We start from the raw sequence: 71,710 nt of genomic DNA on the forward strand, positions 1-71,710 counted from the left end.
CATGAGATAAAGTCTCACCATCCTTGCTTCTAAGGAGCATTCTGGTTGTACTTATTCGAAGACAGATTTGATTGTTCTTTCTTGGCAGTCCATGGCATATTCAATATTCTTCCCCAACACCACAATTCAAAGGCATCAATTCTTCTTCAGTCTTCCTTATACATTGTTCAGCTTTTGCATGGATATGAGGCAATTGAAAACGCTATGGCTTGGGTCAGTCACACCTTAGTCCTCAGGGTGACAACTTTGCTTTTCAACAATTTAAAGAGGTCTTTTGCAGCCCATCTGCTCAGTGCAATTCGTCTTTTGATTTCTTGACTGCTGCTTCCACGGGTGTTGATTGTGGATCCAAGTAAAATGAAATCCTTGACAACTTCTGTCTTTTCTCCATTTATCATGATGTTGCTTATTGGTCCAGTCGAGGATTTTTGTTTTCTTGATGTTGACAGGCAATCCATACTGAAGGCTGTGGTCTTTGATCTTCATCAATAAGTGCTTCAAGTCCTCTTTACTTTCAGCGAGCAAGGTTGCATCATCTGCATAATGCAAGTTGTTAATGAGTCTTCCTCCAATCCTGATACCCTGTTCTTCTTCATATGGTCCAGCTTCTCAGATTATTTGATCAGCATACAGGTTGAATAAGTATGGTGAAAGGATACGACCCTGCTGCACACTTTTCCTGACTTCAAACCACGTAATATCTGCTTGTTCTGTTCGAATGACTGCCTCTTGATCTATGTACAGGTTTCTTATAAGCACAATTAAGTGTTCTGGAATTCTCATTCTTTGCAATGTTATCCATAGTTTGTTATGATCCACACGGTCAAATGCCTTTGCATAGCCAATAAAACACAGGTAAACATCTTTCTGATAGTCTCTGTTTTCAGCCAGGATCCATCTGACATCAGTGATAATATCCCTCTTTCCACGTCCTCTGCTGAACCCACCTTGAACTTCTGTCAGTTCCCTCTCAATGTACTGCTATAGCCGCTTTTGCATGATCTCCAGCAAAATTTTACTTGTGTGTGCTATTAACGATATTGTTCAATAATTTCCTCATTTGGTCGGATCACCTTTCTTGAGAATAGGCATAAATATGGATCTCTTCCAGTCGGTTAGCCAGGTAGCTGTCTTCCAAATTTCTTGGCATAGACAAGTGAGTACTTCCAATGCTGCATCCGTTTGTCGAAACATCTCAATTGATATTCCATCAATTCCTGGAGCCTTGTTTTTCGCCAATGCCTTCAGTGCAGCCTGGACTTCTTCCTTTAGTACCATTGGTTCCTGATCATATGCTGCCTCCTGAAATGGTTGAAGGTTGACCAGTTCTTTTTGGTACAGTGACTTTGTGTATTCCTTCTATCTTCTTTTGATGCTTCCTGTGTCATTTAATATATTCCCGGTAGAATCCTTCAATATTGCAACTCAAGTCTTGAATTTTTTCTTCAGTTCTTTCAGTTTGAGAAATGCCAACTGTGTTTTTCTCTTTTGGTTTTCTATCTCCAGGTTTTTGCACATTTCTTTATAATACTTTGTTTTCTTGAACTGCCCTTTGAAACCTTCCGTTCAACTCTTTTACTTCATAATTTCTTCCTTTTGCTTTAGCTACTCGACATTCAAGAGCAAGTTTCAGTCTCTTCTGACATCCATTTTGGTTTTTTCTTTCTCTCTTGTCTTTTTAACGACCTTTTGCTTTCTTCATGTATGATGTCCTTGATGTCATTCCACAACTCGTCTGGCCTTCGGTCATTAGTGTTCAATGTGTCAAATCTATTCTAGAGATGGTCTCTATATTCAGGTGGCATATACTCAACATCATACTTTGGCTCTTGTGGACGTGTTCTAATTTTCTTCAGCTTCGACTTGAACTTGCATAGGAGCAATTGATTGTTCCGCAGTCGGCCCCTGGCCTTGTTCTGACTGACGATATTGAACTTTTCCATCGTCTCTTTACATAGACATAGTCGATTTGATTCCTGCATATTCCATCTGGCAAGGTCCATGTGTATAGTCACCATTTATGTTGGTGAAAAAAGGTATTTGCAATGAAGAAGTCATTGGTTTTTGTAAAATTCTATCATGCGATCTCTGGTATCATTTCTATTCCCAAGGCCATATTTTCCAACCACCAATCTTCTTCTTTGTTTCCAACTTTTGCATTTCAATCACCAGTAATTATCAATGCATCCAGATTGCATGTTTGATCAATTTCAGACTGCAGCAGCTGATAAAAATCTTCTATTTCTTCATCTTTGGCCCTAGTGGTTGGCGCATAAATTTGAATAATAGTCGTATTAACTGGTCTTCCTTGTAGGCGTATGTGTATTATACTATCACTGACAGGTTTGTACTTCAGGATAGATCTTGAAATGTTCTTTTTGACGATGAATGCAACACCATTCCTCTTCAAGTTGTCATTCCCAGCATAGTAGACTATGATTGTCCAGTTCAAAATGGCCAATACCAGTCCATTTCAGCTCACTAATGCCTAAGATATCAATATTTATGCGTTCCATTTCATTTGTGATGATTTCCAATTTTCCTAGATTCATGCTTCGTACATTCCATGTTCCGGTTATTAACAGATGTTTGCAGCTGTTTCTTCTCATTTTGAGTCATGCTGTTTCAACAAATGAAGATCCTGAAAGCTTGACTCCATCCACGTCATTAAGGTCAACTCTACTTTGAGGAGGCAGCTCTTTCCCAGTCGTATTTTGAGTGCCTTCCAACCTGAGGAGCTTATATTCCAGCACTACATCAGACAATATTTGGCTGCTATTCATAATATTTTAACTGGCTAATTCTTTTCAGAAGTAGGCCACCGGGTCTGTCTTAGTCTGGAAGCTCAGCTGAAACCTGTCCACCATGGGACACCCTGCTGTATTTGAATACTGGAGGCATAGCTTCCGGCATCATAGCAACACGTAAGTATAACAAACTGACAGACCTGTGGGGGCAGACACGTTGTGGAGGCCCTTATTTCAGACTCTGCCTCAGCTACAGAGAAGGCACCAGGATTGGAGAAAGACTCATTAACAACACATGATATGCAAATAACACAACCTTGCAGAGAAGTACGTATGTGAAACGTGTCTTATAAAATAAGATCATAAAGCTGTCTTATAAAATAAGAATTTAGAACCCAGAAGTAAATCCATTCATCTATGGACAGTTGATCTTTGACAAAGGGTCAAAATCCATTAAATGGATAGTCTCTAACAAATGATGCTGGCAAAACTAGATATCCATTTGCAGAAAAATGAAGCAGGATCCTTGCCTCACTCCATGCACAAAAAAACTAACTCAAGATGGATCAAAGACCTAAATGTAAAACCTACACCTATAAAGATTATGGAGGGAAAAATAGGGGCAAACCTAGGGGCCCTAACTTATGACATAAATAGGCTATCAAATATAACTAGAAATGCACAGAAGAAGATAAACTAGACAACTGGGACCTCTGAAAATCTAAATTCTAATGCGCATCAAAAGACTTTGCCAAAAGAGTAAATAAAGAACCCACAGACTGGGAAAAAAAAATTCTACAACAAGATAATCAACAAGGGACTAATCTCTAAAATTTATAGAAAACTTTAAAACCTCAACAACAAAAAGACAAACAATCCAAATAAAAAATGGGTGAAGGAAATGAACAGATACTTCACTAAAGACATTTAGGCAGCCAGCAAATACACAAAGAGATGCTCGCAAACCCACTGCCGTTGAGTCGATTCCGACTCACAGCGACCGTATAGGACAGAGTAGAACTGCCCCGTAGAGTTTCCAAGGAGCACCTGGCAGATTCGAACTGCCGACCTTTTGGTTAGCAGCCACAGCACTTAACCACTATGCCACCAGGATTTCCATTAGCCATTAGAGAGATGCAAATCAAAACTACAATGAGATAACATCTCACCCTGGTAATAGTGACACTGATCAAAAATACAGAAAACAACAAATGCTGGCGAGGTTGTGGGGAGATTGGAACTCTCATACGCTGCTGGTGGGAATGTAAAATGGTAGAGCCACTCTGGAAAAGGGTATGGCACTTCCTTAAAAAGCTAGAAATACCATATGATTCAGCAATCCACCACCTAGGTATATATCCTAGAGAAATAAGAGCCGTGACACAAATAGACATTTGCACACCCATGTTCATTGCTGCATTATTCACAACAGCAAAAAGATGGAAACTACCTAAGTGCCCACCAGTGGATGAATGGATAAACAAATTGTGGTATATATACACAGTGGAATACTATACAACATTAAAGGATAATGCTGAATCCCTGAAACATCTCACAACATGGATGAAGCTGGGGGGCATTATGCTGAGTGAAATAAGTCAATCACAAAAGGACAAATATTGATCGAGACCACTATTAAAACAAACCAAGAAAAGGTTTATACATGTTTATACATAGAAAGAAACACTCTTTGATGGTTACCAGGGATGGCAGGGGAGGGAGGCAAAATCACTAACTAGATAGTAGACATGTATTAACTTCAGTGAAGGGAAAGAAAATGCACAGTATGAGGGAAATCAGCACAACATGACCAAGGCAAAGGAAGGCACAGAGGTACTCGAGCGTAATAGACAACAATGGTAAACACTATTATATATGCAATCCTGCAACAACAGTAATAACAGACAATAATTTATGAGTAGGTACATAGGCAGATATGTAAGCTGAACAGGTGTGGGATGGCACATTTGAGTATACCCACGAGCACATATAGGTTTGGCAGTGGATATTTCTATGTACATTTCTTATATACTGCAAATATAAACATGTATACAATAGAGCACACAGGGGGCACAGTCATGAAAACTTCTTAGCCATAACCAAACACCTTGAAGGACTGAAGCACTGAACTTGAGGGCTTAGGAACATAGTCTCAGGGGACATCTAGGTCAATTGGCACAACGTGGTTCATAAAGACAATGTCCTACATCCTACCTTAGTGCATAGTGACTGGGGTCTTAAAAGCTTGTGAGCAGCCGTCTAAGGTACAATTACTGGTCTCTTCCCATCCAGACCAAAGAAGAACGAAGAAAACCAAAGACTCAAGGAAACAACTAGTCCAAAGGACTAACAGACCACATGAACCACAGCCTCTACCAGTCTGAGACCAGAAGAATTAGGTGGTACCTGGCTACCCTACTGACCATTCTGAGTGGGATCACAGTAGAAGGTCCTGGACATAGTGGGAGAAAAATGTAGAACAAAATTCAAATTCATAAAAAAAAAAGACCAGATTTACTGCTCTGATAGGCTGGTGGCACCCCTGAGACTATGGCCCTTAGGCAAACTTGGAACTGAACCCACTCCTGGAGATCACCTCTCAGCCAAACAATAAACAGGCCTATAAAGGAAACAGTAACCCCCGTAAGGAAGGTGCACTTCAGACCAACCATAGGAGACCAAAAGGGCAGCATTTGCCCCAAAGCAAAGTTCAGGAGGCAGGAAGGGGCAGGAAAGCTGGGTGAACGGAAATGGGAAACCCAGGGAGGAAGGGGGAAGAGTGCTGGCGCTTCGGTGGGATTGCAACCAATGTCACCAAACAAGCTGAGTATAAATTGTTGAATGGGAAACTAATTTCCTCTGTAAACTTTCACCTAAACCACAATCAAATGTTTGGAAAAATCATGCTGTCTTAGCCAAGTAAAACTAATGCATACTCTATGATTTCATTTATATAAAACTCTAGGAAATGCAAACTAATCCATAGTAACAGAGGGCAGATGGGTGATTTCATTGGGATGGGTGTGGAGGGAAGAATGGATTACAAGAGGCACAGGAAATTTTTGGAGATGATAGATATATTCATTTTCTTTATTATGGTGATGATTTCACAAGAATATACATATGTCAAAACTGATAAATTTTACACTTTATATATGGTAGTTTATTTGTACTTCAGTTTTATCTCAATAAAGTTATAAAAATGGGAAAAATAAGATCATGCTGTTTATAGTATTTTTTTTTATTATAGAAGTTACACTTGACCACTGACAAAATGCAGGAGCGTGTACAAAGAAATATAAAATAGAATCTACAGTAAAACTTGTGAATGCCAGAACCTGTGTAAGGCACAAACCTGTCAGAGAAGGAAAACTAAGATATTTTCTACTAAATATAGAGTGGGAGCCCTAGTGGCACAGTGGTTAAGAGCTACGGCTACTAACCAAAAGGTTTGCAGTTCAAATCCAGCAGGTGCTCCTTGGAAACCCTATGGGGCAGTTCTACTCTGTCCTATAAAGGGTTGCTATAAGGCCTCTATGAGTCAGAACTGACTTGACAGCAATAGGTTTGGGTTATTTTGTTGTTGTTGTTGTTGAATATAGAGCGATAGAAAAGTGGTGATTGCATCCTGTCAAAGGCAGAAAACTTTCGGACCCAGAAAAACAAGGCAATCCCATCAAGTTCCAGCTCTGAACAGGTTTCACTGTATAAATCACCCATAAGCTCATCAACCACCGAGGTCATATCCACTTTTAATATATTGGTGTATATCATTCCATAATATTTTCTATGCATGCATACATATACATATGTACACATGGATATATTGTTTTTAAAAATTGTATCCTATGCAGGTTACTATTTGTAACCTGCCTTTTTTTCACATACCATTATAAATTTTAATAAATATCTTGAGATTTCAATAAATACATTGCTCTCATGTTTGTCAGATATTTTATTTCTTCTGCATATTTTTAAAGTTTTAGCTCAATTGTTTTTCTAAATATTATTAATTAATGCTTACCTATAAAGACAAAAAAAATTTTTTTTTTATAAAGACAAAAATTTTCAACATATAAATGCAACACTTAGAAAGTCAACCAGTTGACCAAATGCTGCAGAGTCGATTCCAGCTCATGGCGATGCTGTGTGCATCAGAGTAGAACTGTGCTCTGTCAGGTTTTCAGTGGCTGATTTTTTGGAAGTAGATCTTCAGGCCTTCCTTCCAAGGAGCGTCTGGGTGGACTGAACTGCCAACCTTCCAGTTAACCTTTTGCACCTCCCAAGGGCTCTTTAGAAAGTTAAAGTTCCTTTTATAATAAATACCCACTCTCAAATATATCCTGTGATAATAGTTCAGCATATAGTTATCCACATTTCTAACATAATATAGAAATAGAGTTAGACCCCACAGTAACTTGACTTTGGATATAATGTGATTGGTGATGTGGGGTGAACAGAGGGGAAAATGGATGGATATTTAAGCTCTATTGCTGAGTGAAAAATTGTTACCAAGTGGCACCCAAACCAGCAGAAACTTTGATGGATTTGGATTGTGCAGACAGCTAGCCAAATAGGCTTACATCAATCATTTCACTCATCTCTTAATAAAATATAACTTCAAATTTTATACGAATGAATTTGTGGGTTTCACTGATCATGGTATGGCGAAAGTTAGCTGTATAGTCATATCTTAAACACAGAAGAATAAATATATGTACACTGTTACAAAAATAGGAGTACTGGTGGTTAACGCGCTCAACTGTTAACTGAAAGGTCGGTGATTCAAACCCACCTGCCACTCCATGGGAGGAAGACGTGGCAGTCTGCTTCCATAAAGATTCACAGTCTTAGAAACCCTATAGAGAAGTTCTGCTCTGCCCTTCAGTGTCACTATGAGTTGGAATCGACTTGATGGCAGTGGGTTTGGTTTGGGGTTTGGATTACAAAAATGGTATTATACTATACGTATTATGTCTCGATTTTTCTTTTTTACCTAACAATACATTCTGAACTCACGTTAGCAAATGTAATTCTGTCATCATTTTTTCATCTCTGTATAATATTTCAGTAGATGAATGATCCAACCTTTCTTTAACAAATCCCTTTTAAGGAACATTTAGGCTTTTTTCCTTTTTAAAAACGCGAATCTATTACCACAACTGTTACAATGACCATATTTGGTGTGGGAGCATTTCTATATGATAAAAAAAAAAAATTATCATAAGTTCCTAGAAAAGGAACTGATGTGTCAAAAAGCACATATATTTTAAAGTTTGTTACTCCCATAACGACTTCCAAAAAGGTTGTACTATTTTACATGTATCCTCACAATGCCTATAAATGGCTATTTTTCCATACCCTCATCAACTCTGTGTATAATTAATATTTTTTATTTTTTTCTAATTGCATAGATGAAAATTTAACTCTCACTATTGTTCTCAATCTTATTTAAATGTTTGCTTAGAATTCTATTATATGGTTATTATATAATTAATTTAATCTGTTCCCTCTTGTAAGCCACCTAATTTGTTCCTAATTGTTCCGACTAGAAAGAATTCCATGTTGAACATCTTTTTTCTGTTCTGCATTATTTATTTATTTATTATATATAATTTTATTTATTTTGTTGTTGTTGAGAATACACACAGCAAAACACACACCAATCCAGCTGTTTCCACATGTACCATTCAGTGACATTGATTACATTCTTCAAGTTGTGTAACCATTCTCATTCTCCTTTTCTGAGTTGTTCCTCCCCATTACCATAAACCACTACCCCCTCAGGTTTCTATTTAATCTTTCAAGTTGCTGTCGTCACTCTGATCCAATATTGATAGTTCTTAAAAGAGTATAATGCTCGTATAATTTTTTTTTTTACTAGTTTGCTAAACTATTGTTTGGTTTTAAGAAGCCTTCAGGGGATATTTTAGGTTTATGGCTTAAAGATCATCTCAGGGCAATAGTTTCGGGGATTCATCCAACCTTCATGGCTCCGGAAAGTCTGGAGTCCATGAAAATTTTAAATTCTGTTCTGCATTTTCCCCATTTTAGTCAGGATTTTTCTATGGAATCTTTGATCAAAATGTTCAGTAATGGTAGCCAGGCACCACGCAGTTCTTCTGGTCTCATGGAGACAATTATCCACACATTCCATTTCCTCCTATTCCTGACTCTCCTTCTTCCTCTGTTGTTCCAGGTGAATACTATGTTGAATATCTTAACAGTCATTTTCTATTTCTGTACTGTAGTACATACCATGTATGCAGTTTGAATTGTTTTAACAGAATTATAAAGTTTGCCCTCTTTTTCCTCTAGCAAAATCATCCAGGAGAATCCTAGGGTTGTGAGAATATGCACATGCATGTGTGAATGAGCACACATGTATGTACATGCTTGGGCACATATCTGCTGTTGCCTAAAACAATTCTCTCTTTCCTTCTGTGCCTTCATTGCTGCTTTTCATGGGTGGTTTCTCTCTATATATATTTAGGTCCAAGCCAAAGGATTGATGCTAAGAATTCAGGTTTATGAATTTTATTGTAGTAAATCATTGTTACTATCATTATTTCCTAGGATGAATACTTAGGAATGGATTTATGGGCTCAAAGAGGATGCATATTTTAAATGTAATTGCCTAAGTTCTGTCCAGTGTTCTGTCCAGCAGACTCCAAACACTTATGCCTTGTGTTTTCTGGGGCTCAAATACACAGGTTTCCCAGAAGATATAATAATATGATAGAACAGCAAGTGAAATAAAATCACATGGGGTGAGGTTTTTGTTTTTCCCCCTTCTGCATAATCCACTGAATTCTTCATTCTTCCTCACAGAAGGGGCACTGAAGCATACGCAAAATAAAAAAAATACATGTTTATGTCTCCTCTTGCTTTTTTTGAACTATCACCTCTGAGAGATACGCAATTTTTATGTCGAATTTGTGGCTTTTACAAATGACTGAGGTAAAGTTGAAAGGTAATGAATATCTGTTGAAGACTTTCTACGTGCCCAGTGCTTTATACTGGTGCTATTTAGACTTCCTAACAGACAATTTTATGAGTTGGATGTTACTATTCCCTTTTTTCAAATGAGGAAACTCGGGGTCACAATGTATAGCTGACAGTTGATGATTCTTCAGGCAGCACAGCTTCCTGGAAGGCACCACCACTAGGGCTCTTGAATCAAACATTACTTTTTACATTTTGAATTCTTTTCCTCAAAAGAAATACTAATTATAATAATAACTTACATGCCTGGCACTTCTCTGAGCATTGTACATGTATTAACTCATTTAATCAAAGTAACTTTGTCTTTGTCTTTTCTGACTATAAAACGATGTTATTTTTTAAGAACATAAAAGTACTAAGAATAAAGTAAAACTTGCATTCAAAACTCTTACTCCTCCTGTTCCAGGTCCCCTCCCCCCCCTTTTTTTACAACTCAATGCCTAGCCCACCCGGTCCCACAATGGCCAGACCAGACTGCAGATGAAATGGAGGCTGGGGGAGGGACGGTGATGGAGAGGTTTAACCTGGGAGCAAAAAGATAGGAAGAGACAATTCTTTTAAAGAAGCAGAAAAGTTCAGTAGCTTCAGAAAAAAAGCAGCCCCTCCCTAGTAATCAAAGAAAGGCAAATAGCATTTTCCCTTCTGGGAAAGGCAACAACAGAAAAGACTGACAAGGCCAAATGTTTAAGAGGGAAAAGGGAAGAGGGAGCAGAAGGCGGGCCGACTTCTGCCGCGTTTTTGGTGGGAGTGGAAATTGGAGACCCGTGCTCAGCGGTGACGTAGCTCTCACGTGATCGGGAGTCGACGTGTGCAGAAGTCCTGCTACTCTGGCCGTTGTTCCTCTCTGGGTACCAGCTCTCTTTTGCTGTGCAGGCGACGGGGCCTGAGGCCAAGGGAAGAAGGAGTTAACTTGCCGGCGTTGTGCAGGTTGGTGTCAAGATGGGTGCTGGCTGGGGATTCCCAGGGAAGGGGTGGCCTATGGCAAAGACTTGAGGGAGTCCAGGTGAAGTCTGTCTCTCCGCCACCCACTTCCAGCTCTGCAGAAAATGATGGCCCATGGGAAAGGGGCTAGTATCCCGGGAGGAAAAGGCGACCAGTGATAGTTTAAAAATAATTATTCTCAGCCATCTCAGACGGCTTTCCCAACACCCACCTTCCCCCCAATCCCCGCCTCAGTCTTAAAGATAGTTTGGAAACAATCTGGTTTTTCCACTCTCTCTGATGCGAAATGCGAGCGAATTTGCGCGGGGGAGAAGGCGGGGAACTAGGATAAACAGAGGTGGAAAACTTTTCATAATCGGGACCCAGAATGAGGGAAGGTACGTGTGTCCTGCCCCCGGTGCTGGTCGACCCACCAAGCGCTCACCGCCCCTCCCCCCGCTCCCTGCCCGTTTCCCGTCTGTCTGCAGGTTTGCGGGGCTGTTCTTCCTTAGCACGACACAAGGCTAGAAAAGGAGGAAAAAAACTAACTGGATCAGTATAGGTAGGTAAAGAGAGTATCGTAAGAACCTCTGAGGTGGAGGTGGGCGAGGATGGAACAACGGAAGTCGCAGGCCCCACTGCCCATCCCCCTCAGGCAACTTTGTTCTGGGAGGACCTAAAAAAAGCTGAAGGGAGGGACGAGAGAGGTAAGGAGGTGGAAAAGGGCGGGGTCAGGGAGGCCCTGATTGCTGACTGGGCCTCTCAGGTGAAAAGTATTTGGTAACAGCTCTGAATCCAAAAAGCCGAATTCTGAGACTTCTGTCTAGAACACTGATCCATTCGCCAAGCCTTTGACTTCCTGTCTCCTTCTTGCCTCCTAGGAGTAATTATATTCCAAGAGGAATAGCAGGAAAAAAAGGAAGGAAGGGAGGCAGACAGACACAAGATGAAACCCTGTCAAAAAATTGAAGGAAAACCAGAGAATGAGAGTGAATCAAAACTTGAGGAAGAGCCAAAGCCTGAGGAAAAGACAGAGGAGGAGGAGGAAAACACAGAAGCAACTTTTAGAGAAAGGCTGATTCAATCTCTCCAGGAATTTAAAGAAGATATACACAACAGGCATTTAAGCAAAGAAGATATGTTTAGAGAAGTAGATGAAATGGATGAGATAAGGAGAGTAAGAAACAAACTTATAGTGATGCGTTGGAAGGTTAATCGAAACCATCCTTACCCTTATTTAATGTGATTTGCCTTGATTTTTATTCTGATATTAACATTGCCATATAGCTTTCTTTTGATTTACGTTTTCCTGATACACCTTTGCCCATCTTCCTAACTTTTAACTTGTTGGTGTTAGTGGTTTTAGAAGCATCTTATTATTTGCTTCCCATTGTTTGTCATATTCTGAACCAATCTACAAGTCTCTGTCTTTTAATACGGGAGCTTCAGTTATTTGTGGAAAAAAAAAAAGGCTACTAAGTAATATGTGAATATCATATTTTTGAAAGGGAAGAGTACATTCATATATCATATATATGCACATAAAAACGTCTGAAGGGTGAAACACAAAAAAGTAATCTTTTGGTGGTGGGATAATGGGTTTTTTTTCTTTTTTTGCATATTTGTATTTTTCCTTACTCCCAGAATGAACACACATTATTGTTGTTAAAAATAATAAAAGTTTTTCACAAAAAATTAAGCAACCGGTAGCACTCAACAATTATTTCTTTAAAGGCACTGGGGACACTTTAATTTAGAATCAAATGTGAACCAGAAATTACCACGATTTAGCTATAAGAATCTCACATCTCTTCTCGTATGTGAAATAGAGAGAGTTATTATCTCATAGGGATGTTGTGGGGACCAAAAGAGGTAATGACTGTGAGCTATGTTTGACAGGCTTTTGTCCCCACTTGTCTTAACTTTCTAGAGATTTCTTTCAGCTAATTGGGAGGGTGAAAGTAGTACTCAACCTGTGCTTAAGGCAAAATCTAGGGAGGCATTAGGTGGGTACCACCTTTATGTTCTTCTGTAGTGCTTCCCTAACCTCCTATCCCCTTGGTAATGCTGGGTATTCCTGCCTCTTGTGCCAGGTCCTGCGTCCTCTGGGCCCCTGCCACTGCTGATGTGGAATCCTCAAAGAGTAAAGCCCAACATATTTCTTCAGAATCCCCAGTGGGCTGAATCCCCAGACCTACATAGCCTGATGACCAGGCTGTCCCAAACATACATACCTGGAGAAGGACACGTGTCCCACTTCAAGTGAGAGAACTAGACTTCTTTTCCTCTCTCTTTTTTTTTTTTCTCTTCCCAAGGTGGGTTATATTGATGACAACTTTATAGGGACAAAGATAAGGCCTCAAAATTCACTAACTAGAAACATTGATTGTCCCAGCTATGACTGCTCTCTGTAATTAGATTAATTTGGGACTAAAGTAGAACGACCTGGTGGTAGGGGGAGATGATTTTTAGACAGTATGCAAATATTAAATTATAATAGCCATCTATTTATTTGAATGTATGTTAATGAATACCCTCTGTTTAAGGAAAATGATGGTAATTTAGATTTAGGGTGGTGTTATAAAGTACTTTTCAAGAAGAATATTCAAATAAGTGAATCAATTTGAAGGAAATGAAGTAGAACACTATTAATGGCATAGGTGGTATACAGATAAATGGCAAAAATAATTCTGGTGGGAAACATTGTCCTAGTATAGTTGATTTAGGGATAATATCTGGAAACATCTTTTGTGAACCATGAAGAGTCTGACATCTTAAAAAAGTCTGACATCTTACCCTACTTAAAAGCTAACAAGTTAGCCTGTTACTGTTTCCTGAATGCTAGTAGAAGACGCTAGACCCCTCATGCATCAGACAACATTATTTCTTATGGCAAAAGCAGTAGCCAGAGCTTCATGTTAATTTGTGTTGATTCCCCATGACCCCCAAATTCCATGGGGCAACACAGGACATACAGCAGATGCCTGCACATGCAGTGGGCTGTGTTACAGAAGAAAAATACTGAGTTTTGGGGATTCGCTGCTTTTACAATAACGGAGAAACAAGCTTGCTCTGTGTCCAGGGAAAGACTCAGTTGCTCACTGCCAAACACAACTCTGAGAAATGTCCCAGGTAAAGAGAGGTCAAGGCCTTGCATTCTTAGCATACCCAAGGAGAACATGCACAGCTCATGAGGATTGCCTTTCCCAACAGCACTATTTTTTCTGCAATAAACCCTAATGTGAATGTCAAGCCTTGCCTAACACCACAAACTTTGATTTATAATTCCAAATTGAATGAAGATGATAATTCGTTATACTGTAGCATGTAAACAGACCATTTATAACTCTTTCTAGTTTTTACTTAAGAGGATTTTGAATGAATCCTAGTATTAGCTGAACAAAAAGCATCAACTAAGATACTAGAGGTAAGCAATCTACAAGGAATTTTAAAGTTGAACAGCGAGACATAGGTACCATGCTACCACAAAATAAAAGAGGTGGAGGAGCGAAGCCGATGGCCTTATCAGGTCACTAATGACAGGAGTAATCTCATGCAAAAATGTTCACTGGGAAGCTGGCAAAAGAGTGTATTTGGAAATCAGCCCCAGCTCCCACATGGATCTAATCGCCACCCCTTACCCGTTGCCATTGAATCAATTCTGACTCATAGAGACCCTATAGGACAGAGTAGAACTGCCCCATAGAGTTTGCAAGGAGCACCTGGTGGATTCAAACTGCCGACGTTCTGATTAGCAGCCATAGTTCTTAACCACTATGCCACCAGGGTTTCCCTAATCCTCACAGTCTTTGTAAAAAGTAAAAGCTAAGAGCTGATCTGGTCTCTGCAACGAAAGTTCAAGGTAGAGTGAAGGCCAAGGGAGGAAAGCCTATTCATTTTTTTTTTTCTAGTGCCATCGAAAAAAAAAGCAGTTATTTGATATTCTAACTCCAGTGTTTTCCAAGAGCCTTAGCAAAAACAGCTGCATCAAATCAGCTTTATCAAAATACTCTGCTTCCCTCTGAAATGGTGTCTGCTAGAGGAAGCGGCAACCAGGCTGACAAAGTGGCTAAAGATGCAGCAGCTTAGGAGATAAGTAAATACCTACAATGAAAATATGAAGTGCTGTATAACACGAGGAACCCAGGGATTGAAACTCAACTTGGCACTTAGTAACCATGTTTATGAGACCATTCGTGTGTTCAGGTTAATGGATGAAGCACACCTCTATCACACAAAAAAAAAAAAATTTAGTGAAGAACAAAGTAGGTGGAATATGAATATACAAAGAGTTGGACAAAGACCCTGAGATAGGTGTATGGCAAAGATCCAAAAAATAGCAAGGAAGTCATAGTGGCTGGTGCAGATTGAGCTATGGGGAGAGTAGTAGGAGATGAGGTCAAAGAGGGGATGGAGTGGTGTAGATGAAATAATGTCTTTAAGGCCGTTGTAAAGACTTTGACTTTAACCTTTAGTGAGACTTCACTCCTTGAAAGGCTTTCTTCTCCATGCTTCCATGACAAAATATTGTCTTGGTTTTTCATCATCTTATCCCTTTGCTGACACTTTCTCCTTTATTTCAGCTTTAAATGTTTGAGTTCCTCAGATTTTGGTGCTGGGCCCTTTTAGACTTTTTTTTTTTAAATCTCTCCTTAAGTATTTGTGTTTAGTTCCAAGGATTCAATATCATCTATATGCCAATTGCTCTCACCTTTGATTCTCCAACATTGTCTTAGTCATCTAGTGCTGCTGTAACAGAAATACCACAAATGGATGGTTTTAACAAAGAGAAGTTTATTCTCTCATTGTCTGATAGGCTAGAAGTCCAAATTTAGGGCACCAGCTCCAGTGAAAGGCTTGCTTTCTCTCTCTCTGTCGGCTCTGAAGGAAGGTCCTTGTGATGCATCAGTCTTTCCTTGGTCTTGGAGCATCTCAGTGCTGGAATCTCAGGTCCAAAGGATGCGCTCTGCTCCTGGCACTGCTTTCTTGGTGGTATGAGGGCCCCATGTCTCTCTGCTCACTTCTGTCTTTTATATCGCAAAAGAGATTGGCTTAAGACACTACCTAGTCTTGTATACCTCATCAGTATAACTACTGCTAATCCATCTTATAACATCATAGTGATAGGATTTATCCATAGCATCTGGAACATATAGGGAAATCACATCAAAAGATAAAATGGTAGACAATCATACAATCATACAAGGGAATCATGACCTAGCCAAGTTGACAGATATTTTGGGGGGACACAATACAATCCATGACAAACATTTACCTCTCCCATGAACTCAAAACACATATATTTAACCTCCACCTTGATATATCCACTCAGATTTCTATAAACATCTACCTCAAACATAACATTTCAAAACAGGAGTTTTGATTTTCCTTCCCAAAATTGCTTATCCCCGTCTTCTCCATTTTAAATGGCCCCGCCACCCATGCAGTTGTTCAAGCCAAATACTTTTTAAGAGTGATCTTTGCATTTCTATTTTTCTTTGCCCCACACATCCTATCCATCAACAGAACCTTTGGATCATACCATCACAATATACCCCTTCACTTCTCACCATCTCCACTACTACAATCGTAATCCAAGCCACCATCATCTCTTGGCTGACCTACCTGGCCTACTGTAATAGTCTGCAAACAGGTGTCCCTGATTCTAAACCTGCCCCTCCACGGTCTCAGCTCCACAGCAGCCATTAATACCTAAGTCAGATTGTATCACTCCCCTGCTCAGAATCCTCCAATGGCTCCCATCTCACTCAGAGTAAAAGACAAAATCCTTACGATGGCCTACATGATCCAGCTGTTCATTTACCTTTCTGACTTTCCTTTGCCCATCACTCTCCCCTTGCTTCCTTGCTGTCCTCAAACACCTGAAGCTCTTTCCTACCTTAAGCAGGGCCTTAGTACTTCCTATTCTCAGCTCTGAGCCCTGGTGGTGCAGTGGTTAAGGTGCTCAACTGCTAACCACCAGCAGCTCTGTGGGAGAAAGATGTGGCCATTTGCTTCCATACAGATTTACAGCCTTGGAAACCATATGGGGTCGCTAGGAGTCGGAATTAACTCGAGAGCATTGGTTTTTTTTTTTTTTTTTTCATTCTCAGCTCTAATTGAAAGTCGGCAGTTTGAGTCCACTCAGAGGCACCTCAAAAGAAAGGCCTGGCAATATGCTTCCGAAAAATTGGCCATTGAAAAGCCTATGGAGCACAGTTCTCTGCTACACATGAAGTTGTATCAGAGTCAACTCAACCGCAACTGGTACGCGAGTAAGTGATTCCCTCTACCTAGAATAATTATTCTGATCTTGTTTGGCTGAACTCTTCTTCTGATTTAGGTTTTAGCAAAAACGCCATCTTGCAAGAGAGACCTTTGCTCTTTACTCAGTCTAAATTAAACCCCTCTGCCACAGGCACCATTCTCTAGCACATTATCCTGTTTTATTTTCTTTATAACATTCAGACTTATTGAAATTATCTTACTTATATTTTTTATATATGCATTTGCTTACGAAATATTTAACTCACCACATTAGAACCTAAAATTCGTGAAAGAAGGATCCTCGTCAATCTTGTTAACTGTATCTCCAACACTAGGATAGCATCTAGAACATAATAGGCCTTGAATAAATATTTTCTGAATGAGAGAAGAAGGAGAGGAGGAAAGTAGACAGGTAAGTAAGCTTTTCTAAGCATACAAGCTAAGCTAGAACATTTGAAGGAAAGTATTTATTTATTTACATCAAATTTTAAAACTTCTATGTGGCATAGGAGCCCTGGTGGTATAGCAGTTAAAAGCTCATCTGCTAACCAAAAGTTTGGCAGTTTGAATCCACCAGCCGCTCCTTGGAAACCCTAGTGGCAGTTCTACTCTGTCCTATAGGGTCCCTATGAGTTTGAATCCACTCAATGGCAATAAAACCAAAAACCAAACCCATTGCCTTCGAGTCAATTCCAACTCATAGCAACTCTGTAGGACAGAGTAGAACTACCCCACAGGGTTTCCAAGGAGCACCTGGTGGATTTGAGCTGCTGACCTTTTGGTTAGCAGTGGAGGCTCTTAACCACTGTGCCACCAGGGTTTCCCGATAGCAATAGGTTTGGGTTTTTTTGCTTGTTTGTTTTGTTTTTATGTGGCATAAAACATAGAGAATAAATACAAAAAGAAAATTTGTTAAAATTACCCAAGAGTCAAAGGGTTAATATTTTCTCTACATAAGACACCATAAAACAGTAAAAGAGGACCACACAAATAACAAATGGGCAAAGGATTTAAACAATAAACAAGGAAGGATTTATACATGACCCATAAAAGTACGTAAAAATGTTCAACTTGCCTGGCTATCAAGAAATGCAAAATTAAAAAAAAAAAGAAGATACCAACTTCAAGTATCCCACTGAAACACACTTTAATTTTTTATTTTTATTTATACCATCAATACCTACACAGTTTTGAAAAATCAAATAGTATAAAAACACTTCTAATGAAAACCTGTAGTCCCCTATTCAACCCCTTCCCACCCAGTTTCAGCTCTTTTATCCTTTTTAATCTCATATTTACATCCATGTTTCTAAAGAACAGCTTCTACTGCTATTTTGTGATTTATAAATTATACATATTATCTTTCGATTTACTGCTGGGCAAGATGGAAATTTAGGTCTCTTACACTCCTTCCTTCCTCTCCTCCCACTCTTTCAATAGTTTTATCACAATTTTTGGTTATTAGTTCACCTGTGATTACAAAAATATTGTTCATTGCTGAACCAAGTGGTGTATTAGGATAATATTTTTTATACACCTTTTTTTTGAAGTTAATTACTACCTTTTTTCCCTGAATTTGCTTGATTTTCTGTGCACATATTGAAGTGTATCTATGTGTGTGTATGTTTTTGCTCAATGTACCAAAGAACTTTCATACATCAGTAGATAATTTTACATACATTCAAGTACAGTCCCAATTAGTCTCTCAGTTCCTCTTGTTTCCTTCTGAAGACCTCTGTCCTGTAACTCACCATCTTCCCATTCCAGAGTAGACTTCTAAGCCTGTACAGCTGTCTTCTCAGACTTGTCTTAGCTCCTTTTCTGTGTCAAATCTGCTGTTTCCTGGATCTCCTATCTTCTTTACTGACTTATACTTTCATTTTGCTAGAGTACTGTCTTAGTCATCTAGTGCTGCTATAACAGAAATACCACAGGTGGCTGGCTTTAACAAAGAGACATTTATTTCTTCACAGTAAAATAGGCTAAAAGTCCAAATTCAGGGCGTTGGCTCCAGGGGAAGGCTTTCTCTCGCTGTCAGCTCTGGAGGAAGGAAGATCTTTGTCCTCAGTCTTCCCCTGGTTGAAGAGGTTCTCAGGCACAGGGACCCTGGGCCCAAAGGATGCTCTCTGCTCCCAGCCCTGCTTTCTTGTTGGTATGAGGTCCCCCTGTCTCTCTGCTTGCTTCTATCTTTTACATCTCAAAAGATTGCCTGAAGACACAATCCAATCCTGTAGGTTGAGCCCTGCCTCACTAACACAACTGCCCCCCATCCTCCCTCATTAACATCATAGAGGCAGGATTTACAACATACAGGAAAATCACACAATACCAGGAATCACGGCCTAGCCCAACTGATGCACACATTTTTGGAGGAACATAATTCAATCTATGACATGTACCTTATCTAATCGCTTCCCAAAAAAGATGTACTGGAAATAATTTATTTGAGTCCTTACATGTATGAAAATGTCTTTATTCTATCCTCACACTTGATTGATAGTTTCATGGTGTTTGGAATTCTAGATCATTTTCTCTCAGGTTTTTAAAGGCATTTTCCAATGTCTGCCACCTTCTGTGTGATTTCTAAGAATTTTGATGCCCAATGTGATTCCTATTCCTTTATGTAATCTGTTTTTCCTCTCTCTGGAAGCTTAGTTGTCTCTTCCCTCCTCCCCCCATTCTTAAATTTCACCTTGATATCCTGTAATTTGAGTTTTCTCCCATTCCTCAAAGGGGCAATTTAGTGGACCATTGTATTCTGTAGGCCTATGCCCTTCAATCTTTTCCCCATTTATCATGTTGTTGCCTACTGGTCCAGTTGTGAGGATTTTTGTTTTCTTTATGTTGAGGTGTAATCCATACCGAAGGCTGTGGTCTTTGATCTTCATCAGTAAGTGTTTCAAGTTCTCTTCACTTTCAGCAAGCAAGGCTGTGTCATCTGTATAACACAGATTGTTAATGAGACTTCCTCCAATCCTGATGCTGTATTCCTATAGTCCAGCTCCTTGGATTATTTGCTCAGCATACAGTTTGAATAAGTATGGTGAAAGTATAGTGTGGGTTAAAAAGGAATGAGGTAGATCCATATGTACTACATGTTCACTATGGATGTTCAAATGCAGCAGGTTGCATAACAAGATACAAAAAAAAAACCCACAGCCAGTGCCGACCAGTTGATTCATAGCGATCCTACAGGACAGAGTAGAACTCCCGCATAGAGTTTCCAAGGAGCGCCTGGCAGATTCGAACTGCCGACCCTTTGGTTAGCAGCCGTAGCACTTAACCACTATGCCACCAGGGTTTCCATAACAAGATAAAAAAAAATACGTAGTATTATATATACACACACATACAGAGGAAGAGAGAGCCACAAGTATCAAGAAGAAACTCTTTAGTACTCTAAATGAAGGGACCATATCTCCTTAAGTGGCATTTTGGTATATTGCCCTAGTATCCTGCCATCTGTTTGTTTAAGAAATAATCATTATTTTAAAAAGTTTTTTTCCTAATGAGTAATTCTATTATCCTTGCATTGTAACTGTCAAATTGTTCCTTGGATTTAAACAGAGCCCTTCTTTTCTTCTATGAACTCTGAGTCATTTTCCAGATATATCGATAACCTGTTATTTTATAGATAAGGAAAGTGAGGCTTAGAGAAATTAGGTGACTTGACCAAGGTCACCCAGATATTAAATGGAATTCCTGTCTAAGGTCAAATCCCTCACTCTTAATTGCTGCTCTGTAACAATATTTAATAAATAGCAACAGCAACAATAATGATAATGTGCTGAATGAATTTCTATCAGCTCCTCAAAATTCCATGCTCTCTCAAGTTCTGCCTGGTCTTAGTTTCTGTGGTTCTCCCTGCCTGGAATACTCTCTCAACCACCTCTCTCACACTTAGCCAGGATAACTCTTACTTATCCATCTAAGAAAAGATGTTACTTCTTTCTTTAACAGCATTAAAGAAAAGATATAATTCACAAACCACATAATTCAGCCATTTTAAATGTATAATTCAATGGTTTTTAGGATATTCACAGATATGAACAACCATCATCATACTCAATTTTAGAACATTTTCATTACCTCCAAAAGAAACACCATACCCTTTAGCTTTCCCCCCACATCCTCCCCTCCAGCCCTAAGCACCCACTAATCTGCATCCTCTTTCTATAGATCTTTTTCTATTACAGACTTTTCATATGAAAGTATTCATATAATATGTGGTCTTTTGTGACTGGATTCTGTGACTTATCATAATGTTTTCAAAGTTCATCCATTTTGTAGCATGTATCACTACTTCATTCTTCTTATGACTGAATAATATTCCACTGTATGGATATACCACATTTTGTTTAGCCATTCATCTGTTGATAGGCAGTTGCTCTGTTTCTATCTTCTGGCTACCATGAATAATGCTGCTATAAACATTCATGTACAAGTTTTTGGGTGGACATATATTTTTATTTCTCTTGGATATATATATATGTATATATATACACACACACATATACATGCATACCTAGGAGTGGAATTGCTAGGTCAAATGGCAAGTCTATGTTTAACTGTATGAGGAATGGCAGAATGTTTTTAATGTGGCTGCACCATTTTACATTCACAGTACCATTGCATGAGAGTTCCATTTTCTCCATATCCTCACCAACACTTATTATCTGACTTTTTTATTCTAGCCATTCTAGTCAGGATGAAGTGGAATCTCATTGTGGTTTTGATTTGCATTTCCCTAATGACTAATGGCATTGAACATTTTTTCCATACTTTTTTTTTCTTGTACATTTGTATATCTTCTGTTATCCATAATTTGTTATGATCCACACAGTTGAATGATTTTGCATAGTCAATAAAACACAGGTAAACATCCTTCTGGTATTCTCTGCTTTCAGCCAGGATCCATCTGACATCAGCAATGATATCCCTGGTTCCATGTCATCTTCTGAAACCGGCCTGAATTTCTGGAAGGTCCCTGTCAATATACTGCTGCAGCCATTTTTGAATGATCTTCACCAAAATTTTGCTTGTGTGTGATATGAATGATATTGTTCTATAATTTCCACATTTGGTTGGATCACCTTTCTTGGGAATAGGCATAAATATTGATCTCTTCAGTCAGTTGGCCAAGAAGCTGTCTTCCACATTTCTTGGCATAGACGAGTGAACACCTCCAGTGCTGCATCTGTTTGTTGAAACATCTCAATTGATATTCCATCAGTTCCTAGAGCCTTGTTTTTCACCAATGCCTTCAGGGCAACTTGGACTTCTTCCTTCAGTACCATTGGTTCCTGATCACATGCTACCTCTTGAAATGGTTGAATATCGACTAATTCTTTTTGGTATAATGACTCTGTGTATTCCTTCCATCTTGTTTTGATGCTACCTACGTCATTTAATATTTTCCCCATAGAATCCTTCACTATTGAACTCAAGGCTTGAATTTTTTCTTCAGTTCTTTCACCTTGAGAAACACCAAGCGTGTTCTTCCCTTTTGGTTTTCCATCTCCAGTTCTTTGCACATGTCATTATATTATTTTACTTTGTCTTCTCGAGCCACCCTTTGAAATCTTTTGTTCAGTTCTTTTATTTCATCAATTCTTCCTTTTGCTTTAGCTGCTCGACGTTTGAGAGCAAGTTTCAGTCTCCTCTGACATATACCTTGGTCTTTTCTTTCTTTCCTGACTTTTCAGTGACCTCTTGCTTTCTTCATATATGATGTCCTTGATGTCATTCCACAACTCATCTGGTCTTTGGTCACTAGTGTTCACTTAATTGTGCTCATGAGGAACTTCACATAGATTGAGGCAGTTGTTTGGACACAACAAGGGGATATTGATTGGTTTAAAGGCAAGAAAGGTGTGCGTCAGGGTTGTATTCTTTCACCATACCTATTCAGTCTGTATGCTGAGCAAATAATACGAGAAGCTGGACTATATGAAGAAGAACGGGGCATTATGCAGATGACACAACGTTGTTTGCTGAAAGTGAAGAGGACTTGAAGCACTTACTAATGAAGATCAAAGACCACAGCCTTCAGTATGGATTGCACCTCAACATAAAGAAAACAAAAATCCTCACAACTGGACCAATGAGCAACATCATGGTAAATGGAGAAAAGATGGAAGTTGTCAAGGATTTCATTTTACTTGGATCCACAATCAACACCCATGGAAGCAGCAGTCAAGAAATCAAAAGACGCATTGCATCGGGTAAATCTGCTGCAAAGGACCTCTTTAAAGTGTTGAAGAGCAAAGATGTCTCCTTGAAGACTAAGGTGCACCTGACCCAAGCCATGGTATTTTCAATCGCATCGTATGCATGTGAAAACTGGACAGTGAGTAAAGAAAACTGAAGAAGAATCGACACCTTTGAATTGTGATGTTGGTGAAGAATATTGAATATACCATGGACTGCCAAAAGAACGAACAAATCTGTCTTAGAAGAAGTACAGGCAGGATGCTCCTTAGGGGCAAGGGTGGTGAGACTGCGTCTTACATACTTTGGACATGTTGTCAGGAGGGATCAGTCCCTGGAGAAGGACACCATGCTTCGCAGAGTACAGGGTCAGTGGAAAAGAGGAAGACCCTCAAAGAGGTGGATTGGCACAGTGGCTGCAACAATGAGCTCAAGCATAACAGCGATTGTAAGGATGGCTCAGGACCGGGCAGTGTTTCGTTCTGTTGTGCATAGGGTCGCTATGAGTTGGAACCAACTCGATGGCACCTAACAACAACAACAACATCTTTTTTGGAGAAATTTCTATTAAATTCTTTTGTCTGTTTTTAAATTGGGTTGGTTGTATTTTTGTTCTTGAGTTGTAGGAGTTCTTTATATATCCTGGATGCAAGTTGCTTATCAGATATTTGACTTGTAAATATTTTCTTCCATTCTTTAGATTTCCCTTTCACTTTTTTGACAGTGTATTTTTTTTAACTTTATCTTTTACAGAGTTTTAGGTTTACAGAAAAATTGTGCAGAGGGTACAGAGAGTTTCCATATACCCCCTCTTCCTCCTGCACACTGTTGCTCCAATTTTTAACATTTTGTGTTAATGTGGTTAAGTATGTTACAATTGATTAACCAATATTGATACATTATTATTAATTAAAGTCCATAAAGTTCATTCTTCCTGTTGTATAGTCCTGCGAGTTTTGTCAAACACATAATGACTTCCATCCACCTTTAGAGTATCATATAGAATAGTTTTGCTGCCCTAAAACTTATTTATGCTCCCCTTCACTAAACTCTCCTGTCCTCCCATTGAACCCCTGGCAACCACTGATCTTTTTAACAGTCGTTATAGTTTTGCCTTTTCCAGAATGTGACATAGTAGTAGTCATACAATATGCAGTTTTTTCAGACTGGCTTCTTTCACTTAGCAATATGCATTTAGGTTTCCTCTAAGTCTTTTCATAGCTTGATAGCTCATTTCTTTTTTTTTTAATTTCATTGTGGTAAAAATACATAACATAAATATAAAAAGTTTGCAATTTTAACCATTTCACCTAAATTATCTAATTCGTTGGCATATGATTGTTTATAGTATTCCACTACAATCTTTTTTATTTCTGTAAGGTCAGTAGTAATGTCTCCTTCGTTTCTGATTCTAATAGTTCAGGACTTCTTTCTCTTTTTCTTAGTCAATATAGCTAAAGATTTGTCAATTTTGTTGATTTTTTGAAGAACCAGCTTTTGGTTTCATTGATTTTCTCTATTATTTTTCTAATCTTTATTTCATTAATTTCCATTGTAATCTTTATTATTTCCTTCTTTCTTTTTTTTGCTTATATTTAGTTTGCTCTTATTCCAGTTTCTTTAGGTGGAAGATTAAGTTATTGATTTGAGATCCTTCTTTCTTAATGTAGGCATTTACAGCTATAAATTTCTCTCTAAGCACTGCTTTGGCTACATCTCATAAGTTTTGGTATTTTGGGTCTTCTTTTTATTATCTCAAAGTATTTTCTACTTTACCTTTTTTTTAAATTTTTTTTATTGCCCTTTAGGTGAAAGTTTACAGAGCAAGTAAGTCTCCCATTCAGTTGTTCATACATAAAGTATTCTGTGACATTAGTTGCATTCCCCACAATGTGTCAGCACTCTCCCCATTTCCACTTAAATTTCCCCGTTTCTTTTTCTCTAGATTTTCTACCCCTTCCTGCATTGTCATCTTTGCTTTTGGGAAAATGTCCTTTTGATCTCATATAATTGATTGTTTTAAGGAACACGTTCCTCTCGAGTGTTTTTGTTTATCTTATGGGACTCTCTATTGCTTGGCTAAAAGGTGGTCTCTAAAAATAGCTTCAGTTCCAGGTCAGAAGAGTGTCTTAAGGCCATAGTCTCGGGAGTTCCTCCAGTTTCTGTCAGGCCAGTAAATTTGGTCTTTTTTGTGAATTTGATTTTTTGTTCTACCTTTTTCTTCCGCTCTGTCTGGGACCCTCTTTTGTGATCCCAGTCAGAGTGGTCAGCAGTGGTAGTGGGGCATCATCTAGTGCTTCTTGTCTCAGGGTTGTGTAGGCTGTGGTTTATGTGGTCCATTAGTCCTTTGAACTAATTGCTCCCTTAAGTCTTTGGTTTTCGTCACTCTTCTTTGCCCTAGAAGGCAAGAGACAAATAGTTGTATATTAGATGGCTGCTCATAAGCTTTTAAGACCCCGATGCTACTCACCAAAGTAGGATGCAGAACATTGTCTTTATGAACTATGTTGTGCTAATTGATGTAAATGCCCTGAGTCTATATGGTCCTTTGCCTTCGAGCCCAGGAACTTCATCCTGCAAGATGTTTGGTTATTTTCTAAGAAGTTTCCATGAATCTGCCCCTTGTGTGCACTATTGCCTCTACATTTAGCTCTTCAATTATGTATGTAGAAATATCCACAACCAAACCTCTGCAGGTGGGTGTGCTCCCTTACACCCTCCCACATCTCTTTAGCATATCTATCTACCTCTATTGTTATAAATTATTGTTTGTAAATACTATTGTTGCAGGATTGTGTATATTAATAGTAATTATCATAGTTGCCCTTTATTCTTGTATTCTTTCCAGTGTCTTCCTTTGCCTTGGTCATGGTTTGCTGACTTCCTCTGTATTGTGTATTGCCTTTCCCTTACCAATATTAGCATGTGTATTCTATCTAGCTAGTAATTTTCCCTCCCTCCCCTTCTCATCCCTGGTAACCATCAAATATTTTTTTTTTACTGTGTGTAAAATTTTCTTTTTTCTATAATAGTGGTCTCATACAATATTTGTCCTTTTGTGATTGACTCATTTCACTCAGCATGATGTCCTCCAAATTCATCCATGTTGTGAGATTTTTCACTGATCCATCATTATTCTTTATCGTTACATAGTATTTCACTGTGTGTATGTACCACAGTTTGTTTATCCATTCATCTGTTGTTCAGCACTTAGGTTTTTTCCATCTTTTTGCTGTTGTGAATAACGCTGCAATGATCATGGATGTGCATACATCTATTTATGCCACAGCTCATTCCTTTAGGGTTTATACCTGGGAGTGGGATTGCTGGATCATATGCTATTTCTAGCTTTTTAAGGAAGCACCACGCCATTTTCCGTAGTGGATATACCATTTTACATTCCCACCAGCAGTCTCCCCACAACCTCCCCAACATTTGTTATTTTCTATTTGTGTGTTTTTTTTTTTAATGCCATTAATGTTGGAGTGAGATGGTATCTCATGGTAGTTTTGATTTGCATCTCTCTAATGGCTAATGATGGCGAGCCTCTCTTCATGTGTTTATTAGCCACTTGAATGTCTATTTTGATGAAGTGTCTGTTCATGTCCTTTACCCATTTTTTTTAATTGGATTATTTGTATTTTTATTGTTGAGGTATTGAAATTTTCTGTAAATTTTAGAGGTTAGTTCCTTGTCGGAAGTCATTGTCAAAATTTTTCCCAGTCTGTAGGTTTTCTTTTTACTCTTTGGAGACGTTTTATATGACTGTGTTTAATTTTTAGGAGGTTTCATTTATCTAGTTCATCTTCTGCTCTTTGTGCATTTTTAATTATGTTTGGTATTCTATTTATGCTATATATTAGGGCCCCTAGCACTGTCTCTATTTTTTCTTCCATTATGTTTATAGCTTTAGGTTTCATGTTTAGGTCTTTGATCCATTTTAAGTTACTTTTTGTGTATGGTGTGAGGTATGGGTCCTGTTTCATTTTTCGACAGATTAAAAAAAAATTGCCATTGAGTTGATTCCGACTCATAGATTCGAATTCAAATTCTAGTAAAAAGACCAGACTTAATGGTCTGACTGAGACTGGTGGGACCCCAGAGGACATCGCCCCTGGACTCTCGGTTAGCACAAAACTAAAACCATTCCTGAAACCAACTCTTCAGACAAAGATTAGACTGGACTATAAGACATAAAATGATACTGGTAAGGAGTGTGCTTCTTAGTTCAAGTAGACACATGAGACTAAGTTGGCAGCTCCTGTCCGGAGGTGAGATGAGAAGGCAGAGGGGGACGGGAGCTAGTTGAATGGACATGGGAAATACAGGGTAGAGAGGAGGAACGTGCTGTCACATTACAGGGAGAGCAACTAGGGTCACATAACAACATGCATATAAGTTTTTGTTTGAGAAATTGACGTGAATTGTAAGCTTCCACTTAAAGCACAATTTTAAAAAATTGGAAAAAAAAGCTAGAAATAGAAGTACCATACGATCCAGCAATCCTACTCCTTGGGATATATCCTAGAGAAACAAGAGCCATCACACGAACAGATGTATGCATCTGTTCATCGCATACACATGTTCATTGCAGCACTGTTTACAATAGCAAAAAGAGGGAAAAAAACAAGGTGCCCATCAGTGGATGAATGGATAAATTATGGCATATTCACACAATGGAATACTATGCAATGATAAAGAACAATGATGAATCCGTGAAACATCTCATAACATGGGTCAATCTGGGAGGCATTATGCTGAGTGAAATCAGTGGCAAAAGGACAAATATTGTATGAGACTACTATTATAAGAACTCAAGAAAAGGTTTAAACACAGAAGAAAACATTCTTTGATGGTCACAAGGGTGGGGAAGAAGGGAGAGGGGTATTTGTTAACTAGACAGTAGATAAGAATTATCTTAGGTGAAGGGAAGGACAACACACAATACGGGGAAATCAGCACAACTGGACTAAACTGAAAACTAAGAAGTTTCCTGAATACAACCAAACACTTCAAGGGACAGAGTAGCAGGGGGCAGGGATCTGAGGACCATGATTTCAGGGGACATCTAGGTCAACTGGCATAATAACGTGTATTAAAAAAATGTTCTACATCCCACTTTGGTGAGTGGCATCTGGGGTCTTAACAGCTAGCAAGTGGCATTCTAAGATGCATCAATTGGTCCCAACCCACCTGGAGCAAAGGAGAATGAAGAACACCAAAGACACAAGGAAAACATTATCCCAAGAGACAGGAGGGGCCACATAAACCAGAGACTCCATCAGCCTGAGACCGGAAGAACTAGATGGTATCCAGCTACCACCAATGACTGCCCTGAACAGGGAACACAACAGTGAATTCCTGATGGAGAAGGAGAACAGTAGGATGCAGACCTCCAATTCTCATAAAAAGACCAGACTTAATGGTCTGACTGAGACTGGAGGGACCCCAGAGGTCATGGCCCCCGGACTCTCTATTAGCCCAAGACTAGAACCATTCCTGAAGGTGACTCTTCAGAAAAAGATTAGACTGGACTAAAAAACATAAAATGATACTCGTGAAGAGAGTGCTTCTAAGTTCAAGTAGATACCTGAGACTCAATGGGCAGCTCCTGTCCAGAGGTGAGACGAGAAGGCAAAAAGGGACAGGAGCTGGCTGAATGGACACAGGAAATCTGGGGTGGAAAGGAGGAGTGTGCTGTCACATTATAGGGGAGCAACTAGGGTCACATAACAACGTCTGTGTAAATTTTTGTAGGAGAAACTAACTTGAACTGTAAACTTTCACTTAAAGCCCCCACAAAAAAATTAATGAAAAAGTACATTAAAATAAAATCAAACTATTTACCACTCATTTAAAGATCTTCCTACCTGATATTGCTCCTATCCACATCTCTGACTTGATATTTTACTAGTCCTGGCTTTGCTTGTAATGCTTTAGTCCCGCCAACTCCCTTTCTATTCCTCAAAGGTGCTAAATAATTTCTCACCTCGGGTCTTTTATACTTGCTAATCCCTCCTCCTGGAATGCTCTTCCTCAGGCAATTAGCATGGCTTCTCTGTGGGTTTGGGTCTCTTTCTCATCATTCAGGCCCCCATTCAAAAATTACTTCCTCAAGGAGGCTTTAGCTGATTCATATGAAGTAGCCTATTGTGTACCCTAGCCTGCTTTCGCCTCGTCACTCTTTACCACATCGCTCTGTTCCATTTCCTTCTTTGCCCTTATGTCTATCTGAAATTATCTTATTCATTTGATTACTTGTTTTCTGTTTATACCTACTATAATGGAAGGTCTTTAGGAATAGTGTTGGGCACATGGTACATGCTCAACTATTACCTGCTAAAGTAATAAATAAATATTCTATTTCATTGACCATGTTTGTTTCTTTTGTAAATTACTTATTCTTATCCTTTGCTCAAGGTTGGGGGGGTGTCATGCAGCTTGCACTCAACTACTACCCAAAAGGTTGGTGGTTTGAACCCAGCCAGCTGTCATGTTGGCAGCCAGCACTGCCACAGAAGAAAACCTGGCGATCCGCTTCCATAAAGGTTACAGTTAAGAAAACCCTACGAAGCTCAATTCTACTCTGTAACACCTAGGGCTGCCATGAGTCAGAATTGACTCTACTGCAACAGATTTTTTTTGTTTGTTTATTCTGTGCTCACTTTTCTATTGGTATGCTTTTTTTTGTTAATTTGTAAAAGCTCAATAAATATAATGAATGTAATCTACATTATTCATTCACATATGGCTCAGATATTTCCCCCCATTTCTTGTCTTTTCAATTTGTGTGAAGGATCAGGTTTCCTTTGTTGCACTGAGTATTAGCAATGGAGCTTATGTGAGAGTAGCAATAGTCAGGTAAAGTGACCTCATGAATGTTTACACATGATTTTTCTAATACTTTTTCTAAGCTCATCCCCAAATCCAAGGGAAAGTAGGAACGGTATAAGCCTAGGCCTGAAGCTAGAAGGCTCAAAGTTCTCTTAGCCCATATATAGTCTAGCTCAAGTCATCAGTTTAGGAGACTATACAGGGCAGAGCTTCTTTTCCACCGGAGTCCTGAAAACAGGAAAGAGTGGCCATGGGTCTCTTGGTGTCATGAGATATTATTTGCAGTCCCTGAAATATTATTATTAGGTGCTGTCATGTTGGCTCCAACTTATATCGACCCCATGTACAACAGAACGAAACACTGCCTGGTCCTGCACCATCCTCACAATCGTTGCTATCCTTCAGCCCATTGTTGCACCCACTGTGTCTATCCATCTTGTTGAGGGTCTTCCTCCTGAAATGTAGAAAATAATATTCCACAGCCGTCCAATAGATAATGAGGTGCTGAATATTTGTTCCTTTCACATTCAGATACCTTAGCCTTTTATTACTTCAGCCTAGATCTCTTCAACAAAATACATTATATGCCATATGTTCCAAACTCTCCCAGTGACAGCCTTAAGATTTCACCAGGTCTATTTCCCATTCTGCCAAGGTCTTGGCATCAAACCTATAATGGTCATAACTTACAGGAAAGCTGGAGCAGGCATAATCTCCTACAGTCTTAATACCTAGTTTCAGTTTTGTTAATAGGGTCTTAAATTTAGAAAAAAAAGGATAACTACAATAAGTGCAGCAATGAAGCCTAAAGAAGACTCTAAAAAACCACTCTAGGCAGGAACAGAGATATCCACACCCAGAGAGCACACTAAGGCTCAGGCTACCTTCTCCTTATCCCTTCAGGGAAAAATAGAATTGTGGTTTCTGGGCTTGGAATGTGTGTGTAGCAGAGAAGTGTTCTGTCTTGCATTCCCCCTCCTTCTCTGTGTTTACTCAGATGCTTTGAGAGTTTGGAGGAATGATCTCAGTTGACACTTCACACATTGTAGTAAAGATAACATCATTTCCAAGACAATTTGTGCCTCAAAACATTCCTGCATTACAATCGACCTCCTATATAGCATAACGCCTGACCGGGATAAAATACAAATGTATGTTTTCATTCAAGAAAATTTGGTGATTTCAAACAAAAGACTTAGCGAAGGTGGGCCAAAAAGACTACAGCAAAGCATTTAGCCATTGTGAGAAAAAATTCTACTTGCTAAGCTTTATATTCAAAGGTTAGGTCACAGTGGCTTCTTCACTTTCAGGGGATTCTTTCTAGGTAATTCCTAAGCTTCATAAAAGTTTTTTTTTGTATGGCTCTAAATACAGTCCTCTGAATGAAAAGCACCCAATTAGAGTCAGTACTGGACTCATTCATTCAACAAATATTCACTAATCACCTACTTGGTGCAGGAGCTCTATAAGTCACTGGGCATGCAAAGTAGAACAAAGCAGATGTGTCTGGGTGCTGATGAATTTTAAAGACAACTGGATCCAGCTGGGGAAAGAATTAAGCTCTGCCCACTCTTCAAATGAAAGCCTTGGTGGTGTAGTGGTTAAGAGCTACGGCTGCTAACCAAGAGGTCGTCAGTTTTAGATCCACCAGGCTCTCCTTGGAAACTCTATGGGGCAGTTCTGCTCTGTCCTATAGGGTCGACTATGAGTCGGAATAGAATTGATGGCAATGGGTTTGTGTTTTTTGCTTTTTACTCTTCAAATATTGTATAGAAACCATCCAATAATGTGAAAAATAAGAGTCAACTTTCACCGATGGAGTACTAGGCTCTGTGGTCAGTTCTTGATGTATATCATGTAATTTAATTCTCCTAACTCTGTTTTAGAATGAGTCCTGGTGGTGCAGTGGTTAAAGGGAGTGGCTGCTAACAGAAAGGTGGGCGGTTGCTCCGCCATAGATTTATGGCCTTGGAAACTCTAAGGGGCAGTTCTACGTTGTCCTATAAAGTCACTATGAGTCCAACCTGCTCAACAGCAGAGGGCTTCTTTTCTGGAATACTGTTCTACAGATTGATCGTCGCACACAGCTAAGTCTGCATTTGAATCCACAGATGTCTGATACCACAGCTCATGTTTCTAATTTGCATCTTTCCAGTTAGTATAGGAGTGCGGGGCCAAAACTTGAGGAGTGAGCTTTTTTTTTTTTGGTCTGGCTTGTATTGCCTCAGAGCGGCATGTAACACTTTTAGTTCAGGACCCTGGTGACACAATAGTTAAGTGCTCATCTGCTAACCTAGAAATGTGGCTCTTTGTACCCACCAGCTGTTCCAAGTTCCACTGTAGAAAAGACCTGGCAATCTGCTCTAGTAAAGATCACAGCCTAAGAAACCCTATGGGACAGTTCTACTCTGTCAGGTTGGGTCACTGTGGGTCAGCATCTCGTCGACACTCAAAACAGTTCCTGTATCACAAGCAACAGCTACTAATTTTTTTTCATAACTATGCCACTTTCCTAAAGACATCTCTGTTTTCTAGCATGGTTTTTTTTTTTTGAGGGTGAAACTGATTGCAAGATGGAAAAAAGAACATTTACACTAAGGATGAGTTTCAGTCTAAGGTTTAGCTGCTTCATACGCACCCTGCTTATTTCTAACACTTTTTTTAAACATTCATTCCAAAAGGCAGATGGCTTTGGGGCTAATTTCTGTATATTATGTACTTCTGAGATCATTATAAGGAGATATTTGTAGGGGTGGTTTACAGTGTCTGGGAAAAATATCATGGTATGAAAACGTTCCCCCCCCCCCCCGTGGTATTAAAAACATCTCATAAATTTACATAAAATGGCCAAAATCTGACAATTGGGCTTCTCAATGAAAATTTATTTCACAGATCATTTAGAAAACACCAAACATGTTCAGAAAGATTCCCTCAATTTCTAATTTTTTAAACAAAATTTTGAAACAAGCTAGTATGTTTTAAAAAGTGATGATGTGATTGGTAAGGAAGTAAAAGTATCTCTATTTGCAGATGACACGGTCTCAAACAGAAAACCCTAAAGAATCCTCAAGAAAACTACTGAAACTAATAGAAGAGTTTAGCAGAGTATCAGGATACAAGATAAACATACAAAAATCAGTTGGATCCCTCTATACCAACAAAAAGAACATTGAAGAGGAAATCACCAAATCAATGCCATTTACAGTAGCTCCCAAGAAGATAAAATACTTAGGAATAAATATTACCAGAGATGTAAAAGACTTATACAGAGAAAACTACAGTACACTTCTGCAAGAAACCAAAAGAGACTTACATAAGTGGAAGAACATACCTTGCTCATGGATAGGAAGACTTAACGTTATAAAAATGTCTATTCTACCAAAAGCGATCTATACATTTAATGCAATTCTGATCCAAATCCCAAAGACATTTTTCAATGAGATGGAGAAACAAATCACCAATTTCATATGGAAGGGAAAGAGGCCCCGGATATATAAGGCATTACTGAAAAAGAGGAACAAAGTGGGAGGCCTCACTCTACCTGATTTTAGAACCTATTTTACTGCCACAGTAGTCAAAACAGCTTGGTACTGGTACAACAACAGATAGACTAATGGAACAGAATGAGAATCCAGACATAAATCCACCCACATATGAGCAGCTGATATTTAACAAAGGCCCAAAGCCAGTTAAAGGGGGAAAAGACAGTCTCTTTAACAAATGGTGCTGGCATAACTGGATATCCATTTGCAAAAAAAAATGAAACAAGACCCATACCTCACACCATGCACAAAAACTAACTCAAAATGGATCAAAAACCTAAATATAAAATCTAAAACAATAAAGATCATGGAAGATAAAATAGGGACAATGCTAGGAGCCCTAATACATGGAATAAACAGTATACAAAATACTACTAACAATGCAGAAGAGAAACTAGATAACTGGAACCTCCTAAAAATCAAACGCCTATGCTCATCCAAAAACTTCACCAAAAGAGTAAAAAGATTACCTACAGACTGGTAAAAAAGTTTTTAGCTATGACATTTCTGATCAGCATCTGATTTCTAAAATCTACATTATACTGCAAAAACTCAACTACAAAAAGACAAATAACACAATTAAAAAATGGGCAAAGGATATGAACCGGTACTTCACTAAAGAAAACATTCAGGTAGCTAAGAGATACATGAGGAAATGCTCACAATCATTAGCCATTAGAGAAATGCAAAAAAAAACTACAATGAGATTCCATCTCACCCCAACAACCCAAAAAACCACCACCCAGTGCCCTCGAGTCGATTCCGACTCATAGCAACCCTATAGGACGGAGTAGATCTGCCCCAAATCTCACCCCAACAAGGCTGGTATTAATCGAAAAAACACAAAATAATAAATGTTGGAGAGGTTGTGGAGAGACTGGAACACTTACACACTGCTGGTGGGAATGTCAAATGGTACGACCACTTTGGACATCTATTTGGTGCTTCCTTAAAAAGCTAGAAATAGAACTACCACACGATCCAGCAATCCCACTCCTTGGAATATATCCTACAGAAATAAGAGCCTTTACACAAACAGATATATGCACACCATGTTCATTGCAGCATTTTTTACAATAGCAAAAAGATGGAAGCAACCAAGATGCCCATCAACGGATGAAGGGATAAATTATGGTATATTCACACAATGGAATACTACGCATTGATAAAGAACAGTGATGAATCTGTGAAACATTTCATAACATGGAAGAATCTGGAAGGCATTATGCTGAAATTAGTCAGTTATAAAAGGACAAATATTGTGTAAGGCCACTATTATAAGAACTCAAAAAATAGTTTAAACAGAGAAGAAAATATTCTTTGATGGTTATGAGAGCGGGGAGGGAGGGAGGGAGAGGGGTTTTCACTAATTAGATAGTAGATAAGAACTATTTTAGGTGAACAGAAAGACAACACGCAATACAGGAGGGGTCAGCACAACTGGACTAAACCAAAAGCAAGGAAGTTTCCTGAATAAAGTGAATGCTTCCAAGGCCAGTGTAGCAGGGGTGGGGGTTTGGGGACCATGGTTTCAGGGGACATCTAAGTCAACTGGCAGAATAAAATCTATTACGAAAACATTCTGCATCCCACCTTGGAGAGTGGCGTCTGGGGTCTTAAACGCTAGCAAGCAGCCATCTAAGATGCGTCAATTGGTCTCAACCCACCTGGGGCAAAGGAGAATGAAGAACACGAAAGACACAAGGTATTTATGAGCCCGAGAGACAGAAAGGGCCACATAAGCCAGAGACTACATCAGCCTGAGACCAGAAGAACTAGATGGTGCCCGGCTACAACCTATGACTGCCCTGACATGGAACACAACAGAGAACCCCTGAGGGAGCAGGAGAGCAGTGGGATGCAGACCCCAAATTCTTGTAAAAAGACCAGACTTAATGGTCCGACTGAGACTAGGAGGACCCCAGAGGTCATGATACCCAGGCCTTCTGTTAGCCCAAGACAGGAACCATTCCCAAAGCCAACTCTTCAGACAGGGATTGGACTAGACTATGGGATAGAAAATGATACCAGTGAAGAGTGAGCTTTTTGGCTCAAGTAGACACATGAGACTACGTGGGCAGCTCCTGCCTGGAGGGGAGATGAGAAGGCAGAGAGGGACAGAAGCTGGCTGAATGAACAGGGAAATAGAGGGTGGAGAGAAAGAGTGTGCTGTCTTATTAGTGGGAGAGCAACTAGGAGTACATAGCAAGGTGTATATACATTTTTGTATGAGAGACTGTCTTGATTTGTAAACTTTCACTTAAAGCACAATAAAAATAGAAAAAGTGATGTGTGGAGCCCAGAGAAAATACTTTCTTTGTGGTGCAGGTGAACAGAAACCATGAGGCTTTTTACTCTCTCAGGTTAAAGCATTTCTTTTCAGAAATGAAAATATTTAATTTTTGAGGCATGCTGATTTACAAAAAGAAATAAAGAGAAATTATTAGGAAAGATATATACAGCTTACTGCACCTCCCTGCCTTCTTTCCTGGTAACTCCCCTTCTTTCTCCCCATGCCAGCCCTCATTCTAAATTTCCTAGAAGGGTATGACTGCAGGGGACATGGTGGGCATTGGTGTGTGTGTGGTCTCTGTGGGGAGCACGTGGCCAGGAAGAATAGGCTAGAAAGCAGAAATGGCCAAGGCCTGTGGAGGAGGCGGGTGGGGGGCGCAGAGCCTCCCTGGTAACCAGAGAAGCGCAAACTCCGTGCGCAGGGCGGTGATGCCACTTGTGGCCTCTAGGATTGGAGAGAACTGAGAGGAGTGACAGGCGGTGTGCGCAAGAGCACCGCGCACGGAGGTGTGGAAGGAGGTGTCCGCTTGTGTATGTGGCGGGGTGGGGGGTTGGGGGGTCCTGCTGCACTGCCCGCCCCCGGGGGAGGGGAAGGGCGAGCTCGGCGGTGACGCGCGGCCCTCACGTGACCGGGAGCTGCAGAGCGACGCAGCCTTCGGTACAGTCGTCACTCCTGTCTGGGTACCAGCTCACCGCTGCCCAGCGCACGGCGGGCTGGCATCCGGCCCAGGCAAAGCGCAGCAGGTAAGGACCGGGGCCCGCGCGCCCCGCCCAGGCACAGTCGCCCGCTGACCTGGCGGCGGCCACTGGGGAACAGTGTGGCGGATCCCGGCCAGCTTTCTCGGGAACAGAAATGGTGGCCCCCAGGTGTGGGGGTGGGGCGCAGGGCGGCTGGGCTTCCAGGGAGGGCAGCAGAGCAACTAAGAGAGCGCTGGGACATCATCCCCGAATCCCCGTGGGAAAACGGCGAGCACCGCGGAGAGCAGGACGGCTGGGGGGCGGTAGGCGGAGGGCGGGGGACCCGGATCCGAGAGGCCCGGGTGGCGGCGGGGTGGCACCCAGCCCTCGGCCCCGGCAGCACCCCCTGCCCCCACCTGCAGGTCTAAGGGTCGCGGCGGCGCACCTGGCGGTGAGGATCTGGAGGAGGAGGAGGAGGAGGCGGAGACTGCCAGGATAGGCCCAGGTCGGTGCGAAGGACCTTAGGGGGAGCCGGAGCGGGGGCGGGGTAGAGCTCAGTCCGAGGACCCCGCCCCGTCACCGCCCCGCCCCTCCGCCCCCCTCCCCGTCCTCCATTTTGGTGCCTGCGGAGGCCTGGAGATGGAGCCGCAGGAAAAATGGTGGGCTTGGGGAGGGAGGGGAGAGGACTGGGGGCCCCCTAGAGGGCGCTCGAGTCCTTTCAGGTAGGAAAAATGAAATTGAAAAAAACCACCCTTTGAATTCCAGAGCTCTGAATCCTGCTGGTGAATACACCAAGCATTGATTCAGTCTTCTTGCTTTTGTATTTTAGGATTACTTGTGTTCAAAGAAAAACAACCCGGAGAAGAAAATTTCATCATGGCAAATATCCACCAGGAAAATGAAGAGATGGAGCAGGCCCCCGTGCAGAATGGAGAGGAAGCTCGCCCTGTGGGAAGGGCCGAAGGCCATCAGCCTGCAGGAAATAACAGGCGAGGACAGGCTCGCCGACTTGCCCCTAATTTTCGATGGGCCATACCCAATAGGCAGGTCAATGACAGGTTGGGTGGAGATGGAGATGATATGGAAATGTTCATGGAGGAGATGAGAGAAATCAGGAGAAAACTTAGGGAGCTGCAGTTGAGGAATTGTCTGCGTATCCTAATGGGGGAGCTCTCTAATCACCATGACCATCATGATGAATTTTGCCTTATGCCTTGACTCCTGCCATTTTCCATGAGATGAATACTGTGATTGCTGCTGGTTTTCCTTTCTCTTTGCATTTTCCTGGTACGCCTTTGTTGATCTGTTTGCTGTGAACTTTATATTATTTCTATGTGTTGGGTAGATTTTATGTTGTTACCAGCTTTTAAATGAAGATTGCCTTTGCACCCAGTTTAAGTTTCTGTCAGCAGTCGAGTTTCTCCCGTTTGCATGGAAAGATGTAAAGTTAATAAAGCAATTAAAAAGCAATCTGTATACTTAGGATTGTCTCGTTAAAAAAAATTGTAAATTTATATATAACATGTGAGCCCCCCAAAATCTGAAATTAGATACACCAGAGTGTTAACTGAGGACCATTTCTGCGTGGTGGGGGTAACATGTGACTTTGTTATCTGGAACTTAAGAAACAATGAAAAAGATTTTTCAGGGAGCCAACGAATGCGGTATGGGCAGATAATAAATACTGGTTCCACAAATGTAAAGAAGGGTAAACCTGAAGTATCTTCCAGTCTTGTGGAATAAACCCTCCCTTTATTACAAACGGAAACCCTCGTGGCATGGCGGTTAAGAGCTACAGCTGCTAAGGAAAAGGTTGGCAATTTGAATCTGCCGGGCACTCCTTGGAAACCCTATGGGGCAGTTCTATTCTGTCCTGTAGGGTCGCTATGATTCGGAATCCACTTGAGGGCAACGAGTTTTTTTTTTTTTTTTTTTTTTTAACAGATACATTTCTTTAAACTGTTTAAAGGATGATTTTTTTTTTTCCTGGAATTATTTGATGTTGCCATCCATGTGTGTTCACTAATGGAATGGCTGCAAAATCCTGGTTTGTCGGTAGTTTTTTTAATTATTTTTGAAAAATGGGGTGGTGATTGCAAGCGGTCTATATGGGTACCATGTTGCATGAAGTACAACACAAACGTGGTACATATTGGTACCATAGGCGAGGAAGCGCATCACGCTTCCTGGTTACACTTGAGCCATAAAATATCTTATTCAGCTTTCCAGCGAACACTTTATAAAAGATGTCATCGGGGAAGTGACTAATGCAAACAAGCCATATGGGTCCGGTGTTCCATGAAGCACACCACACACAGGGTACATACCGGTACCATGGCCCAGGAACTGTATAAAAGATGCTGTGGGGCAGGCAAGTGCTTTATAAAAGATCTCAGCAGGGAGGTGAGCACATTATAAAAGATCCCAGCAGGGAGGTGACTAACGCAAGTGGGCCATATTGGTAACCATGTTCCATGAAGCACATCATACACATGGTACACATTGGTACCATGGCCCGGGACGTGCATTACAAACTGTTTCACCCCCAAAACAACTCATTTTCTGGAACATTTCCAAGTGGCAGTGGCCATACCTTCCCGTTAACACAAAGGAAATAGTAAACATACTTGCAAGCCTTATCTCGTTGTACAGAAGCCAAAACACACAACAGTGTCACAGAATCAGTCCTCCTGGAGCATCCCCTCACACAAATGGCTCTCAACACTGAGATGTGGTGCAGACCAACTTCCTTGTTTTTTAGACAGTTGCCCCAGTATCTGCTATGATGCTAAAGTGGCTCAAATGCCTACCAATAAACCCTATGGGTGGAAAATGTAACGGGAGCATATATCTCCCAGTGCCAGCTTTTTATGAAATGGGGAACAATGTTTGCCTAACGGGGCTGCTGAGTGGAGCAGGCAAGGTGCGAGACTGTGTTGGGCTGGCTCCTATCCAAGTACCAGCATTTGACAGGACCCTGGTCCCCATCAGGTACTTGGGGAGGGTGAAAGGGAGTTTGCACTCATGCTCACAAATCTAAACCCAAATACTGTGAGTTCCACCATGTCATTCCTCTGATAATTTGCAATCTGTCTGTTCCCCTGACCAGTGCCAAGTCAATTGGGTATGCTTCCTGTTCTGTTGGATCGGGTCCCCTCTGCTTATATAGTGGCCAGTGTGCTGGATGGAGTCCTCAAGGTAATAAAGCCACTGATTTCTGGTGAGTTAAATCCCACTCTGGCTCCTATAGAAGTGTGAAGAATACCCCTCTGACATTTAGAGGATATTCATGCAAGTGCGTGCTATTCCAATTGTTCTTGGGCTTCCACTGGTTCTTAGCAAAATAGTCCTTTCTGTTTTTCTTTTCATGCCCCTCTTTTTCAAAGAACTCCGAGGCGAATGCACTGAGGCCTAGCTCAGGAGACCCACCTAGGTGTCAGAAACCATGGTGTGCTCAGAATTGTGCTACAGCAGAGCTCGAAAACACAAAGAGTCGGAAGGCTTTGCTTTTGCCAGTCTTTGTACCGTTGGCATGAACTTTCTCAAAGGAGCCTCTTGGCAGGCCTGCCCAACCAATGTAACAGGATTACCGTGACATGTCAATTACTCGGGGAGGGGGGGGGCACGTTGTAGCTAAAGCTGAAACACTATCCTTCCCAGCTCCAGCCCATCCTCGCCTGAAACACGATAAACTGCTTTGTAAGACCTTAACTGTAGTAAATATTAGTCATTATCATTTCCACGCGGGCCTGTGCCCAATTCACAACAATCTGTCTCAGTCGTCCTGGAGCTTAGTTTCTAGGAGAGTGCCTGACTTGTCCTTGTTGTTAGGTGCCCTCCAGTCAGTTCCAGTTCATAGCGTCCCTAGAGGACAGAGTAGAACTGCCCCACAGGGTTTCCAAGGAGTGGCTGGTGGATTTGAACTGCCTGACCTTTTGGTTAGCAGCTGAGCTCTTAACCACTATGACACCAGGGCTCGGTGCCTGACGTGTGTGTGTGTATGTGTGTGTGTGTGTGTGTGTGTGCCTGACATGGTATGTGCTTAATTATTAATTCTTCCTGTTGATTAATAACCATGACGGAGTTAGGGACCCCGCTCAATACTGCTCCTGACTGTCCCTAGCTAAGTGGCTTAGGGCAAGTAAGTTTACTTATCCAGAAAGTATGACTTTTCATTTCCAAAGGAACGTAGGAAGGGAAGTCTCTGACGCAAAGCCTGTAATCTTTTCTTAAAAAGCTGTGTATTCTGGCATCAGAATCACCTAGGGGAACGTCTAAAATGCTGATACATGGGTGGCCCCCCTCCCCGACTACCTCCTACCGCCATCCTCAGCCCCTGGATCCCCTGCACCAGGAACTACTGCTTTCACAGTTCCCCAAGTGATTCTGGTGCACCTGAGTTTGAAACAACGTAGGCAGAGAGAAGCGCTGGCAGTGATTACACCATTGTACAGATGTTAGCTCTAAGTGACTTCTTTGATTCCACAATGAATAGTATACTTTTGCAGAATACAACGTTTCTAAAATTGGGTTACATTAAACGATCAGTGTTTCTCTGTTTAAATGGATACTGTTTTATTTTTGTTTCAAAATATCCTGGCCAATTAATTCATTATCATGAATTTACTAGCAATAATAAACGTCTGATAATAATTATAAAATTATTGAATAAATTAGACATAATCATTTCCGTGCAAGCCTGTGCCTGATTCACAATGATTTTGTCCTAACCACCTTGTAGCTTAATTTCTAGCACAGTGCCCGACTTAGTAGACATTTAGTAGTGTAATAATGTATTTGCTTATTCATTTATTTACTAATTGAATTATTTATCAGTTATAATTTATTCAAGCAAATGGTACATAATAACAACGGACATTTTTGTGTCTGCGTGAGTGGTGTAGAGTGACCTTTCTTCAAAAGTGTCTATGGGGAACGCTTTAAAATGTAATGCTTTTTGTAATTTTCTATGTAATACAAGGTCCATGTGGATCATGCAGAAAGTCTAGGAAGAATGTAAACAAAACCATAATCCAGTCGTCCAGAGATATCACTTGTAAGTTTTTTTTCAATCTTCATCCTACATTTAGTCACGAGAAAGGCCAGTCTCAGCGCCCCTTCTGAGGGATACTGCTTCAGGCAAAGCCCCTGCCAAGGAAACGGTTTTAGCTTGTCAGGTTTGTTGTTGTTTTTAAATCTCCCCTTTCCACTCATCAAGGCTAATTGGATCACATTTGATCAACTTTCAGTTCGCTCCCGAGTTTCAAAAGTGTCAAGGTATCGGTCGTCACATTTCAGCAGGTCCACTCTCAGTTGGCAAATCTGGGGACATTAAGTGAGTACATGTGTTGAATAGAATAGGGTAGCGTACATATTTCTTTATGAAAGCTAACAGTTGTCCTGGAAGTAGAAAAAGGACTGGATCGCATGAATGAAATGGACAAAATCCCATGTCTAGTCTCTGTCTCCTTTCCTGACATCACGTAGATCACGTAATAAACCTACTGATTCTGTTTAGAGAGATGCAGCTTTTAAATTTCCAAGCAGATAACAGGCAATGTAGTTGCTATCTCGCCTGTAGCCAGTCCGGATATGTTCTAGGCGACATAAATACACGTGACCAAATAAGTAAGGCGTCCCTAGGAATTTGAACAGCTTAATGTTTCTATGTGTTTTGAAGCTTTTCCCTCAAACATTGTTTGAAAAGTTACGGTTAGCATGTTTAAATAGCTTCTTGTTCCCTTGTAGCTGATAAGAACTATTTTGTACCTTGTATAAATAAACTTTGGTGAATTTCTTAAGAGAGGCATTCTCAGACGTATGCTTCTTAAAATGGACTCATTTCCCAGAAATGAAAAGAGCTTTATTGTATTTCTGATGGTAAAATAACACATTATAAAGTGTTTTTTTTTTTTTTTTTTCCGAAACAAAAGAAAAAGTAATATAAGAAGAAAATCTAAAAATCTCACTTGGAACAAACTGTCTCCTTTTCTGAGATGCCATGATTATCAGTCCATTTTCATCTTTCTTGTCGGTTTTGTCCCTAAATTAATAGGTGTTATTTAGCCTCTAATTATGTTAAGGTTTGATTCTTAAAAAAGGAGGCAAACTAAATAATGTGTCAATCTGTTTAAAGGGCAGCGAAGAACTCGATAAAAACATAAAAGGCCAACAAACAAGAATCATAAATTTCAAATTAGTTTTGGATCCTCTAGCCAGTAATATAAAGTTAGTAGTGACTAGCATGACAATTCCTTAGCAATTACTGTCTTCATTGGTAAGAAAGAGGTCATAAAATCCTGGGCGGCTGTGGGAACCAAATGAGATAAAGAGCCTATGAGCTGTTCGCTTCTTGTCCTCACCTACACATGCAGGACCCCAAGTCCTTCGGATTCCTTTCATGTGTTGGCAAAAGTATCCAAGCTGTACATCACAAGCCCACTCTGTTCTTCTGCTGTGGGAGCCCCTCCACACCACTGGTTCTCATCATTATGGATTTATGCGGACGCCTCAATGCGCTAATGTTGCAGTCTGTCTCCTGCAGCGGTGAGCCTAAATTCCTTCTACCTGCCTTAGAGTTACACTAGCTTAGGTGGGTACCATTTTAGTGATGCTTGGACCGTGGTATGCTATACATTTTTAGCAAAAACCAGCTGTTTGTGGTATGTGAGGGTGTGCGTCTGTGTGTGTGAGTGTGTGTGAATAGCCGCTTCACCCATTTTTTCATAAAACTCAGGTATCAGGGCAGTGTCTTGGTTTTTATCTATTGTGATAATCTGTCATGTCATTAGAGGATTCAGATGATTTCCATTTAAAGTGATTATCAGTATGTTTGTCCCACAACTGGCTGATGCTCTGCTAAGTTTTTTCAGTCTTTCTTTCTCTTTGGGTTTCCTTTTGAATAGCTTCTATGGTTACGTCTTCAGGCTGCCTAACCTTTTCTTCTGCAATGTCTAATCTACCATGAACTCCATTCAGCGCAGTCTTCATTTCAGGAGTTGTAGCTTTTATCACTAGAAATTCCATTTGTGTCTTTTTTATATCTTCCACGTCTCTACTTACGATGCTCAGTGGTTCCTCTGGTTTCTTGAACATGTGCAGTGCAGTTAAAATACCTGTTTTAATATCCTTGTCAACGAATTCTCTCATGTTTGTCATGGTCATTTTCAACCGATGGCTTTTTCTCTTCACGATGGATTATAGTTTCCTAGTTCTTTGCATGACTGCTAATCGTTGACTGGATAAGAGACAATGTGACTTTTACTTCCTGAGTGCTGGGCATTTTTGTATCCGTATAAATATTTTGGTTTTTATTCTGAGACACAGTTAAGTTACTTGTAAACAGTTTGATCTTTGGGGTTCTTGATTTTAAAACTCTGAGGCGGAAGCGCAGTAGTGTTTGGTTTAGGATTCATCATACCCCAGGAATGAGAAGAAAAAGGAGTCCTGGTGGTGCAGTGGTTAAGCCCTCGGCTGCTAACCCCAAAATCGGCGGTTTGAACTCCCTGGGAGAAAGATGTGGCAGTCTGCTTCCGTAAAGATTTGCAGCCTTGGAAGCCCTACGGGGGCAGTTCTGCTCTGTGCTAGAGGGTCGCTATGAGTTGGCTTGACTCCACCGCAACGGGTCTGGTTTTTGGAATGAGATAAACCCCTTCAGAGTAGTCTATCCGTCGTCTTTCGAATTTTGCGGTTTTCCAGTCTGGCTAGTAGGAACAGGCACACTTCCCAAAACTTTGTTGGCTTTCGGAACTGTTACCTCCCATCTTTTTGGGTGGTTCTTCTCCTGGTCTGATGTAGTTTCCTCACCTGCATGTGCCGATCAGCCAGTATCTCAAGGCGAACCCTCTGCAGATCTCCAGAATTCTCTCAGTGCAGCTCTATCCTCCTTGGTAGTCTGCCCTGCAAACTCGGGCTGCTGTGGCCCCTCTGGACTCCCGACTTCTTATCTGAAGCTCTGGAAGACTGCTGGGCCCTATCTGGATTCCCACTCCCTGCATCGTGGCCTGAAAACTGTCCAGGAAGTCAACTAGTGCAATCATAAGATGAACTTCACTTGTTTCCAGTTTCTCAGGGATCGCTCCCCTCTGTTGCCTGAAGTCTAGTGCTTTGAGAACAGTATGTTCATGCGTCTCATCCAGTTTTTTAGTTGTTTCAGATGAGATGATAAATGTAGTCTCTGTTACTCCCCCTTGATCAGGCACAGAACTCCTGCGATGTGTTGAATAAATATTCCACGTTGCCATTATGACTCTGTCAGGGTCCCTAAGTCCTTGGCCCATCTCTATTCTTGATCATGGAACAGCAGGCAAGAAACTGCATTTCTCTAGAGACAAGGACTTGCATTTCCCAGGGAGCCTACGGGGGCAGCGAGGCGCCAGATGAAAATTTGAATAGAAGTTTAGCATCGTACTTTTCAGTGATTTTCAAAGTGTATCACGCGGACCACCTGCCTCAGAATCCCCGTCTGTGTTATTTACAGTGCAAGCTGTGGGCATCCCTCCCAACACCCCAGGGGTCAGACACACCCCCAACTGGCCCTGAGGTATGCATTATTACCACCGTGGAAAAGCAGTTGCATCAAATACAGATATGCCTAGAAAAATACTGCAAGGGAAATAGATCAAAATGTCACAGGAATCCTAGCAATACATGTGTCACGTGATCTAAATCACTTGACCGTATGTGAGGATCGATTTTATAAGACGTTTCAACAGTTTTAACATTGGGATACATCGTAGAATAGGTGTGTAGATTTTACGCAATGGCTTTTTTTTCCCCCAAAAGAATGATCTTGGATCAATAACGTATATTACAGATACTGTAGTCTAATGATCAAGAAAGTAAGATATAAGAATATGAGCTTGTGTAGATAGAAAAGAGGCATAAGGGAATTCACCACTGATAACGCTTTGGAACCAATGTGTGACTAAAGGAGATTTTTCTCTTGCTCTTATTTTCTTCAATGCCATTAAAATTGGTTTTTCCGAATATGTATGCAATCATGTCAATTTAGAATTACAGAAAACCATGGTAATGATAGCAATAATCGTAACTAATATTTTAGTATGCACCTTGTCCCTAAGTGTTATAAGCGATTTACAGATACTAATCAATCCATACAAACCATGTTGGCGTAGCGGTTAAGTGCTATGGCTGCTAACCAAAGGGTCAGCAGTTCGAATCCACCAGGCACTCCTCGGAAACTCTACAGGGCAGTTCTACCCTGTCCTACAGGGTTGCTATCAGTTGGAATGGACTTGGCGGTAATGGGATTTTTTAATGAGTCCATTCTTCACAAGAAACCTGTGAATGTCCCCACTTTACACAGGCGGAACCTGAGGCACATAGAAGTTAAGCATGTTGCCTGAGGTGGTACAGCTAGGTTGGAAAACCACAACACAGCCCAATCTGTCGGGTTTCAGAATCAGTGCTCTCAACCTCTCAATAAAGTCAATCATGAATCAATTAAAACAGTGATTGCAACAGCTGAAGGTAGCCACCTATTTTCTTAAACATAATTATAAAATTATGTCGCTTTTCTAAATATTTTTGCAGTGGCAACTGTCAAACTCATTGTTTCTTCTAAGCAGAGCCATATTTTCTCTCACATTCAGTAAAAGTTGCCAGAATGAAGATAATCAGGCAATTGGTGTGGGAAATAAAAAACAGAGAGAAAGAAAGGAAATTTTTTCAAATTAGGAGAGAGTCGAAGCTATGGGGAAGCAGAAAGCCAGAACACAGAGAAAAAGCTATCCAATAGAAAATTAAGACATCTCTCAGCAGAGAAGGTAGACATTTGTCCTACAAATGAATAATTTATGGGAGAGAAAAAAGCCAAGTAGATTCTTTCAGTCTCTTTGATCCATACACACTTTCAAAAATCAATAGCTATTGTGCTGTAAGTAATACCTCCTAATTTGTTTTAAAATAGAGCCATGGGTTTGTTTTCTCTCCTTTAACAAAACACAAGCTGTTTACTGGAGAAACTTTAAAAGCGGAGTAAGGGGCCACCTTGTGACCAGAGCCCGCACTGCAGTTTGAACATCACTGAGCAGGAAGCAGAAAGAGTCACATCAAACCCAAGGACAGAGAAAGGGTGAAAGTAAGAGAATGTTGAGAGGTATACGCTGCCAGTCGTATCTATAAAAAGTTGGTGTTGCAGAAAACCCTAAGGAATCCTCCAGAAAACTACTGAAACTAATAGAAGAGTTTGGCAGAGTCTCAGATTATAAAATAAACATACAAAAATCACTTGGATTCCTCTACATCAACAAAAAGAACACCGAAGAGGAAATAACCAAATCAATACCATTCATAGTAGCCATCAAGAAGATAAAATACTTAGGAATAAATCTTACCAAGGATGTAAAAGACCTATACAAAGAAAACTACAAAGCTCTACTACAAGAAATTCAAAAGGACATACTTAAGTGGAAAAACATACCTTGCTCATGGATAGGAAGACTTAACATAGTAAAAATGTCTGTTCTACCAAAAGCCATCTATACATATAACGCACTTCCGATCCAAATTCCAATGTCATATTTTAAGGGGATAGAGAAACAAATCACCAATTTCATATGGAAGGGAAAGAAGCCCCGGATAAGCAAAGCATTACTGAAGAAGAAGAAGAAAGTGGGAGGCCTCACTCTACCTGATTTCAGAAGCTATTATACAGCCACAGTGGTCAAAACAGCCTGGTACTGGTACAACAACAGGCACATAGACCAATGGAACAGAATTGAGAACCCAGATATAAATCCATCCACGAATGAGCAGCTGATATTTGACAAAGGACCAGTGTCAGTTAATTGGGGAAAAGATAGTCTTTTTAACAAATGGTGCTGGCATAACTGGATATCCATTTGCAAAAGAACGAAACAGGACCCATACCTCACACCATGCACAAAAACTAACTCCAAGTGGATCAAAGACCTAAACATAAAGACTAAAACGGTAAAGATCATGGAAGAAAAAATAGGGACAACCTTAGGAGCCCTAATACAAGGCATAAACAGAATACAAAACATTACCAAAAATGATGAAGAGAAACCAGATAACTGGGAGCTCCTAAAAATCAAACACCTAGGCTCATCTAAAGACTTCACCAAAAGAGTAAAAAGACCACCTACAGACTGGCAAAGAATTTTCAGCTATGACATCTCAGACCAGCGCCTGATCTCTAAAATCTACATGATTTTGTCAAAACTCAACCACAAAAAGACAAACAACCCAATCAAGAAGTGGGCAAAGGATATGAACACACATTTCACTAAAGAAGATATTCAGGCAGCTAACAGATACATGAGAAAATGCTCTCGATCAATAGCCATTAGAGAAATGCAAATTAAAACTACGATGAGATTCCATCTCACACCAACAAGGCTGGCATTAATCCAAAAAACACAAAATGATAAATGTTGGAGAGGCTGCGGAGAGATTGGAACTCTTAGACACTGCTGGTGGGAATGTAAAATGGTACAACCACTTTGGAAATCTCTCTGGCGTTATCTTAAACAGTTAGAAATAGAACTACCATACAACCCAGAAATCCCACTCCTCGGAATATACCCTAGAGATACAAGAGCCTTCACACAAACAGATATATGCACACCCATGTTTATTGCAGCTCTGTTTACAATAGCAAAAAGCTGGAAGCAACCAAGGTGTCCATCAACGGATGAATGGGTAAATAAATTGTGGTATATTCACACAATGGAATAGTACGCATCGATAAAGAACAGTGACGAATCTGTGAAACATTTCATAACGTGGAGGAACCTGGAAGGCATTATGCTGAGCGAAATTAGTCAGAGGCAAAAGGACAAATATTGTATAAGACCACTATTATAAGATCTTGAGAAATAGTAAAAACTGAGAAGAACACATACTTTTGTGGTTACGAAGGGGGGAGGGAGGGAGGGAGGGAGGGAGGGAGAGAGTTTTTTATTGATTAATCAGTAGATAAGAACTGCTTTGGGTGAAGGGAAAGACAACACTCAATACATGGAAGGTCAGCTCAATTGGACTGGACCAAAAGCAAAGAAGTTTCCGGGATAAAATGAATGCTTCAAAGGTCAGCGGAGCAGGGGCGGGGGTCTGGGGAACATGGTTTGAGGGGACTTCTAAGTCAATTGGCAAAATAATTCTATTATGAAAACATTCTGCATCCCACTTTGAAATGTGGCGTCTGGGGTCTTAAATGCTAACAAGGGGCCATCTAAGATGCATCGATTGGTCTCAACCCACCTGGAGCAAAGGAAAATGAAGAACACCAAGATCACACGACAACTAAGAGCCCAAGAGACAGAAAGGGCCACATGAACCAGGGACCTACATCATCCTGAGACCAGAAGAACTAGTTGGTGCCCGGCCACAATCGATGACTGCCCTGACAGGGAGCACAACAGAGAACCCCTGAGGGAACAGGAGATCAGTGGGATGCAGACCCCAAATTCTCATAAAAAGACCATACTTAATGGTCTGACTGAGACTAGAGGAATCCCGGCGGCCATGCTCCCCAGACCTTCTGTCGGCACAGGACAGGACCCATCCCCGAAGACAACTCATCAGACATGAAAGGGACTGGTCAGCGGGTGGGAGAGAGACGCTGATGAAGAGTGAGCTAATTATATCAGGTGGACACTTGAGAGTGTGTTGGCAACTCTTGTCTGGAGGGGGGATGGGAGGATAGAGAGAGAGGGAAGCTGGCAAAATTGTCACGAAAGGAGAGACTGAAAGGGCTGACTCAATAGGGGAAGAGCAAGTGGGAGTACGGAGAAAGATGTATGTAAACTTATATGTGACAGACTGATTGGATTTGTAAACGTTCACTTGAAGCTTAATAAAAGTTAATAAAAAAAAGTTGGTGTTGCTTTTTAAGCATTGGACAAGGTAGACTTTAAGGGAAGGAGCATTTATAAAGATGAAGAGGGGCATTTACTAAAGAAAAAAGATGAATCCACCAGGATGGTATCCATCTTTTATTCATATGCACCTGCTACCCCCCAAAATCAACTCGACCAAAGTGGGTTTGGATTTTGATTTTACTACACAAAAGGTCGGTGATTCGAACCCACCAGCCATGCTCCCCAGGAGAAAGATGTGGCAGTTGGCTTCTGTAAAGTTTACAGCCTTGGAAACCCTATGGGGCCATTCTACTCTGTCCTATAAGGTCACTACGAGTCAGGATCGACTCGACAGGAACGGTTTTGGTTTTTGCTTTCCATTACACATCGATGGCACACAACAACAACAACGACAATAACAGTGACATAAAGGGAATCTCTGGGGGGCCCAAAAGGTTAAGCACTAGAGTGCTAGCAGAAAGGTTGATGGTTCAAATCCACCCAGAGGTGCCTCAGAAGAGAGTAGTGGCTATCTGGTTTTGAAGGTCACAGCCCTGAAAACACTATGGAGCAGTTCTACTCTGCACACATGGAATCAACTTGAGAACAACTAACTAACAACAATGGCATAAGGAAAATAATTAGAATACAAGGGCAAGTAAAAAAAAAAATCCATAACCATACTGGGAAAGAATAATTTAAGTCAGTAATGAATGGTACAATCAGAGTAATAACAGTAAGAACATAGAAAAATTTAAAAAAAGAAAACTATTAAAAATTAGGCCTCAGTGATACATGGAGAACATAGCAGCCAAGAACTTCAGAATAAAAATTAGTTCTTTATTAGTGTACCTGGGATATTTACCAAAATTACCCATACACTAGGGCCATAAAAGAAAACTCAACAAATGTCAAAGATTAAAATCAATGAGAATGTATTTTCAGTCCTTAGTGGAGCTAAGCTCACAATCAAAGCACAAAGATAACTAGAAAGTCTCAGAGTGCATGGAAATCTGGGGAGCCACTCCCAGCAAAACCACCATGTTGTTGTTAGGTGCCTTTTAGTTGGTTCCCACTCATAGCCACCCTCTGTACCACAGAAGGAAACAGTGCCCAGTCCTGTGCCATCCTCACGATCGTTGCTATGTTTGAGTCCATTGTTGCAAGCACTGTGTCAATCCATCTCTTCGAGGGTCCTGCTCTTTTTCACTGACCCTCTACCTTACCAAGCACGATGCCCTTCTCCAGGGAATGGTCCCCTCCTGACAACATGTGCAAAGTATGTGAGACATAGTCTCGCCATCCTAGTTCCCAAGGAACATTGGGGCTGTACTTCTTCCAAGACAGACTTGTTTGTTCTTCTGGCAGTCCGCGGTCTACTCAATATTCCTCACCAACACCATAATTCAAAAACATCAGTTCTCCAGTCTTTCTTCTGCATTGTCCGGCTTTGGCGTGCATAAGTGGCGACTGAAAATATCTTGGCTTGGGATCAGGCTCACCTTAGTCCTCAAAGTGACTTCTTTGCTTTTCAACACCTTAAAGAGGTCTTTTGTAGCAGACTTGCCCAATGAAATACACCATTTGAGTTCTTGCCTGCTGCTTCCATGGGCGTTGATTGTGGACCCAAGTAAAATGAAATCCTTCACAATTTCAATCTTTTCTCCGTTTATCATGATGTTGCTTATTGGTCCAGTTGTGAGGATTTTTGTTGTCTTTATGTTGTAGTGTAATCCATAGTGAAGGCTATAACCTTTGAGCTTTATGAATAAATTCCTCAAGTCCTCTTCACTTTCGGCAAGCAAGGTTGTGTCACCTGCACATCCCTGGTTGTTAATGAGTCTTCCACCAACCCTAACGCGGTGTTCTTCTTCATGTAGTCCTTCTTCTTGGATTATTTGCTCAGCATGCAGGTTGAAACGGTAAGGTGGAAGGATGTAACCCTGACACACGGCTTTCCTGATTTTAAACCATGCGGTATCCCCTTGTTGTGTCGGAAAGACTGCCTCTTGGTCTATGTACAGGTTCTGCACCAGCACAATTAGGTGTTCTGACATACCCATTCTCGGCAATGTTATCCACAATTTGTTATGATCCACACGGTGGAATGCCTTTGCACAGTCAATAAAACACAGGCCGACATCTTTCTGGTATTCTCTGCTTTTAGCCAGGATCCATCTGATGTCAGCAATGATATCCCTCATTAGACGTCCTCTTTGGAATCTGGCTTGAATTTCTGGCAGTTCGCTTTCGATGCACTGCTATAACTGTTTTTGAACTATCTTTGGCAAAATTTTACTGGGGCGTAATATTGATGGTATTGCTCGATAATTTTCGCAATCCGTTGTATAAGCTTTCTTTTGAATGGGCACAAACGTGGATCTCTTCCAGTCGGTTGGCCATGTAGCAGTCCTCCAAATTTCTTGGCATAGGCGAGTGAGCACCTTGAGCGCTGCATCCGTTTGTTGAAACATCTCAACTGTTATTCCGCCAGTTCCCGGAGCCTTGGTTCTCGCCAATGCCTTCAGTGCAGCTTGGACTTCTTCCTTCAGTACCATCAGTTCCTGATCATATGCTACCTCCTTAGATGTTTGAACGTCGACCCGTTCTTTTTGGTACAGGGGCTCTGTGTGTTCCTTCCATATTCTTTTGATGCTCCCTGTGTCGTTCAATATTTTACCCGTAGAATCCTTCAAAATTGCAACTGGAGGCTTGAATTTTTCTTCAGTTCTTTCAGCTTGAGCGTGTTCTTCCCTTTTGGCTCTCTAACTCCAGGTCTTTGCACATTTCGTTATAATACTTTACTTTGTCTTCTCGAGCTGCCCTTCGAAATCTTCTGTTCGGCTCTTGAAGCTATCATTTCTTCCATTCACTTCAGCTATTCTACGTTCAAGAGCAAGTGTCAGAAATAAAAAAAAAAGCTCAGCACGTTAAAGTACACTTCAAACGGAGATGTAATATGAAATTGAACATTTTAAAAATAAGATCTACTAAATTTCAGTAAGAACAGCTAGAATCTGGCACTTGAGCTACTACACATTTCTTCCCCCTGCCCCTCCCAGCTTAGTGTGACCCTAGGTGGGTGTGGCCAAGAAGACAAGACATTCTCCTCCTTCAGCTCCCGGTCAATTACTAGAGTATTTCCCTGAGAGGGGCAGGTAAACTTGATTTCTCATCCCTTCCAAGCTCTGTGTTTAAAAGAAACTAAAGTGAGAGGGCAGGAGCTCCCTTCCTTCATCCAGCCCCCACTTGTATGATGGATGTTCTAACCCAGGCATGGAAGGCCAAGAATTCGGGGTCCCCATCTGCTTTCATCACAACTTGCTTGTTAGGGTGCAGGGACCCTGCTAGGAGAGGCAAGGTCACAAGACCAGAGGCTGCTGTTCCTGCCCAGCATACTGCTCACAAGGCAGAGGTGTCCTTCACAGAGAAGCAAGCACTGTTCCCACCCCCAAGATCTGGAGCAGCGGCTTATGGGGAGAGGCAAGCCATAAGAAGACAGAGCTTTTCCAAAAGAACTGACTGAATTTGGAACAGGCTTTGGGGAAGTTCAAGCCTGTTAGGGATTGAATTGTGTCTCCCTGAAAGATACGTTGAAGGCCAAGCCCCCTGAAACTGTAAATGTGACCTTGTTTAGGGAAATAGGGTCTCTGATTATCAGTTAAGCCATTTCGGAGTAAGGCGGGTCTTAGTCCTACTCCTTTCTGAATGGTGTTATAGAAGGAGAGGGTCACACACAGGGTGAAGACAGATGCCATGTGATGATGGAGGCGGATGCTTCTGTAAGCAGCAAAGGAACACCAGGAAGTGGCAGCAGCCACCAAAAGCTGGGCGAGAGGCATGGAACAGTTCCTCTCTCAAAGTCCCCAGAAGGAGTCAACATGGCCGAGACCCTGGTTTGGACTGCTGGCCTCCAGAACTGTGGATCATGGTGGTTTGGCCCTTAATCTTTACGAAAGGCCCCTATCTATTTCTAATACTTATTCCCTTTATGTGTGCATTTTAAATATTTTTAGAGGTACATCAGTTACCTCTTTTGGTTAGTATTGGCGTGATCCATCCTCTCTTCCCCTCCGACTTTGAAAATTTCTGTGTTTTTAAGTTACGTCTCTTGATGCATCTTACAGTTTTTCTTTTTGATTCCTATCTCACAATCATTGTTTTTAGTACATTTGCATTGGATGTAATTAGTCACGTATTTGTTTTTAAGTCTATCATTTTACTATTTTCTCCCTGTACTACCTGTTTTACGGTCCTGCTTTCTCTCATTCAGTTGTTTCTTTTGGGTAAATCAATCATTTTCTGATGTATTACTCCATTTCTCCCTCAATTAGCTTGTCGTACACCCTTTTATGATTCTTTTCATGGTTATCCTAAATTTTAGAACGCGCATCTTCAAGTCACTGGGGTCTATGATAAGGGCACGTACTTTAGCACTCCCCTGTCAAGGTTAGGGCCTTAGGACATTTTAGCAGCAGTTACCACCTCCAGACTTTTCTGCGACTGTTTTAACGCGTTTTAATTCTACGTATTATTTAAATCCCCAAGGAAATTATTATGAACGCCTTATAGTCAATATTTATTTAAATTCACTCACACTTTGACCTGCCGCACCAATCTTCATCCGTCCCTGTATTACTCTGTGTCTGTCTAGGATCATATTTATTCTGTTTGAACAACTTCTGTCTTTGGATGGGCATCTGCCGCACATGAATTCTTGCTTTGTCTGAAAGCCTTGTATGTCCCTTCGTCTGTGCAGATTATTTTTGCTTGGCACAGAACTCTGTTTTGGTGCTCATTTCTTTTCACCACTTAATAATGTCACTCTGTTGTCTTTTGATCACCGCTGTTTTTGTTCAAAGGTGAGTTATCCGTTGTACTGGTTCTTCTTTCATGGTAATGGTCCTTTTTGACAGGGGTGATTTTACTATTTTCTTTTCTTTTTAAATACCGTTTTATTGTGTTTTTGGTGAAGGTTTACACTGCAGTTTATGTTCCCATTCAACAATTTCTACAGCGGTTGTTCGGTGACATTGGTTACCTTCTGTTCTTTACACAACGCACGAGCATTGTCTTCATCTGTGTTCCGGCTGATCCGTTTCCGGTCATCTGGTTTCCCTGCCCCCCTATAGTCTCATCGCTGTTTCAAAGTAATTGTTAACCACTTGGTCTCAATAGTTTCCTTTGGATTTGTTCTTCAGTAGTTTTATTATCACGTACATAGATGTGGGTGTGTGCTTATTCTACTTAGGTTTCCTAAAAACTTCTTGAACGTGTGGCTTGATGTTTTTCATCAGTTTTGGAAAACCCTCATCAATTATCCCCATTCAGTTTTTTTCTCTCTGTCTGTCTCTCCGTCTTCTGTGAATCCAGTTAGTCATGTGTTAGAATGTGTCACCTTGGCCCTCATACTCTTGTCCGTATGTCCATCCTTTTTTCTCTCTGTGCCTCAGTCTGGTCGTTTTTCTGATCTATCTTCCAGTTTACAAGTTTATTAATCCTCTCTTGTGATGTGTCTATGCTACTGCTAAACCCAATGAGCTATTAATTTCAGTTACTGAGTTTTGAAATTTGAGTGAACTCACATGGAGAGGTTTGTCGTATATCACATACTCCATAATATCCATTCTTTGACTTTCTTTGTGAAATAATGAATATTACCGGCATTTTTAGAAACCTTGTAGGGTAAAAACATCACAAAGTTTAGTAAAGCAAAAAAGAAAGTTTTATTCGGCATATATTCAAAACGGGCAAAAGCGGGAAGCGGAGAAACACGCTGCTGCAGCCGTGTCTGCCCGAGTCCGAGGAAATATTACAGAATAGACAAAAGTGGGAAAAGGGACAGGCATGCTGCCATAGCCATGTCTGCTGGGCTCTAAGGAATGTCACAGAGTCATCAGTATATACTAACATCACAAATGGGCAAAATCTTTGAAAGCTCTGCCTTTTCACAGATTGGCTAGAAACTGTGATCCTACATTTTAAATTGTCTTTCTTAACAACCTTTTGTACAGGTTTCAGGAGCGATATTCAGGAGGGTCTTCACTGGTCCAGCAAATTTTCTGTTCAGTAAATGCTAACAGTAAAAGATAAGTGTGGAAACTCTTTCGTGTTCTGTTTGATGCCCCGGTACCAAACCAAACCCAGTGCCGTCGAGTCGATTCCGACTCATGGCAACCCTGTAGGACAGAGTAGAACTGCCCCATAGAGTTTCCAAGGAGCGCCTGGCGGATTCCAACTGCCGACCCTCTCTGGCTAGCAGCTGTAGCACTTAACCACTACACCACCAGGCTTTCCCTCTATTTGCTTACCTTATGTGAAAGGTTCCCTAAAAGGTATTTTCCTCCCTGAAAGATATTTTCCAAGATTATTCCAGCTATTTTTTCTTTATACCTTGGGGCCCAGTTGATGCGTCCTTGTGAATCCTTGTGAGCCCAGCTCCAGGGGGGGTCACATTCTCTATGCTCAAGGACAGGGAATAATGATTCCAATATTATTTCTTAAATCTGAAATAGATAAAAATGCATTTGCCATGATTTTAGTACCCCAACAGAGCAAAACTTCAGTTTTTTAATTCTGTTTTTGGAATATTCCGGAGCCCTGGTGCTTCAGTGGTTCAGAGCTCGGTTGCCAACAAAATGTTGGCAGTTCGACTCTACCAGCCGCTCTTTGGAATCCCTATGGGGCGGCTCTACTTTGTCCTAGAGGGTCACTATGAGTTGGAATTCACTCGATGGCAAAGGTTTTTTTTTTTTTTTTAACAATATTTTTTTCTTTTTATTCACATTTAACCTTTTTCCATTTTTAATTAAAAATTGTATTTTGAGAAAAGTGTAGATTCACATGCTGCTGTAGGAAATAATACCGAGATAACTGAAGGGCAGAAGGAAAAGGCACGGGGTGGGGGGGGGTGGGAGACGTGGGGGAGGGTGGGAACGGGGGGAGGGTTTGTGCGGGCGGCGGGGAACGGCTGTGTGTAGGCGTTTCCGGTGTCCAGAGCAGCCCGTGCTTCGCGGTTGCCATAGAAACACGTCGTCAAGATGGCGACCGTGACGCCTTTTCAATAGACCCGGACGTGGCCCGCCGGAGGGAGCAGATTCCTGCCTCGAGGTGTTTGGGATTCAGCGGTAGGTATGGGTGCTCACGCCCTGGGTGTCGGGAGTCCAAGGGGTCCCAGAGCCAAGTGGCCTCTTTCCCGCTTTGGGACTCGGTGCCCGGGTGTCTGCTCAGGGAGAGAGACTGGTTCTCGTGGTCCCGTCTGGCCCGACTGAGCGTGGTGTTCTGCTCCAGGGGTGCCCTGGAGGTGCTCTACATCCACAGGCAGGGGCGATGAGAGAGGGTCTTGGGTGGAGAGAGACAGAGGGGGGAAGAGAGCATGTGTGCATGAATATGTGTGTGCATCTCTGCAGCTGGAGTGTGTGTGTGTCACTGCAGCTGCCTGGAGTGTTTACCGTGACAGAGAGGGGAAGAGAGCTTGTGTGCATGTATGTGTGTGCATCTCGGCAGCTGGAGTGTGTGTGTCCGTTTCGCTGCAGCTGCCAGGAGAGTTTATTGTGACAGAGAGTGGAAGAGAGCTTGTGTGCATGTATGTGTGTGCATCTCTGCAACTGGACTGTGTGCGTGCGCGCGCGCGCGCGCGCTTCATCCCAGCTACTGGGAGTGTTTACTGTGAGGTAACTCGAGTTAGTTAATGTGCATCACGTCGGTCATACTGAGTTCCTAGCGCATATTAGGAACCGAGTCAGGCTTGTTGACTGTTTTTCCTGGGCTTACGTGGCCAGCGTGGGTACCATGGGGGCTGGGTGACTGCTGTGGGATTTGGTGCGGACTGAGCCGACATTTATGATTCTTGCTTGCACCGCTTATTACTATGATAGTTGTCAGGTGTTGCTTTCCTAATTCCTTCTAGATTTATTACTCAGCATTTGAGTGTAGAGTAGAGCTTATCTCCCTTATCTTTCCATCTACCTATCCGTTTATGTATTTATTTATATCAGTAAGACTCATAGGTGCCTATTTTGCTCAAAGGTTTACCATCTGTTATTATTATTGCTTATTTTGATGGTCATTTTGTCTCCAAAATGGCCGGTGGAAGCCTCTTCAAGTTGGCCCCTGTGTCCGTTTGACACCTCCCTAGTGTTCTTTGAGGATGTACTTTGCCCTGGGAGCCTATTTCCCTATCTGTAAGGGCAGTAACCCTGGTGCTGTAGTTGTTAAGTGTTTGGGCTGCTAACGAAAAGGTCGGCAGTTCGAATCCACCAGCAGCTCCTTGGAAACTCTGTGGGGCAGTTCTACTCTGTCCTATAGGGTCGCAATGAGTCGGAATGGACTTGACGGCAAAGGGTTTGGTTTTTGGGTGTAAGTGCAGCAATGATGCCTGCCTCGGAGCATTGCTTTGAGGATTTGAAGAGAAAACGTCTGAAAATAAAACCCCACAGCATGTGGCATCTGTAGAACTCAGCACGTGTGGGTTCCTCATTCCACCTTTGCCTCCCTCGTTCTGTGAACACCATGCTTCTTTTTGAATGCCGTTTTATTGTGTTTTCAGTGAAGGTTTACCCAGCAGTTTATGTTCCCATTCAACAATTTCTACACCAGTTGTTCAGTGACATTGGTCACATTCTTCACAATGCATGAACATTCTCATTATTTCCCTTCTGGTTGTTCCATTTCCATTAATCTAGTTTCTCTGCCGCCTTACATTCTCATCATTGTTTTAAAGTAATTGTTGACCATTTGGTCTCAATGTTTTCTTTTTGATGTATTTTTTAGTAGTTTTGCTATGATGTGCTTATATTGCGTGTGTGTCTTTGTTTATCCTACCTACTTACGTTTCATAGAACTTCTTGAATATGTGGCTTGACATTGTTCATCAGTTTGGGGAAACCCTCATCAGTTATCTTTGCAAATATTGCTTTTTCCCCATTCAATTTCTCTCTCTCTCTCTCTCCCTTTTTTCTCTCTGTCTCTCTCTTCATCTCCTGTGACTCCAATTAATCACGTGTTAGAATGTGCCACCTTGGCCCTTATACTCTTGTGTTTCCATCTTTTTTTCTCTCTGTGCCTCAGTCTGGATATATTTCTGATCTATCTTCAAGCTCTGGAAGGTGGAGTTCTACTCTGTCCTATAAGGCCGCTATGAGTTGGAATCGACTCCATGGCAACGGGTTTTGGCTATCTTCAAGTTTACTAATCCTCTCTTGTGCTGTGTCTATGCTACTGCTAAACTCAGTGAGGTATTTATTTCAGCTCCGGTTATTCTTCAATTTGCGTGAACTCACAGTGAGAGGGTTTGTCGTGTATAAAATACTCCATAATATCGACTATTTGACCTTTTCTTTGTTAAATAATAAATATTAATGGAATTTTTAGAAATAGATGAAAATCCATTTGCCATGATTTTAGGGGCCAACATGGCAAAATTCCAGTTTTTTATTCTGTCTATGCAATATATATTTTTTATTATTCACATAATTAAAATTTTATTTTGAAGAAAATTGTAGATTCACATGTGGTTGTGGGAAGTATTACCGAGAGATCTGAAGGGCACAGGTGTTGTGCTTTCAGCAAAGGACTGGGAGGGGGGCCGCAGCCCTGCGTAGGTGTTTCCGGTGTCCAGAGCAGCCAGTGCTTTGCGGTTGCCATAGAAACCCGACGTCTAGCTGGGGATTGTGACGACTTTTTTATAGACAGGGACGTGGCCCGCCAGGAGGAGCAGGTTCCTGTCGTCCGGTGTTTGGAATTCAGCGGTAGGTATGGGTGCTCATGCCCTGGGTGTGGGGAGATAAGGGACCCCAGAGCCAAGGGGCGATTTACTGCTTTGAGACTCGGTGTCCCGCTGTCTCGTCAGCTGGAGAGACAGGCCGTCTTGGTCCCTGCTGGCCCGAGGGAGCGTGGTTTCCTGCTGCAGGGTTGTCCTGGAGGTGCTCTCCATCCACAGACAGGGGCGATGAGAGAGGGTCTTGGGAGGAGAGAGACAGGGGAAAGAATATGTTTCCGTGTGTGTGTGTGTGTGTGTGTCTGCATCTCTGCAGCTGAAGAGAGAGAGGGCGCGCGTGCGCGTGTGTGTGCATATGGCTGCAGCTGCGGAGAGTGTTTATTGTGAGAAATACTTGAGATCGTCTGTGTGCGTCATGTCGGTCCCATAGAGTTCCTAGCCCATATTATGAACCAAGTCAGGTTTGTTGGTTTTTTTTTTTTTTCCGCCAGATTTACGTGGCCAGCATGGGTACCATGGGAGCTGGGTGACTGCTGTGGGATTTGGTGCAGACTGAGCCTCCATTTATGATTCTTGCCTGAACCACTTATAACTATGACAGTTGTCAGGTGTTGCTTTCCTAATTCCTTTTAGATTTATTAATTAGCATTCGACTGTATAGTAGAGCTTTCCCTTCTGCCTTATCTGTTTCTCCATCTATCTATCTATGTATTCATTTATATCAGTAAGACTCATAGATTCCTATTTTGCTCAAATGATTACCATCTATTACTGTCGTTGTTTATTTCGATGGTCATTTTGCCCCAGAAGTGGCCAGTGGAAGCCCTTTCGAGTTGGTTTCTGTGTCCGTTTGACACCTCCCTAGCATTCTTTGAGGATGTACTTTGGCCTCTGAGGCCATTGCCCCATCTGTAAGGGAAGTAACGATGCCTGCCCCAGAGCATTGTTTGAGGACTTGAAGAGGAAAAGTCTGAAAATAAAACCCCACAGCGTGTGGCACCTGTGGGCCTCAGCAAATGTTGGCTCCCCATTCCACCTTTGCCTCCTCTGTTGTGTGAACGCCATGCTTCTGACGTTAGCATAATAGCAGAGCTAGCAGAGAGCGTAGATGGAAATGAACTAGCAAGCAGGGATAAACCCACATTTCACTGTGTGTGAGCTTCAGTGTCACCACCGTGTGCCAGAGGGCGCTGTCCGATGGAGCTGGGGAAGAGGAAAAGCCTCCTGCACCGCTTCCAGTTCACTGAGTGGGGATAGGCCAAGAGAGTCATCACCCCTGCCCCTTCCGTTTCGTGTGCTTTCCTGCCTCTTACTTTTCTCTTATTTCATGGGCTTGCTTATCCTCTTCCTCTCCCTACTAGCATAACATCAGAGAATGAGGATAAAGAGCTAAGGGTTGAATGTGCAGTGAAACCTGTGAAAGCCGGAACTTGACAGGTCTGCCATGTTTTTCTGGTTCTCACAAGTTTTCCACATTTGTCAGGGTGCAGTCTTACCACTTTTCTATGGCTCATTTTAGTGGAAAATATTTGAGTTTCTTCTCTGACAGGTCTGAGCCTTATATAGTTTCTGGCTCTCCCAGGTTTTTCTGTGTCTATTGTTTTCAGAAATTTGACTATTCGGATGTCACCTTGTGTATTTAAGGATAGCAATGAGGTGATATCCTACGTATAGTTTTGTAAACTGCCTTTTGTCAACAAACATCATATTATGAAAAGCAATCCATGCCTATCAACTGAAAAGTTCACGGTTAGAACCCAGCAAGAGGGGCCTGTAAAGATCTGCTTCCGAATGTTCAGAGCCTTGAAACCTTATCAGCAGTTCTACTGTGCAACACACGGGGTCACCCTGAGTTGGAGTCACTGGAGGGCAACTAACAACAACAACAGCCTATTTATCTCAAACAAATGGGCTGGATGAGGAGCGGGTGGGCTTTCGCAGGAAGGGTCCATGTAAATAAACAGGGTAGTGTCACTCCAACCTCCTGGCTTGGGATCTGTCATGGATTAAATTGTGTCCCCACAAAATATGTGTCAACTTGGCTAGGCCATGATTCCCAGTATTATGTGAGTGTCTACCATTTTGTCATCTGATGTGATTTTCCGGCGTGTTGTAAACCCTACCTGGATGGTGTTAATGAGGCAGGATTAGAGACAGTTATGTTAACGAGGCAGTGCTGAGTCTACAAGTTTAGGTTGTGTCTTAAGCCAATCTCTTTCTGAGATATAAAAGAGAGAAGTGAGCAGAGAGACAGGGGGACTTGATACCAACCAGAAACAAGAGCCAGGAGAGTAACCTGTTCTTTGGACCTGGGGTCCCTGTGCTGAGAAGTTCCTCGACCTGGGAAGATTGATGACAAAGACCTTCCCCCAGAGCTGACAGAGACCGAAAGCCTTCCCCTGGAGCTGGTGCCCTGATTTGGGACTTCTAGCCTCCTAGACTGCGATAGAGTACATGTCTCTCTGTTAAAGCCATCCACTTGGGGTATTTCTGTTACAGCAGCACTAGATAACTAAAACGGGATCTATTTTCTCAAGATGCAAGCCTGCTTATACACTGAGGTACAGGAATGGGGACTCAGAGTCGAGGGAAATGCTTTCTGAGGGGCCAGTTGATAATATTTGAAGTCAATCGGCTCCAGGTTCTGGTTCTGGAAACGCACACTCCCATCTCCACCCACCCCTCCCAGCCCCTTTCATTTTGGTGCAGAAGTAATGCCACAGAAGATTTCACAGAGTTCCTGAGAGTGGAGATCTGAGGAGCTGTGAGAATTTAAGAAGTTCATTTACCTACTTCATCCCTGATTCTGGAAAAGGAAGGGTTGGAAGCTGAATTCTGGAAATGTGTGCATTAAACTCTATTTTTCCACCACTGCCAACATAGTCTCTTGCTGTTTTGCTGAATGCCCCTCCATCTTTCTGTAGGGTGTGGTGCTTCTCCAGGAGGAGGACTCTCCTTTGGTAGGGAGGTGGACATCTCCTGAGGACCCCCGCTGTGTGGGCAGGCTCCCATAGGTAAGTGAGGTAGGATCTAGGTATGAAGCACGTGGGGAAGGTGAGGGGGCACGTAATGCTATTATTGAAATAATAGTTCCCACTATCTTCTCTGCGTGCTTTCTAAATATAGTTGCCCGTGTTCTACTACGACCCCTGCACCTCATGTTTTTGTTCAGGGAAGGAGCTGTGGCCTCTGCTGGGAAATGGCTGACTTCAGAGTTGCGGGGAGGGGTATTCAGACAGGCTGTATGTCTGGGGTGAGTTGGCTGGGGAATCACTGGAGGAGACCCAGACAGGTGGTAGGCATTTAACATGGCCTTGAATATATAAAAGCTAATGTTATAACCCTTGTCGTGGGTGTTGGGCCATCTGCTAATCCCCCTGTTTCTTCTTTTTTTCTGCCCTGTCTTTCTGTCTATCAATAGCTCTGTCCCTTTCCTATAGATGTCTGTAGGGAGCAGTTCTCTTGGAAGTTAAGAAAGAAGACAAACTATTAACTTGGATCCAAGGTGGGTATGAGCATGAGTACCCCCGTTGACGGGGGGTGGGGGTTGGCTGTTGGCAGTCGGGTGAGACCAGATCACATCTTGGACCATTGACTTCCAGCTTTCCAGACACCTCTGCCCTCACGCATTTGTGTACAGGAAATGGGGGTGGGTGAGCCAGGATCATGTCTATAGAGCGATTGGTAGATACCGGGGTTGGAAATGGGGAAGGAAGTGATGCCAAGAGGGTCCAAGGACGTCGGCTATGTTGCATAACCAGTGCTGTAGATTTGGAAAGGCAGATGTTTGTTGGATTGAGAGACCACCCTTGTGTGTTTTTGCCCATAGATCTGCCTGTGGATCTGCTGTAGAGCTTGTCAACTTTGGAAGCAAGGAAGGAGGGGAGAATCGCACCGGATCAGTGCAGGTTGGCGTGAGAACGAGGCCTGCCTGGGTAGACCTGTAGGGGAGTGGTGTACACCAGCATGGGGTCAGAAGGGCTGGGTGCTCCTTAGCCTCTCTTGCTCTCATCTCAGCAAGCTTTCCCACGGTCCGTGCTCCTGTTTGATGCAGAGGAAAGAGTGTGTAGGGCCTGGGCCGGGTATTGTTTGGGAGTAGTGGGAGCGTGGAAGGGATAAAATGAGGACGCATTTTATCGACTTGTACCACACAGTCAGTCTCTGCTCTTCCTTTCATGTCTCTCTATGTGACTTTGTGCATAGAGCAGTACAGTGGGAAGAGACTCAGAGCCCCGTTTCATTCTTCCAACTCAGGTCCGTCTGCAGTGCTAGCTGTGGTGGCCTCGGAGTGGCAGAAGACCATCCCTCTGAGCAGGTCTGCACCCAGGAGCCGTCATCTTCCTCCAGCCTGAGTGTGCCTCTGCCCTCTGTCTGTATCATTAACAGAGGCTGTGTGTTTTCAAAGGGGACTCTGTGACTGTCGAGCCGACAATTGACTCTGACTGTTGCTTCCAAGGCTATAGGCTGACCCAGTGAAAGAGTGTTAAGACACTGACCCGAGACACCTTGAGTTGTAAGGCCGATACCGAATAGGGCTATATAACGAGACTTCAGCCATGTCTGAGGATAAGAGTGGAACCCATGCTAAAACTAGGAAAGGGGCCAGCATAAAGGCTGAAGCAGAAAGGGAGGCTACTGGCATAGTCAAGGCCAAGGCAGGGTTTGAGACATATGCAGTAGCAGAGAGGAAGGGAGTGTCTGAGGCTAAGGTTGTAACTGAGATGAAGGCAAGAGCCCTGTCAGAGCCTACGGCTCTGGTCAAAGGCGTGGCTAAGGCCATGCCTAGATCCTGGGCCAGGTCAGGGGAGGAGATGAATACAGACTTTGGTCCGAGGTCTGAGGATAAGGCCGCTGTGGTATCTGGTTTTTCTTGTGTGGCTGAGGAGAGTGCTGCATCTGGGGCCACACACAAAGATGAGACTGATACTGATGCCTGGTTCTGGGCTGGGGAAGAGACCAGTATCGGTTCCTGGTTCTGGAACAGGGAAGAGGCTGGTGGTGATCAGACGAACGCTAAGGACGAAGGTGAAACTGATATTGGTGCCTCAATCAATACTGAGGAGTTGGGAATAGAGGCTGCTACTGGGGCCAGCTGGAAGCCTAGGCCAGGGGCGGAGGAGGAGGAGGAGGACGAAGAGGAGGAGGAGGAGGACGAAGAGGAGGAGGGGGAGGAGGACGAAGAGGAGGAGTGGGAGGACTACGAAGAGGAGGAGGAGGAGGAGGAGGAGAGGAAAGTCGTTATTTGGAAGTGGTTCTGGGATGGAGGTAAAATTAGTTTTGACCCTAATCCTAGACCCTTGTACAGGACAGTTAGGCCCCGGGTAACGTGTGAAATTGATGAAAGAAATAGGCCCAAGGACGGGTCTGAGGTAACTGTCTGGCCCAATGGCCCTGCTGAAATTCCGGCATCGTTGGCATCTGGATACCAGGTCCCATCGAGGACAAGGCCCCTTTCCTATACTGCCCAGTCCTCAGGTGAGAAAAACACGGGTTCCCTGCCTGCGGCAGAAGCCGGTCTTCGTGAGGGCACTTCCATATGCCTACAGTCTATAGACGCGTACCCATTTGATTCTGAGACTTGCACTCAGGCCATAGAGAAGATCAGAGGGCAGATCAGGATCAGGGAGCTGAATGGGATTAGGCCATTTCCTTGCCCTTGCAAAATGGAATGCCGCCTGAATTCTGAGGACTTTGAAAAACTTGTTAGCTTACTTAAGTCAAATGCTGATCCTGTCATTCATAAAATAGCTCAAATTGCAATGGGTGTCATCAAGGTTCATCCCCTTGCCCAAGAGCTCATTAATGAGATGGGTGTGCTGACTGTTATTGAAAGCTTGCTCCATTTTCGATTGCCAAACGTGACAAGAAAGACTGAAATTACTCTGAATCCCATTTCTGTGGAGGAAAGACAACGCAGGAATATAATACATGTTGTGCATATGTGTAAGGAAACCGTGTCTTTTCCCTTGAACTCACCTGGTCAGCGATCTGGATTAAAGGAATTAGGGCAGCTGAGTGCTGACCGTAACCATCACTTCATTGTTGCCGCTTACCTTCCAGAGCTTTCCCGTATGCTATCCCTGGGAAATCATAAAACCAGAAATCTGGTTTTGAAAGTACTTTTGAATATGTCTGAAAATCCCATTGCAGCAAGAGACATGATGAACATTGAGGTATTGTCAGCATTAAAACTCATCTTTCACCAGAAAGAGGCAAAAGCCAATCTTGTTACTGCCGTGGCCATATTTGTTAATATAAAGGAGCATATCAGAAGGGGATTGATTGTAGTTGTTAATCCCGTGAGTTATAATGAACTCAAGGCCGTGTTCCGTGAAGCTAAAACGATTATTGAAAAATTGTAAAATGAGCCAGAAATAAAAGAGAAAACTTGGAACAATCTCCAAACTTTAATAGGCTGTATGTTCCCAAAGAGCCTTGCATAATGCTGTGCTTATCACCATGTGCACGTTATAAATTGCATCTTTAACGTGATGTTACTTGTGACAGCCTCTGGGTTTGAGCTAGATCATATTTGGATATCAAATGAATATTACCCCTTGAGCCGAAAATACCTGTTGATCTTCATCCTGTCTAGTTTGGGAGATGTGTAGCATTTTCCGTAAGGAGATGGTGAACCAACATTGGAAGTAAGCCAGCTTGTTCATTAGTATCTACATAGATCCATTTGTGGCTTCACGTGGCAAAAAACGAAAAGCAAAACAAAACAAAAAAACCCTTGAGTTTATAGTCTAGTTGCAGAAATAAGGCATATACACACAGAAATATGAGCGCCAGTACCGACAGCGTATATATGCTCGTAGCCAAACGTGCCCTCTTGATCCTTAAAGGAAGCAGGGATTGCTACAGTGTAGACTGTTTAATGTAAAAGGAATAACTGTTTTCCCTATTCCACCTGCATCACACAACTCATTCTACAACACGTAAACGGACCTGAGTCTCAGTCAAAAGGTCATGTTAGTTTATTTAATTTTTTATCTCGGTACCACATTTGGAGTTCTCATATTGTCAGGCTATTTGGTTTATGTCAGTGTCATCTCTTACAGAAAGAAAGGAAGGAGGTTTGCAGGGGAAACATTCCCCGAGTGCCTACTCTACGTCAGACACTGTTGGCACCACATTTTACAGGTTTTTTTTTTTTTTCTGTCTCTCACGATGATCCTGTTGGATAGGCTACTAGTATTTCGTTTTATTGTAAGTCATTAATCTGGGTACTCTCCAATGAGAATCCGAGGTGTTTAATTTTTTTCCTACAACCCCACAGCTGGCAAGTGGCATAGCTGTTTTGTCTGGTAACCATGTTTGTCTGATACCGAAACCCACTCTCACCACACTGCCTTACAGTCCCCCTTCACTTTTTCCCATGGTGGTCTTCAAGGCTCAGGGATTATTTGGTTTTAATGGCTCAATTCTGCTGCGGATGATGTCCCTGCCGGGCTTGCAATTCTTAACATTTAAATTTCTCCAATCTGGCCATGTCAGTTAGGCTTTTGGCTCCACCTGGCTGGAGGTCAGGAGAAAAGTCTGGGATGAATAGATGGGTTTGGCCCAACAGTCGACCCAGAGCGGCAGCTGTCTCAACCCACAAGATGGTGATTTCTGGAAGTCTGTATGGTCCAGAAAGTATTCCCAGGAGTTTGGCCTGTGGCTGAGTTCTGTAAGTCTTATGGCAGGAAGTACAGCCCATGGTCTGAGCTAAAGAGAAAGTTTCTGTGTGTGAAAGTATCGGGTTATACGCTTTAAGACTTTTACACAGTTAAACGAAATCATGTTCTCAGTGCTGTTTGTAACATGCTTTTTCCCTAGCAGTATATTGTGAAGATCTTTCCATGTCAATAAATGTAGTTCTAAAGCATATTTTCGAATCGTGTAATATTTTGGTATGTAGTCTCCCGATTTTTTCTTTCCATATTTCCTAATATACATATGTACACATTTATTCTTTTGCAAAAATGGGAGAGTGGTATTCTGCAACTTGCCTTTTCCTCGTCATTATTTTCCTAATTCATTATTGTAGAGATCTGTCACATGCTTTTTATTAATAGCTTCATTGAGGTTTAACTGACAGACACTAAACTGCACGTATTTGGTAAGTTTAGAGATACGTATTCATGCATGTCACCATCACCACAATCAAGATAGTCACCATATCCATCTCCCCCCAACAGCTACTTCATGCCCCTTGGTAATCCCTCCCTCCCAACCCTCCCTTTGTTTCTCCTCCCCCCGCCCCCCACCCCGCCCCAGGCCACCATTGATCTTCTTTGTATCCACATAGTTTTCATTTTCTATAAATGGATTCATACAGCGTGTACTCTTTTTCTTTTTTAGGGGGAGGGGTTGTTACTGGCTTCTTGCACTCAGCATAATTATTAGACATTCATCCATGTTGTATGTGTTAATAGTTCACTGCTTCAAATTGCCAAGTAGTATTCCATTCCGTGGTTATACCACATTTTGTTTATTCTCCTGTCGAAGGACATTCGGGTTGTTTCCAGCTTTTGGAGATTATTAATAGAGGTGCTGTAAACATTGGTAGACATATGCTTTTATTCCTCTTGGGTAAATGGCAAGGAGTGGAATGGCTGGCTCATATAGTAGGTATACATTTCACTTTTACATTTTCCTAAGTGGCTGTGCCGTGTTACATTACCACAAGCTGTGTGTGAGGGTTCCCATTCCTCTCCATCCCTGCTAACACCTGATGTGGTCAGTCTTTTTTCATTTTAGCCATATGGCATTGTGGTTGTAATTTGCATTGCTCTGGTGAGCAATGATGTTGAACATCTTTTCATACGCATGTTTGCCATCCACGTATATCCAGTGAAGAATATGTGTGACTCTTTTGCCCAATTTTAAAAAGTGGATTCTTTTTTTAATACTTTTTTCATTGTACTTTAGATGAAGGGAGACCCTGGTGGTGTAGTGGTTAAGTGCTACGGCTGCTGACCAAAGGGCCGACACTTTGAATCCGCCAGGCGCTCCTTGGAAACTCTATGGGGCGGTTCTACTCTGTCCTATAGGGTCGCTATGAGTCAGAATCGCCTCGATGGCACTGGGTTTGCTTTTGGTTTGTGTTTAGATGAAGGTTTACAGAACAAACAATTTTCTCATTAGTTACTACACATATTGTTTTATGAGATCGATTAAGAAGCCCATGACATGTCAACATTCTCCCTTCTCAACCTTGGGTTTCCTGTTACCAGCTTTCCTGTCCCCTCCTGCCTTCTAGTCCTTGTCCCTGGACTGGTGTGCCCGTTTAGTCTCGTTTTGGTTTATGCGTCTGTCTGATCTTTGGCTGAAGGGTGAACCTCGGGAGTGACTTCATTACTGAGCTAAAAGAGTGTCCGGGGGCCATACTCTCGGGGTTTTAGGTAGTTTTCTTATTGATTTTTAAGAAAATTTTTTAATATATTGTGGATACAAGTCCCTGATCACATGTATGTTTTGTAGATATTTTTTCCCAGTGTGTGGGTTGTTTTTTCAAATTCTTTTTAAAGTATCTTTCGAAGAGCAGAAGTTTTTAATTTTGATGAAGAAATTCTTTTATTTTACCAGTTGTGCTTCAGTGTTGTATATAAAACATTTTTGCCAAACCCAGTTCACAAAGATTTTCTACTGTATTTACTTGTAAAAGTTTTATAGTTTTAGGTTTGACATTTAGGTCTATGACCCATTTTGAGTTAATTTTTGTACATGGTGAGAGTTACGAATCGAAGTTCGTTTTTGCCATGGCAATATCCAGTTTGTTCCAGCAACATTTACTTAAAAGACTCCTCTTTCTCCACCGGGCTGCCTTTACACCTTTGTCAAAAATCAGTTGTCCGTGTACGTAGGGTCTATTTCTGGACCCTTTCTTATGTTCCACTGACCTACTTGTCTATCTCGATGCCAGTGCCCGACTGTCCTCATTGCTGTGCCTTCATAATAAGTCTTGAAGCCAGACAGTGTGAGTCTTCTAACTTTCTTCTTTTTCAAAGTTATTTTGGCTATTTCACATCTTCATTGCCATATGCCATTTAGAATCAGCTTGTCAGTTTCTACAAAGACACCTGCGGGCTGTTTGGTTGGGTTAGATTTGAATCAATAGATCAGTTTGGGGGAGAAGGGTCTTCTTAATAATATTGAGTTTCCTGATCCATGAACAAAATACATCTCCCCATTTTTTTTTAGACCTTCTTGAATTTCTTTCAGGAAAATTTGGAGTTTTCATGCAACATGCTTTCTAACAGCTGCAAAAAAAAGAGTCTTTTGTATGGCCATACCACATTGAATCGGTCCCTTGGTGATGAGTGTTTACAGGTGTTTTTTTCCTGTGAGACATGATGCTGCAGCGAGCATCCTTGTTTCTATCTTCACACCTGTTTGAATACTTCTGTACGGTAAATTCCTTGAAGTGGAACTGCTTTGTCAAAGGTCATGAATGGCAATGCCCTGTAGCCAACGACCACCAGGAACATGCCGGTATTTGTGCAAGTTTATTACTCGTTGCAGTGAGGGAGAGGACACACTACAGGGAACTACGGATGCCTCAAGAAGAAGCTGTTATATGTAAATAATCGTAGAAATAATTACGGGATTGGGCTTCCACTAGGTGAGTTGAGGTAGGGTTTGAGGACAAGGCCCTTGCTCTGGATTGCATGGGACAGTGTTTTTTTTTCTGTTTTCAGACATGATGACAGAGTGGCCGTATTTTTTTTGTCTTGATGCATCACAGTCACAGAGTGTCCTCGTCTGATGATGGTCTTCTGTGGCGTTGTTTGTATTCAACAAGAGACCACCCCAGGGCCTAGCTGTGAGGGCTAAGCTAGCCCCTGGATGGTAGGAATGCTTTTCTTCTCTCAAACGGGTGTTTACAAATTCTGATATGTACTGCCGAACCGACCTTCAAAATGTATCCCCACCATTCCTGACCCATGACCGTGAGTGTCTGTTTCCTCATACATGCCAGCACTGGGTATCAATATTTTTAATCTTGGCTACTGTGATAGGCGGAAACATCATCTCTGGTTGATTGTAATATTTTAAAGGGTACGTGATATTCCATATTATGGATGTGAGAACTGAATCACACCTCTCTATTCCTTTAGGTTAATTCTAGGCATGTGAGGATGGACCTCGTCACCTGGTGGGGAGAGGAGAGAGGAGTAGTGTGTATGCATGTGTGTGTATGACTTTGCCTCTTCTTCTTATGCCCCTTTGTGAATCAAATCCACTTTTTCTGACACCAGCTATGAGGATAATGATCAACACAAATCAAAATCCCCACTTTTCCCTTCTCTACCACTTTTGTTCTGACACCAGCTGCCCATGCAGCACTTCTCCCTTTGACCCTAACCACCCCGAGCTAGGTCAGAGCTCACAAGTTAAAGAGCAGACCTCCAAACTGCCAAGTGGGACCAAGGCTTCAGATGCCAGTCACAAGCTTGGGGGTCCCCATGACACCCACACTTTTGATCTGCTTGCTACAAATTTGGGGATTCCCTCTACCCCTTCAGCATACCAGCCACAAGCTCAGCAGTCCCTAGGCCTCATAATCCCTGGTTCCCATAATGCCTGGGGTTGGATAGTCCACTAGAATGACTCACAGAACTCATAGCAAGCACTGTACTTATGATCTCAGCTTTGTAATAAAGGATACAAAGCAGGATCAGCACAAAGAAGAGACAGGGCAAGGCCTGGGAAGGTTTCCAACATAGAGTTTCCATGCCCCAAAGAGGGCATGTCACTGAGAGCAGATGTCTTTCACCAACCAGGAAGCTGGTGGAAATTTAGTGTCCAGAGCTTCTATTGGTGGTCTCCTTACGTAATGCAAACAGCAGCCCCTCTCCCCTGAGGTTGGTTGATATCAGGAGGTGGTCACGAGGTGAGTTTCTCGGATCATGTCATCCTGAGGTGATTATCATGAGGTGGGGTTCCTCTGACCTAGCCGTTTCCCAGCTCTGAATCTCCTCTCTGGTATAACCTTCCAGGTCTTGAGTCCTTATTGAGGACTCTTTAACCATTATGGAAATTTCAAGGTTTTAGGCGTTCTCTCTCAGGAACCTCAAGCAAGGATTAGATTCTTTGAGTAAGGTTAAATTCTGAGCCCCCACCCCCTTATTGCTCCCCTTCCCATGTGCTCTCCAACTTAAGGCTCTTGCAAGTATTACCAAACTGACAACCAGAAAAGTTGTACCACTTTATATTTTGTGAACTAGATTTAAAGAAAGAAGAGGAGGAGTTAACTGTGCTGACAGGGTATTACAGAGTTCAGGATGTGAACTCTGTTAGGGACCAACACTCGAGCAACAACCACAGTCAGTAGACTAGCAAATGGTAGGTACAACATGAGACCGAAGAATGGAGGGTTATTAGTGAGACAAGTGCAAGCTTTGCAGTGAGCTGAGCTGCTTCCCAGATACAGTTTTATGAAGCGCATATAAAAGTATTTCCAGTTCTTCAGATTAAAGAGATTGGTCATCATTCCGGACAATAGGCGCCAGAGCAGCATCATAATCAATCATGAGCTGATAAAAGTCTTCAGTCAAGCAACATGCAAATTTTGCTTTGGGAGATCTTGGGGCCCCCTTAGCTTATCTCTAGAGGCCTACTCTCAGCTGGATGCTGTTCTGTCCTCTGTCAACAGGT

At 41.8% G+C, this 71,710-nt stretch overlaps 3 protein-coding genes across 10 annotated transcripts; all 3 read left to right on the forward strand.

Moving 5' to 3' along the window:
* The first annotated feature begins 10,552 nt into the window (after positions 1–10,552).
* Positions 10,553–33,993, forward strand: TCEAL9 (transcription elongation factor A like 9). Of its 4 annotated transcripts, XR_007515986.1 has the most exons (5): positions 10,553–10,679; positions 11,162–11,235; positions 11,555–12,935; positions 16,787–16,948; positions 33,015–33,993. XR_007515986.1 is itself a non-coding variant. In XM_049873240.1 (3 exons), the coding sequence occupies exon 3, from the start codon at positions 11,620–11,622 to the stop codon at positions 11,917–11,919; it is 300 nt and encodes a 99-aa protein (XP_049729197.1). In that variant the 5' UTR covers positions 10,553–10,679; positions 11,162–11,235; positions 11,555–11,619; the 3' UTR covers positions 11,920–13,163. The 4 variants fall into 4 exon arrangements, 1 of the variants encoding a protein (XP_049729197.1); XR_007515987.1 differs by having other exon boundaries at positions 10,553–11,235; XR_007515988.1 differs by lacking the exon at positions 11,162–11,235.
* A 2,448-nt stretch (positions 33,994–36,441) lies between these two features.
* Positions 36,442–37,987, forward strand: BEX3 (brain expressed X-linked 3). 5 transcript variants are annotated; one of them, XM_049873234.1, is made up of 3 exons: positions 36,442–36,562; positions 36,919–37,001; positions 37,326–37,986. In XM_049873234.1, the coding sequence occupies exon 3, from the start codon at positions 37,373–37,375 to the stop codon at positions 37,712–37,714; it is 342 nt and encodes a 113-aa protein (XP_049729191.1). In that variant the 5' UTR covers positions 36,442–36,562; positions 36,919–37,001; positions 37,326–37,372; the 3' UTR covers positions 37,715–37,986. The 5 variants fall into 5 exon arrangements, with proteins under 5 accessions (XP_049729191.1, XP_049729190.1, XP_049729189.1 ...); XM_049873232.1 differs by lacking the exon at positions 36,442–36,562 and adding an exon at positions 36,573–36,685 and having other exon boundaries at positions 37,326–37,987; XM_049873233.1 differs by lacking the exon at positions 36,919–37,001 and having other exon boundaries at positions 36,443–36,562.
* Positions 37,988–56,378: 18,391 nt separating this feature from the next.
* LOC126069638 (protein BHLHb9-like) lies at positions 56,379–66,927 on the forward strand. The gene is made up of 6 exons (XM_049873242.1): positions 56,379–56,471; positions 61,987–62,076; positions 62,484–62,567; positions 62,892–62,970; positions 63,317–64,196; positions 64,299–66,927. Exons 5-6 carry the CDS (start codon positions 63,619–63,621, stop codon positions 65,422–65,424), a joined length of 1,704 nt encoding a protein of 567 aa, XP_049729199.1. The 5' UTR covers positions 56,379–56,471; positions 61,987–62,076; positions 62,484–62,567; positions 62,892–62,970; positions 63,317–63,618; the 3' UTR covers positions 65,425–66,927.
* The last annotated feature ends 4,783 nt before the right edge of the window (positions 66,928–71,710 follow it).

This window comes from Elephas maximus, chromosome X (genome assembly GCF_024166365.1).
Source record: "Elephas maximus indicus isolate mEleMax1 chromosome X, mEleMax1 primary haplotype, whole genome shotgun sequence".
Lineage (NCBI taxonomy): Eukaryota > Metazoa > Chordata > Mammalia > Proboscidea > Elephantidae > Elephas > Elephas maximus.

Excerpts from the sequence above, each read along its gene's own strand:
- TCEAL9 (XM_049873240.1), top strand. The coding sequence starts at position 11,620 with ATGAAACCCTGTCAAAAAATTGAAGGAAAACCAGAGAATGAGAGTGAA.
- BEX3 (XM_049873232.1), top strand. Across the intron at positions 37,002-37,325 it reads GACTGCCAGGATAGGCCCAG|GATTACTTGTGTTCAAAGAA; the intron begins GTCGGTGCGAAG and ends TTTGTATTTTAG.
- LOC126069638 (XM_049873242.1), top strand. The coding sequence starts at position 63,619 with ATGTCTGAGGATAAGAGTGGAACCCATGCTAAAACTAGGAAAGGGGCC. Across the intron at positions 64,197-64,298 it reads GAGGAGGAGGAGGAGGACGA|CGTTATTTGGAAGTGGTTCT; the intron begins AGAGGAGGAGGA and ends GGAGAGGAAAGT.